The sequence below is a fragment of the Piliocolobus tephrosceles genome, chromosome 16, assembly GCF_002776525.5.
Source record: "Piliocolobus tephrosceles isolate RC106 chromosome 16, ASM277652v3, whole genome shotgun sequence".
Taxonomy (NCBI): domain Eukaryota; kingdom Metazoa; phylum Chordata; class Mammalia; order Primates; family Cercopithecidae; genus Piliocolobus; species Piliocolobus tephrosceles.
The window spans coordinates 48,864,513-48,928,333 of NC_045449.1; the positions used below are offsets into that span (position 1 = coordinate 48,864,513).

General features: G+C 50.8%; 3 protein-coding genes and 1 non-coding gene across 10 annotated transcripts in view; 2 read left to right on the forward strand and 2 right to left on the reverse strand.

Annotated features, from left to right (window-relative positions):
* The window catches only part of PSMD3 (proteasome 26S subunit, non-ATPase 3), a 17,855-nt gene extending 15,605 nt beyond the window's left edge, over positions 1-2,250 (forward strand). Inside the window, exons 10-12 of the mRNA XM_023204241.1 lie at positions 476-631; positions 1,621-1,671; positions 1,797-2,250. Of these exons, the coding sequence (XP_023060009.1) occupies positions 476-631; positions 1,621-1,671; positions 1,797-1,874 (285 nt within the window). The 3' untranslated portion in view covers positions 1,875-2,250. The remainder of the gene's footprint in view (positions 1-475; positions 632-1,620; positions 1,672-1,796) is intronic.
* A 15,684-nt stretch (positions 2,251-17,934) lies between these two features.
* Positions 17,935-20,328, forward strand: CSF3 (colony stimulating factor 3). 3 transcript variants are annotated; one of them, XM_023203928.2, is made up of 5 exons: positions 17,935-18,008; positions 18,185-18,339; positions 18,729-18,836; positions 18,985-19,131; positions 19,296-20,328. In XM_023203928.2, the coding sequence occupies exons 1-5, from the start codon at positions 17,969-17,971 to the stop codon at positions 19,458-19,460; spliced, it is 615 nt and encodes a 204-aa protein (XP_023059696.1). In that variant the 5' UTR covers positions 17,935-17,968; the 3' UTR covers positions 19,461-20,328. The 3 variants fall into 3 exon arrangements, with proteins under 3 accessions (XP_023059696.1, XP_023059699.1, XP_023059698.1); XM_023203931.1 differs by lacking the exon at positions 18,729-18,836 and having other exon boundaries at positions 17,969-18,008; positions 18,185-18,352; positions 18,989-19,131; XM_023203930.2 differs by lacking the exon at positions 18,729-18,836 and having other exon boundaries at positions 17,969-18,008.
* A 1,210-nt stretch (positions 20,329-21,538) lies between these two features.
* Positions 21,539-60,708, reverse strand: MED24 (mediator complex subunit 24). 5 transcript variants are annotated; one of them, XM_023204238.1, is made up of 27 exons: positions 60,638-60,708; positions 59,743-59,931; positions 59,572-59,654; positions 39,545-39,583; positions 39,154-39,227; positions 38,554-38,786; positions 38,353-38,409; positions 36,778-36,889; positions 36,488-36,638; positions 36,081-36,194; positions 35,477-35,524; positions 34,461-34,543; positions 34,082-34,168; positions 32,516-32,627; positions 31,593-31,735; positions 30,691-30,728; positions 30,168-30,250; positions 29,651-29,829; positions 29,442-29,541; positions 28,964-29,139; positions 25,596-25,860; positions 25,035-25,216; positions 24,809-24,899; positions 24,366-24,465; positions 22,692-22,772; positions 22,218-22,366; positions 21,539-22,080 (listed from the first exon to the last, which is right to left on the reverse strand). In XM_023204238.1, exons 2-27 carry the CDS (start codon positions 59,870-59,872, stop codon positions 21,964-21,966), a joined length of 3,027 nt encoding a protein of 1,008 aa, XP_023060006.1. In that variant the 5' UTR covers positions 59,873-59,931; positions 60,638-60,708; the 3' UTR covers positions 21,539-21,963. The 5 variants fall into 5 exon arrangements, with proteins under 5 accessions (XP_023060006.1, XP_023060004.1, XP_023060003.1 ...); XM_023204236.1 differs by having other exon boundaries at positions 22,692-22,769; positions 31,593-31,771; XM_023204235.1 differs by having other exon boundaries at positions 31,593-31,771.
* On the reverse strand, positions 30,327-30,430 carry LOC111537744. The gene has a single exon (XR_002730105.1). It is a non-coding gene; the product is annotated as a small nucleolar RNA SNORD124 (small nucleolar RNA).
* Positions 60,709-63,821: the final 3,113 nt, after the last annotated feature.

The following is a 63,821-nucleotide window of genomic DNA, read 5'->3' on the forward strand; positions in this document are numbered from 1 at the left end:
GTGAGTGTGTGAGTGTAGATGTGTGCACATGTTGAGTTTATGATAGTGCTTGTGAGTGTCAGAATATAAGGAGGGCAGAGGAATGGGAAGGAACAAGATTTTCTCTGGTTTAGAAGATGGGCATGCTGGGCCAGGTGTGGTGGCTCATGCCTGTAATCCCAGCACTTTGTGAGGCCGAGGAGGGTGGATCACCTGAGGTCAGGAGTTCGAGACAAACCTGGCCAATTTGGCGAAACCCCGTCTCCACTAAAAATACAAAACTTAGCCAGGCCTGGTGGCGGGTGCCTGTAATCCTGGCTACTCGGGAGGCTGAGGCAGGAGAATCGCTTGAACCCGGGAAGTAAAGGCTGCAGTGAGCCGAGATCGCACCACTGCACTCTCTTGCCTGAGTAACAGAGCGAGACTCCATCTCAAAAAAAAAAAAAAGAAGAAGAAGATGGGCATGCTGGTGAACTTTCCTCTTCGGGGGCTGCAGGCCATCCGGGATGGTGTCATTGAGGCCAGCATCAACCACGAGAAGGGCTATGTCCAGTCCAAGGAGATGATTGACATCTATTCCACCCGAGAGCCCCAGCTGGCCTTCCACCAGCGCATCTCCTTCTGCCTAGATATCCACAACATGTCTGTCAAGGTGAGAAGCCTGTGGTTACAGAGTCACACCTGGCAGCAGCACTCCCCTCCCTCCACACTCATGGATTCCTCAGAGAAGACTGGCTTTATTTGTGACCCAGGTTCCATCCAGTCTCTGTAAAATCACTGAGCTGCGGCACAGGGGGCCCAGAATGGGAAGGGGACTTGGCCGTAGTTCCATAGCCAGTTGCCTTCTCCTATTGCGTTTAAGGGATGATGTGGTCACCAGGGAGGACCAGGCAGGTATTCAGAGGGTTGGGTTCTACATTTGGTTCCAAATTTGAGTCATTTAACTTCTCAGAGCTCTGTTTCTCCATCTCTGAAGTTGATAGGGAGGTGTTACCTGTCTTGCTCGCTTCACAGGGTTGGTAAGATTAAAAGAAGTCCCTGTATTGAGGCAGTTAGCGAAGTTTAAATTGTAAAAAAGATGGCGCTGGTATCTAGCTCCACAAAAGGGTGAGCCCTCGTCCTCAGTTAAGCACTGAGTTTGGTGCTGTTACTATTTGGTTGCCATGTTTTTTTCTGGTCTCCTCCCAGGAAACTAGGATATTGCTGCCTTGCTTAAAATCCGGCTAAGCCCTACTCCATGTGACATGCAAGGCCGTTTGTAACCTGGTCCCTTAGGTCTTGCCTCCCCTCCCGCTCCTGCCCCACCACCCAGCAGCCAGCCCCACTGAATGCAGGCCAGGCCCCTCCCACATGGAATCCTCCACTGGGAAGGCCTCTCCCCATTCCCACATCCACTGTGTTCCTCCTTTTCCTCCTCCCTGCCCAATCGAGAGAGTTGGTCATTTATTCCTCTTTTTTCAGCATTTCCCACAGGGCACTGTAATAATTCCTTTGATGCCTAGCCCCCCACTAGAGTAACTGGAGAGGGCCGCTGTCTCCTGCCCGGTGTCTAGCTCACAGAGGGATGCAGGGAGTACACGTTGCGTGACTGCCTCACCTGCTTCCTTCCCTCCCTTATCTTCTCTCTTTGCTGTGCGCCAGGCCATGAGGTTTCCTCCCAAATCATACAACAAGGACTTGGAGTCTGCAGAGGTAAGCTCTCTGCTTTCTAGGTGAGACTGAAAGGTCAAACTTCCACACAGAAGGGGAGGCGGGGAAGTGTCCGGAAGGGCTGGGAGTTGCTCTGAAGCTTTGGCCTCACTTGCCTCTCTCCCCAGGAACGGCGTGAGCGAGAACAGCAGGACTTGGAGTTTGCCAAGGAGATGGCGGAAGATGATGATGACAGCTTCCCTTGAGCTGGGGGGCTGGGGAGGGGTAGGGGAAATGGGGACAGGCTTTTTCCCCCTTGAGGGTCCCCTGCCCAGAGCACTGTCCCCATTTTCCCACACACAGCTCATAGGCTGCACTCGTGCAGGGGGTGGGGGTGCTGGGAGCCAGCCACCCTGACCTCCCCCAGGGCTCCTCCCCAGCCGGTGACTTACCGTACAGCGGGCAGGAGGGTGGGCAGGTGACCTCCCCGGGCAGGGTCCTGGCCAGTGGTGTGGGAGCAGGAGGGGAAGGATAGTTCTGTGTACTCCTCTTGGGAGTTGGGGACTAGAACTGGGATGTCTTGGCTTGTATGTTTTTTGAAGCTTCGATTATGATTTTTAAACAATAAAAAGTTATCCAAAGCGCTTTGTGCATCAGTTGCTGTACTTCACTGCAATATTGGCAGGCTCGGATTTTGGGTTTTTTGGCCTTAGAGTACTAGCCCCAGGTGTGTAATCTGAGGGCCTGATGGGTCTGCAGATGGGGAGGTGCCCAAGGGAGGATGAAGGGACCCTGAGCTGGGGTCGGGGGCCTGGGTTTACTCTGTTTCGTACCTGTGTGGCTTTGGCAAGGTCTTGTTAGGGAAGGTGTACCATGCGTCCATCACCAGCTGCAGACCTTCACATCCCAATACAGGCACCCGGTGGTGCTTCATGGATATTATGGTTTTTACAAATTGAAGGTGTGGCCGGGCATGAAGGTTACAAATTACAAAATGAAGGTGTGGCCCAAAACTTTGGGAGGCTGAGGTGGGCAGATCACTTGAGGTCAGGAGTTTTGAGACCAGCCTGGCCAACATGGCAAAACCCCGTCTCTACTAAAAATAAATTAGCTGGGCGTGGTGGTGGGCGCCTGTAATCCCAGCTACTTGGGAGGCTGAAGCAGGAGAATTGCTTGAACCCGGGAGGCGGAGCTTGCAGTGAGCCGAGATCTTGCCACTGCACTGTAGCCTGGGCGACAGAGTGAGACCGTTTCTCGGAAAAAGAAAAGGACAAATTGAAGGTTTGTGGCAACCCTGCATCAAGCAAATCTGTGGGTGCCATTTTCCCAACAGCATATGCTCACTTAACACCTCTGGGTCACGTTTTGGTAAATCCTCTCAATATCTCAAACTTTGTCATGAGTGTATCTGTTTTGGTGATGTGGGATCAGTGATCTTTGATGTTACTATTGTCATTGTTGGGGCACCACAAATTGCACCCATATAAGATGGTGAACTTAGCCGGGCACGGTGGCTCACGTCTGTAATCCCAGCACTTTGGGAGGCCAAGGCTAGTGGATCCCTTGATCTCAGGAGTTGGAGATCAGCCTGGGCAACACAATGAAACCCCACTGCTACAAAAAAATACAAAAATTAGCTGGGCATGGTGGCCTGAAGTGGGAGGAGCCTTGAGCCTGGGAGGTACAGGCAGAGGCTGCAGTGACCTGAGATCCTGCCACTGCACTCCCACCTGGGCGACAGTGCAACCCTGTCTTGAAACGAGAAAACAGAAAAAGGGAGAATCACATATCTCTCACTTTAAATCAAAAGGTCAAAATAATTATGCTTAGTGAGGAAGGCGTGTTGAAAGCTGAGAGAGGCCAAAAGCCAGGTCTCCTACACCAAACAGGTAGCCAAGTTGTGAAGGAGGAGTTCTTTAAGGAAATGAAAAGTGCTGCTCCAGGTTGGGTGCGGTGGCTCACACCTATAATCCCAGCACTTTGGGAGGCTGAGGCCGACAGATCACAAGGTCAGGAGTTCGAGACCAGCCTGGCCAACATGGTGAAACCCCGTCTCTACTACAAATACAAAAATTAGCCAGACATAGCAATGGGCACCTGTAATCCCAGCTACTCGGGAGGCTGAGACAGGAGAATCCTTGAAACCAGAAGGCAGAGGTTGTGGTGAGCTGAGATCATGCCATTGCACTTCAGCCTGGGCAACAAGAGCAAAACTCTGTCTCAAAAAAAATTTTTTTTTGAAAGAGTTCAAGACCAGCCTGGCCAACATGGTAAAACCCCACCTCTGCTAAAAATGCAAAAAATTAGCTGGACATGGTGGTGCACACCTGTAATCCCAGCTACTTAGGAGGCTGAGACAGGAGAATCGCTCGAAGTGGGGAGGCGGAGGTTGCAATGAGTCAAGATCGCACCACTACACTCCAACCTGGGCAACAGAGTGAAATTCTGTCTCAAAAAAATAAAAAATAAAGGCCGGGTGCAGTGGCTCACACTTGTAATCCCAGCACTTTGAGAGGCCGAAGCGGGTGGATCACCTGAGGTCAGGAGTTCAAGACCAGCCTGACCAACATGGAGAAACCCCGTCTCTACTAAAAATACAAAATTAGCCAGGCGTGGTGGCGCATGCCTGTAATCCCAGCTACTTGGGAGGCTGAGGCAGAATCACTTGAACCTGGGAGGCAGAGGTTGCAGTGAGCCGAGATCGCACCATTGCACTCCAGCCTGGGCAAAAAGAGCGAAACTCTGTCTCAAATAAATAAATAAAAATAGTAAATAAAATTAAAAGTGCTGCTCTGGTGGACACATGAATGATATGAAAGCAGAACAGCATTATTGCTGATATGGAGAAAGTTTGAGTCTGGAAAGAAGATCAAACCAGCCACAACTTTCCTTTAAGCCAAAGCCTAGTGTGGAGCAAGGCCCTCACTCTCTTCAATCCTTTGAAGGTAGAGAGGTGAGAAAGTTGCAGAAGAAAACTCAGAAGCTGCCGGGCGCGGTGGCTCAAGCCTGTAATCCCATTTGGGAGGCCGAGACGGGCGGATCCCGAGGTCAGGAGATCGAGACCATCCTGGCTAACACGGTGAAACCCCGTCTCTACTAAAAAATACAAAAAACTAGCTGGGCGAGTTGGCGGCGCCTGTAGTCCCAGCTACTTGGGAGGCTGAGGCAGGAGAATGGCGTGAACCCGGGAGGCGGAGCTTGCAGTGAGCTGAGATCTGGCCACTGCACTCCAGCCCGGGCAACAGAGCGAGACTCCGTCTCAAAAAAAAAAAAAAAAAGAAAACTCAGAAGCTAACAGAGGTTGGTTTGTGAGGTTGAAAGAAAGGAGCTGTATCCGTGACATAAAAGTGCAAGGTGAAGCAGCAAGTGCTAATGGAGAAGCTGCAGTAAGTTATCCATCAGATCTAGCTCAGATCACTGACGAAGGTGGCTGCACTCAACAACAGACTTCCAATGTAGACAAACAGCCTTCTGTTGGAATAAGATGCCACCTGGGACTTTCATAGCTAGAGAAGAGAAGTCAATGCCTGGCTTCAAAGCTTTGAAGGGCAGGCTGACTCTCTTGTTAGGGCTAATGCAGCTGGTGACTTTAAGTTGAAGCCAATGCTCATTTACCATTCTGAAAATCCCAGGGCTCTTAAGAATGATATTAAATCTACTCTGCCTGTGCTCTATGGATGGAACAACAAAGCCTGTATGACAGCCCATCTGTTCCCAGCATGATTTACTGAACATTTTAAGCCACTGTTGAGACCGATTGCTCAGAAAAAAAAAAAAGTCTTTTTTTTTTTTTTTTTTTTTTGACAAAGATTCGCGCTCTGCAGGCCAGGCTGGAGTTCAGTGGGGCGATCTCAGCTCACTGCAACCTCTGCCTTCTGTGTTTAAGCGATTTTCCTGCCTCAGCCTCCTGAGTAGCTGGGATTACAGGCATGAGCCACCACGCCCGGCCAGAAAAAACTATTTTTTAAAAAGTTATTACTGCTGATTGATGATGCACCTGATTACCCAAGGGCTCTGATGGAGGGATACCAGGGAAATAATATTGTTTTCATACCTGCTAACACATCCATTCCGCAGCCCATGGATGAAGAAGTAATTTCAACTTTCAAGTCTTATTTAAGAAATACATTTTGTAAGGCTAGAGCTGCCATAGTGATTCCCCTGATGGATCTGGGTAAACTGAAAACCTAGAAAGCATTCATCATTCTAGATGCCATTAAGAACATTCATGATGGCCGGGCGCGGTGGCTCACGCCTGTAATCCCAGCACTTTGGGAGGCCGAGGCGGGCGAATCACAAGGTCAGGAGATCGAGACCACGGTGAAACCCCGTCTCTACTACAAACACAAAAAATTAGCCGGGCACAGTGGCGGGCGCCTGTAGTCCCAGCTACTCAGGAAGCTGAGGCAGGAGAATGGCGTGAACCCGGGAGGCAGAGCTTGCGGTGAGCCGAGATCGCTCCACTGCACTCCAGCCTTGGGGACAGAGTGAGACTCTGTCTCAAAAAAAAAAAAGAATATTCATGATTAGGGCCGGACGTGGTGGCTCATGCCTGTAATCCCAGCACTTTGGGAGGCTGAGGAGGGTGGATAAACTGAGGTCAGGAGTTTGAAACCAAGCTGGCCAACATGGTGAAAGTTGAGTCCATCTCCACTAAAAAATATATATACGTAAAAATTAGTCAGGCGTGGTGACACACACCTGTAGTCCCAGCTCCTCGGGAGGCTGAGGCACAAGAATCGCTTGAATCCAGGAGGCAGATGTTGCAGTGAGCCAAGATCGTGCCACTGCACTTCAGCCTGGGTGACAGAGTGAGACTCTCTCAAAAAACAAAAAAAGAATATTCATAATTAGGCCGGGAGCGGTGGCTCACGCCTGTAATTCCAGCACTTTGGGAGGCTGAGGCAAGAAGATCGCTTGAGCCCAGAAGGCCAAGACCAGCCTGGATAACGAAGTGAAACCTCGTCTATATAAAAAAAAATTTAGGGCCGGGTGCAGTGGCTCAAGCCTGTAATCCCAGCACTTTGGGAGGCCGAGATGGGTGGATCACGAGGTCAGGAGATCGAGACCATCCTGGCTAACATGGTGAAACCCCGTCTCTACTAAAAAATACAAAAAAAACTAGCCGGGCGAGGTGGCGGGCGCCTGTAGTCCCAGCTACTCGGGAGGCTGAGGCAGGAGAATGGTGTAAACCCGGGAGGCGGAGCTTGCAGTGAGCTGAGATCCAGCCACTGCACTCCAGCCTGGGCGACAGAGCAAGACTCCGTCTCAAAAAAAAAAAAAAAAAAAAAAATTTAAAAATTAGGCCAAGCACAGTGACTCACACCTGTAACTCCAGCACTTTGGGAGGATAAAGTGGGCGGATCACTTGAGGACAGGAGTTCGAGACCAGCCTGACCAACATGGTGAAACCCCGTCTCTACTAAAAATACAAAATTAGCCGGGCATGGTGGCACTTCCCTGTAAACCCAGTTATTTGGGAGGCTGAGGCAGGAGAATCGCTTGAACCCGGGAGATGGAGGTTGTGGTGAGCCGAGATCATGCCATTGCACTCCAGCCTGGGCAGCAAAAGCAAGGCTCCATCTCAAAAAATTAACACTAACAGGAGTTTGGAAGAAGTTGATTACAACCTTCATGGGTGACTTTGAGGGGCTGAAGACACACTTCAGTGGAGGAAAAAACAGATGTAGAAACAGAAAAAGAACTAGAATTAGAGTGGACCCTGAGGCCAGGCCCAGTGGCTCACACCTGCAATCCCAGCAATTTAGGAGGCCAGGGCAGGAGGATAACTCGAGCTCAGAAGTTCCAAACCAACCTGGGTAACATAGCAAGACCTCGTCTCTACCAAAAAAAAAAAAAAAGCAGAGCCTGAAGATAGGACTGAATTGCTGCCATCTCATGATAGCATTTGAACAGGTGAAGAGTTGCTTCTTACGGAGGAGCAAGGAAGGTGGTTTCCTGAGATGGAATCTACCCTTGGTGAAGATGCTGTGAACATTGCTGACATGGCAACAAAGATTTAGGATATTACATACACTTAGTTGATAAAGCAGCAGCAGTTTGAGAGGACTGATTCCATTTCTTTCTTTCTTTCTTTCCTTCCTTCCTTCCTTCCTTCCTTCCTTCCTTCCTTCCTTCCTTTTTTCTTCCTTTTTTTTTGATGGAGTCTTGCTCTGTCGCCCAGGCTGGAGTGCAGTGGCATGATCTTGGCTCACTGCAACCTCTGCTTCCCGGATTCAAGAGATTCTTCCACCTCAGCCTCCCCAGTAGCTGGGACTACAGGTGCCCACCATCACACCCAGCTAATTTTTTATTTTTGTAGAGACGGGGTTTCACCATGTTGACCAGGCTGGTCTCGAACTCCTGACCTCAGATGATCCACTCACCTCAGCCTCCCAAAGTGCTGGGATTATAGGTGTGAGCCACCACGCTGGGCCAGGATTGACTCTAATTTGGAAGAAGTTCTACTGTGGGTAGAACGATGTCAAACAGCATCATTTGCTACAGAGAAACCTTTCTAGAAATGAAGAGATGGCTGGGCACAGTGGCTCACACCTGTAATCCCAGCACTTTGGGAGGCCGAGGTGGGCGGATCACCTGAGTTCGAGACCAGCCTGGCCAACATGGTAAAACCTCGTCCCTACTAAAAATACAAAAATGAGCTGGGCATGGTGGTGGAAGCCTGTAATCCCAGCTACTTGGGAGGTTGAGGCAGGAGAATTGCTTGAACCCAAAGGCAGAGGTTACAGTGAGCAGGGATCATGCCACTGCACTCCAGCTTGGACAACAGAGGGAGACTCCGTCTCAAAACAAAACAAAACAAAAAAAGAAAAGAGTTAATTGATGCAGAAAATTTCATTATTTTCTTATTTGAAGAAATTGTTCTTACCTGAAGGCACTAGGAAAAACAAAAACAAAAATAAGAAGAAGAAAAAAGAGAAATTGCTACAGTCACCCCAACCTTCAGCAGCCACCACCCTGCTCAGTCAGTGGTCATCAACACCAGGCAAAATCCTTCACTAGCAAAAAGGTTAGGACTTGCTGAAGACACAGATGATTGTTAGCATTTTTAGCAATAAAGTTGTTTGTTTGTTTGTTTTTGAGGCAGAGTCTTGCTCTGTCACCAAGGCTAGAGTGCTGTGGTGCAGTCTCGGCTCACTGCAACCTCCGCCTCCAGGTTCAAGCAATTCTCCTGCCTCAGACTCCTGAGTAGCTGGGACTACAGGCGCCCGCCACCACGCCCGGCTACTTTTTGTATTTTTAGTAGAGACGGGGTTTCACTATGTTGTCCAGGGTGGTCTCAAACTCCTGATCTCAGGTGATCCGCCCGTCTCGGCCTCCCAAAATGCTAGGATTATAGGCATGAGCCACCGCACCAGGCCAAGTATTTTTAAATTAAAGTATGTACATATATAAGATATGTTTTTAAACAATGCTATTGCACACTTAATAGACTACGGTATAGTGTAAACCTAACTTTTTTTTTTGGAGACAGGGTCTCACTCTGGTCGTCCAGGCTGGAATGCAGTGGCACTACCACAGCTTACTATAGCCTTAACCTCTTCGGGCTCAGGTAGATGATCCTCTCACCTCAACCTCCCAAGTAGCTGGGACTATAGGCGAGTGCCGCCACACCCAGCTAATTTTTTATTTTTTTGTAGAGATGGAGTCTTGTGATGTTGCCCAGGCTGGACTTGAACTTCTGGGCTCTAGTGATTCATCCGCCTCGGCCTACCAAAGTGCTGGGATTATAGGCGTGAGCCACTATGCCCGGCCTGTATTGTGTAAACATAACTTTTATATGCACTGGGAAACCAGCACCTCTGTGACACCCTTTATCGTGGTGGTCTGGAACTGAACTTGCAGTATCTCCGAGGTCTACCTGTATTCATAATTTCCATTAAACATGGGTTTTGGCCTGGCCTTGCTCTGGCTCCTGATCGTACTCCAGCCCTGGTCACAATATTTGGCATCACCCCCTTCCTTTAATCTTCTGCCGCCTCTTATTTTAATGAAACTCCTCAAGTTGACTTTGCAAAACAACACTTCTCCTGTGTTTCCCAAACCCGCCCCTCAATCTCTGTGGCGGATGTTTTGATCCTAGCATCCAGATTCTTCATCTATTTTTAGGGCTCCAATCCTTTCCCCATTTTATCCTTTGATTTTGCAAACCAATCCCAAAACCTTCTCATAGATCTTTGATTCCCTTCCAGGAAGGGTGAGGTGGGAGGACTACGGTTAAGCACCTCCTCTGTGTTGTTTTAGGATATGAGGACAGGCTCAGGTGGGTTAAATGAGTCCTGTAGTTGAATGCAGGCTGACCTGATACCAAGTTCAATGCGCCTTCTCTCAGCCTGTGCTGCCTTCTTCCCGCCTCAGCCTGGGTGTATTAGTCGGGGTTCTCTAGAGGGACAGAACTAATACAATAGTTGTATATATAAAGGGGAGTTTAAGGAGTATTGCCTCACGCAATAGGCCGTCTGCAAGCTGAGGAGCAAGGAAGCCAGTCCGCATCCCCAAACCTCAAAAGTAGGGAAGGTGACAGTGCAGCCTTCAGTCTGTGGTCGAAGGTCCAAGCATCCCAAAGCTGAAGAACTTAAGTGTCCAGCATTCAAGAGCAGGAAGCATCCTGCACGGGACAAAGATGGAGGCCAGAAGACTTAGCCAGTCTGGTCTTTCCATGCTCTGGCTGCCTGCTTTTTATTCTGCCTGTGCTGGCAGCTGATTAGACTGTGCTCACCCCAGTTGAGGGCTACTTTTCCCAGTCCTCCGACTCAAATGTTAATCTCCTTTGGCAACACCCTCACGGACACACCCAGGATCAATACTTTGTGTCCTTCAATCCAATCAAGTTGACACTCAATATGAACCATCACTCTGGCGTTCTGTTATCCAGTCCATCTTCATTTGTCTTTGGGTCTCCATGTAGCAGTCCTGACTTCAAAAGCCAACTTTTCTTGAGTGTGTGATCAGGAGACATACATATGGCAAGCACCGCTGCCCGAGGCCGTTTCCAGCCTGTTCCACATTTGTAGCTGTGATGAGCGTTCTTCATGAGGAGCCCAGCCTCACAAGAGGTTATCAATCTTCATTCAGCCTTGGTTGTAAATGACCGGAGAGAGTTTCTCACCCTCTTCCAGAGAGCTGGGGTCATTCGCCATGATTCCCTGGTTCTTGCCCACATAAGGTCTATGGGCCATTTTTCTACTCACTGTCTGGAGGCTTCTTCATTCACTGTCTGGATGAACCCTGTTGGCCTGGCTCCTAATTTCCTGAAGAAACTCAGTGTCACTTTTTTTTTTTTTTTAAGACAGTCTCACTCTGTCACTCAGGCTGGAGTGCAGTGGCACAATCTTGGCTCACTACAACCTCCACCTCCCAGGTTCAAGCAATTATCCTGCCTCAGCTTCCCGAGTAGCTGGGACTACAGGCACACGCCACCACACATAGCTAATTTTTGTATTTTTAGTAGAGACGGGGTTTCACCATGTTGGTCAAGGATGGTCTCTATCTCCTGACCATGTGATCTGCCTGCCTCAGCCTCCCAAAGTGCTGGGATTACAGGTGTGAGCCACCGCACCCAGCCAAGGGTCACTTTCATGCTTAGAGAGCTCACTATATTCTTATACCTTCCAGTTTTATTTGTTTGTTTATTTGTTTTGAGACAGAATCTCACTCTGTCACCCAGGCTGAAGGGCAGTGTTGCGATCTTGGCTCACCGCAACCTCTGCTGCAAGGGTTCAAGCGATTCTCCTGCCTCAGCCTCTCCAGTAGCTGAGATTACAGGCATGCACCACCACACTTGGCTGATTTTTGTATTTTAGTATAAATGGGGTTTCACCATGTGGGCCAGGTTGGTCTCGAACTCCTGACCTCAAGTGATCCACCCGCCTTGGCCTCCCAAAGTGCTGGGATTGCAGACATGAGCCACCGTGCCCAGCTACCTTCTAGTTTTGTTTTGTTTTTTAATTTAAAAACTACATAGAAGTACAAAGAATAACATAACAAATATGTACCCATATATTCTCCACCCAAGTTTAATCATGTTAACATTTCATTAGTCTGTGAAGTTTTTTAATCAAAAAAGAAAATTGGACACCATGGCTCATGCTTATAAGCTCAGCCCTTTGAGAGGCCAATGTGGGAGGATCGCTTGAGCCCAGAAGTTTGAGACCAGCCTGGGCAACATAGTGAGACCCCATCTCCACAAAATAAAGACATAAATAAAACATTATGGCTAAAGTGGAAGTCCATCTTGTTCCCCCAGCAAAGGCAGCCACTTTGATGAATGCAGCTGAGAAGCTTCTAGTTTATATTTTTATACTTTTACTACAAAATAGTATTGAGCTGCCAGGTGCGATGGCTCATGCCTGTAATCCCAGCACTTTGGAAGGCTGAGGCAGGAAGATTGCTTGAGCCCAGGAGTTTGAGACCAGCCTGGGCAACATGGCAAGCCCCATCTCTATGAAAAACACAAAAAAATGGGCCAGGTGCAGTGGCTCACACCTGTAATCCCAGCACTTTGGGAGGCCGAGGCGGGCAGATCACATGGTCAGGAGATTGAGACCATCCTTGACCAACATGATGAAACCCCGTCTCTACTAAAAATACAAAAATTAGCTGTGTGTGGTGGTGGTGCCTGCCTGTACAGGGTCTCACTCTGTCATCCAGGCTGGACTGCAGTGGGGTGATCACAGCTGACTGCAACCTCAACCTCCCTGGCCCAAGTGATCCTCCCAACTTAGCCTCCCAAGTAGCTAGAACCACAGGCTTGCACCACCATGCCTGGCTCATTTTTTTATTTTTTTGTAGAGACGGGGTCTCCTTATGTTGCCCAGGCTGATCATAAACTCCTGGGCTCACAAGCAATCCTCCTATCTCAGGCCCCCTACATGCTGGGATTACAGGCATGAATCACAATGCCAGGCCAGTACTGAGTTTTAAAATTCTTGTACCTCCTATATTGCAGGAATGTAATTTGCTCTGTTTTCACTCAATATCGTTTTTGAGACCTAAACATGTTGATGCCCATGCCGAGCACTGTTCTGGGCACTGTGAATACAACTGAATAAAACAAAGTCCCTTTCCTCACAGAGTCTTCACTCTGGACAGGTTGGGAGGCATATATAGCATGAAGGGACCAGTTTCTATCTAGCTATTCCCATGCTGATGGGCATTGCAAATGCATATCCATTGGTTTACTATAACAACGTTCCAAAGAACATCTCTGGCCAGGTGCAGTGGCTCATACCTGTAATCCTAACACTTCAGGAGGCCAAGGCAGGAGGATCACTTGAGGCCAGTAGTTCAAGACTGGTCTGGGCAATATAGGGAGACCCTGTCTCTATGAAAAATCAAAAAATTATGGCCAGGCATGGTGGCAGGCGCCTGTAATCCCATTTACTCAGGAGGCTGAGGCAGGAGAATCACTTGAACCCAGGAGGCAGAGGTTGCAGTGAGCTGAGATCACACCACTGCACTCCAGCCTGGGTGACAGAGTGAGACTCCATCTCAAAAAAAAAAAAAAAAAATTAGCCAGGCATGGTGGTGCACACCTGTAGTCTCAGCTACTCAGGAAGCTGAGGTGGGAGGATCGCTTGAGCCTGGGCAGTCGAGGCTGCAGTGAGCCAAGATCATGCCACTGCACTCCAGCCTAGGCAACAGAAAGAGGCCCTGTCTTTAAAAAAATAATAATAATACAGAAAAAAACAGCTCTGTATGTGTCTCCTGGTACATATATACTATGTATACAGTTTGCAAACTCGGAGGTCCAGATAGTCAATTTTTTAGGCTTGTGGGCCATACGATCTCTGTCACAACTACTCTGCCTTGTCTTTCTAGCACAAAAGCAGCTATCAACAATACATATGTGAATTTTTTATAGACATGCAGATTTGAATTTCATATGATTTTTACTTTTTTTTTTTTTTGAGACGGAGTCTTGTTCCTCTCCCAGGCTGGAGTGCAATGGTATAATCTCGGCTCACTGCAAGCTCTGCCTCCCGGGTTCACACCATTCTCCTGCCTCAGCCTCCCGAGTAGCTGGGACTACAGGCACCCGCCACCATGCCCGGCTAATTTTCTGTATTTTTAGTAGAGACCAGGTTTTACCATGTTAGTCAGGATGGTCTCGATCTCCTGACTTCGTGATCCACCCACCTCGGCCTCCCAAAGTGCTGGGATTACAGGTGTGAGCCACCGCACCTGGCCGATTTTTACATTTTATAAAATCATCTTTCTAAAAATTTTCCCCTAACCATTTAAAAATGTAAAAGCCAGCCAGGCGCCATGACTCACACCTGTAATCCCAGCACTTTGGGAGGCTGAGGCGGGCAGACCACTTGAGATCAACAGTTCGAGACCAGCCTGGCCAACGTGGCAAAACCCCATCTCTACTAAAAATAAAACAATTAGCCGAGCATGGTGGTGCACACCTCTAATCCCAGCTACTTGGGAGGGAGGCTGAGGCAGGAGAATTGCTTGAACCCAGGAGGCGGAGGTTGCAGTGAGCCAAGATTGTGTCACTGCACTCCGGCCTGGACGACAGAGCAAGACTCGGTCTCAAAAAAACACAACAACAACAACAACAACAAAATTGTAAAAGCCATTTCTAACTCAGTGTACATACTCAGGTCTGTGTACTCCTGCTCTGAGGCATACCTGAGAAGTAGAGTTGCTTGGTCACGGGGCATACACATTTCTACCTTAACTAGACACTACCAAGTTGCCATCCAAGGAGATTTTTTTACAATCTACACTCCCCCCAGCAACAAATGAGAGTTACTCCAGATCCTTTACAAAGATGCTCTAAGCCCAGTACCAGATGAAAACAGGAAGTGGGAGGGGAAGCTGCCAGCCACTTCTAACCATGAAGAAATACCTGGGAGAGCCTTCTGGATGCTGGAAGGATGACTAACGGGGGTCTCTGGAGCCTGCCCCCTGTCAGATCACTGTGGCTTCTGAGCCTCCACTCCAGCTCAGCCCCAAGTATCATGGCTGGTGGTAATGAGCCCTTGCTCTGTTTGGTCTTTATTCTCCCCCGTGTGGGGCTGAAGTCTGGATTGAGCCGTTATTCAAGATGTACAGCTTTCGGCCGGGCGCAGTAGCTCAAGCCTGTAATCCCAGCACTTTGGGAGGCCGAGACGGGCGGATCACGAGGTCAGGAGATCGAAACCATCCTGGCTAACACGGTGAAACCCCGTCTCTACTAAAAAATACAGAAAAACTAGCCGGGCGAGATGGCGGGCGCCTGTAGTCCCAGCTACTCAGGAGGCTGAGGCGGGAGAATGGCGTGAACCCGGGAGGCGGAGCTTGCAGTGAGCTGAGATCCCGCCACTGCACTCCAGCCTGGGCGACAGAGCAAGACTCCGTCTCATAAATAAATAAATAAATAAAAAATAAAAAAATAAAAAAGATGTACAGCTTTCTTGACAGGAAAGTAGTATCACAGAAACAGCAGGGGCTTGAGAAGATGATCTAACTGCAAATCCTACCTGGCTCAGCCACCAGCTAGTTCTGTGATCTTGAACAAGATTTTTCACTTCTCTGAGGCCCTCCCTTGGCTACAATCCACCAGTTGGTTGTACACCTGTAATCCTAGCACTTTGGTAAGTCAAGGCGGGTGGATGGCTTGAGCCCAGGAGTTCGAGACCAGCCTGGGCAACCTGGTGAAACCCCTTCTCTGCAAAAAAAAAAAAAAATACAAAAAATACAAAAATTAGCCAAGCGTGGTGGTCCATGCCTGTGGTCCCAGCTACTCAGGAGGCTAAAGTGGGAGGATCACTGGAGCCCAGGAGGTGGAGACTGCCATGAGCTGTGATTGCACCGCGGCACTCCAGGCTGGGGGACAGAGTGAGACCCTGTTTCCCCCCACAAATAAAATGGACAAAAGTGTAATAAAATGTGCCTGACTCAGTGGCCCATGACTGTAATCCCAGCACTTTGGGAGGCCGAAGTGGGCGGATCACCTAAGGTCAGGAGTTCGAGACCAGCCTGACCAACATGGAGAAATCCCATCTCTACTAAAAATGCAAAATTAGCCAGCTGTGGTGGCAGTGGTGGCACATGCCTGTAATCCAAGCTACTCAGGAGGCTGAGGCAGGAGAATCGCTTGAACCCGGAGGCGGAGGTTGCAGTGAGCCAAGATCGCGCCATTGCACTCCAGCCACTCCAGCCTGGGCAACAAGAGCCAAACTCTGTCTTAAAAAAAAAAAAAAAAAGGTGCCTGACGTATAGGAGGTATGCGATGCAATGGTTGCCAGGCAACATGTTTAAGAATGTGGAGCTCCTCCCTTCCATGGTCCTGTTAAAAACCCACCCTCAAGGCCAGGGGCAGTGGCTCATGCCTGTAATCCCAGCACTTTGGGAGGTTGAGGTGGGTGGATCACCTGAGGTCAGGAGTTTGAGACCAGCCTGACCAACATGGTGAAATCCCACCTCTACTAAAAATACAAAATTAGATGAGCATGGTGGTGCATGCCTGTAATCCCAGCTACTTGGGAGGCTGAGGCAGGAAAATCACTTGAACCAGGGAGGCAGAGGTTGTAGTGAGCCCAGATCATGCCATTGCACTCCAGCCTGGGCAACGAGCAAAACTCAGTCTCAAAAAAACAAACAACAAAAACAACAACAACAAAAACCCACCCTCTACTCCCAGGGAGCTGGGCACTGAACTGGGCCCCATCACTGCAAGGTGCTGAGCCACGGAGCTGAGGCGGAACTGCAGGACCGGGGACCAGATGACAGCGTGTGAGCAGATCTCGTCCCTGCCAGTGGTGACCACCAGGGGGCCCCCAAGCACCAGAGATGGCCCCACCTAGTCACCACGTCCACCATCCAGAGATGTCTTGTTTCTTGGCAGGCTGAGGTAAATTAGGACAGAAAGTGACAGTCTTGGGTGTGGTCAGTTAGACTGTCCCAGGCAGGCCCTGTGGCCTGTAGAAAATGTTCAGGCCTAGGCCGGGCACGGTGACTCATGCCTGTAATCCCAGCACTTTGGGAGGCCGAGACGGGCGGATCACGAGGTCAGGAGATCGAGACCATCCTGGCTAACATGGTGAAACCCCGTCTCTACTAAAAGTACAAAAAATTAGCCGGGTGTGGTGGCGGGCGCCTGTGTCCCAGCCTCTCGGGAGGCTGAGGCAGGAGAATGGCGTGAACCCGGGAGGCAGAGCTTGCAGTGAGCCGAGATTGCACCACCGCACTCCAGCCTGGGTGACACAGCAAGACTTCATCTGAAAAAAAAAAAAAAAAATGAAAAAGAAAATGTTCAGGCCTGAGCCAGGGGCCCGGGCTGTAATTCTGTCGCTTACCATGACCTTGGGCAAAGCCACTTCCTTCCCTGGCACAGTTCACAGGGCTGGAATCAACTCCAAGGTCCCTTCCAGCGTGAATGTTGCATGGTTCTAGGATGAGAAGATGAGAGGCTGGAGTTTCCCCTCTCTCAGCCCAGCCCGTGTCTACTTCAAGGTGAATGGCCAGGGAAGTCACGTGTCCCAATCCCCCAGTTCCAAAGCCCTTAGGGATCCTGCTGTCAGGGTCGTGCACGAGGAGGTGAGGGTCAGGTGAAAAAATCTCCTCGAAGGGTCTTGCCTCATTTGGGACAGACATCCGGTTTCCTCTGGGCTCTACCGGGATTCCAGGGGCTTAACTGAATGAGTCATGAGGTCAGGAGGGTTTCTGGGGGAGTTCCCAGCTAATCAGCTTGGGTCAGGACAGCCTGGAACTTTCGATGGTGCCTATCCAAGTGTGGGGTGGGCACTGCAGCCAAGACCCAATGTCCTTATCTCAGGTAGGGGCCCTCAGGAGGTCACCCAGACAGGCAGCCTCTGGAGAGTTTGGGGGTAGGAATGGGGGCAACCAGTTTCTTTCTCTCCTAGAATGTGGGGGCTTCGGGGGCAGGCTTGAGAATCCCAAAGGAGAGGGGCAAAGGACACTGCCCCCGCAAGTCTGCCGAGCAGAGGGAGACCCCACTCAGCCGCAACTTCCCTACAGGCTGCTGCCGCCTCCAGGCATCTACCAGCGGCTCAGCCTTTGTTCAGCTGTTCCGTTCAAACACCCTGGGGCCATTCAGGCCTGGGTGGGGCAGCGGGAGGAAGGGAGTTTGAGGGGGGCAAGGCGACGTCAAAGAAGTATCAGAGATTCCACAATTTCACAAAACTTTCGCAAACAGCTTTTTGTTCCAACCCCCCTGCATTGTCTTGGACACCAAATTTGCATAAATCTTGGGAAGTTATTACTAAGTCTTAGTCGTGGCCCCAGGTAATTTCCTCCCAGGCCTCCGTGGGCTTATGTATAAAGGCCCCCCTGGAGCTGGGCCCCAAAACAGCCCGGAGCCTGCAGCCCAGCCCCACCCAGACCCATGGCTGTACCTGCCGCCCAGAGCCCCATGAAGCTGATGGGTGAGTGTCTTGGCCCAGGGTGGGAGAGCTGCCTGCCCTGGCATGGGAGGGAGGCTGGTGTGACAGAGGGGCTGGGGATCCCCGTTCTGGGAATGGGGATTAAAGGCACCCAGTGTCCCCGAGAGGGCCTCAGGTGGTAGGGAACAGCATGTCTCCTGAGCCCGCTCTGTCCCCAGCCCTGCAGCTGCTGCTGTGGCACAGCGCACTCTGGACAGTACCGGAAGCCACCCCCCTAGGCCCTGCCAGCTCCCTGCCCCAGAGCTTCCTGCTCAAGTGCTTAGAGCAAGTAAGGAAGATCCAGGGCGATGGTGCCGCGCTGCAGGAGAAGCTGGTGAGTGAGGCGGGCGAGAGGGCTGTAGCGGGAAGCCCAGTGGGGAGAGCTAAGGGGGATGGAACTGTGGGCCGACATCCTCAGGAAGGGACGTGGGAGCATATTAGGAGCGGTGGAGCTGGGGAAGGCTGGGAAGGGACTTAGGGAGGAGGACCTTGGTGGGGACAGTGCTCGGGAGGGCTGGCTGGGATGGGAGTGGAGGCATCACATTCAGGAGAAGGGGCAAGAGCCGCTGTGAGATCAGAGGGTGGGGGTGCAGGGCAGAGAGGAACTGAACAGCCTGGCAAGACATGGAGGGAGGGGAAAGACCAGAGAATCGGGGAGGACCAGGGAAGGAGGAGCGGCAACCCGGCCACGGCGAGTCTCACTCTGCATCCTTCCATCCCCAGTGTGCCACCTACAAGCTGTGCCACCCCGAGGAGCTGGTGCTGCTTAGACACTCTCTGGGCATCCCCTGGGCTCCCCTGAGCAGCTGCCCCAGCCAGGCCCTGCAGCTGGTGAGTGTCAGGAGAGGATAAGGCTGATGAGGAGGGGAAAGGAGAGGAGGGACACCCATGGGCTCCCCCAGGTCTCCAGGCTCCAAGCCGGGGGCCTGATGGGAGGGTCTCAGGCAGCACCCCCTAACTCTTCCGCTCTGTCCCCCAGACAGGCTGCTTGAGCCAACTCCATAGCGGCCTCTTCCTCTACCAGGGGCTCCTGCAGGCCCTGGAAGGGATCTCCCCTGAGTTGGGCCCCACCTTGGATACACTGCAGCTGGACGTTGCCGACTTTGCCACCACCATCTGGCAGCAGGTGAGCCTTGTTGGGCAGGGTGGCCAAGGTCATGCTGGCATTCCGGGCACCGTAGTCGGGCCTGTGTATGGGCCCTGTCCATGCTGTCAGCCCCCAGCATTTCCTCATTTGTAGTAACGCCCACTCAGCAGGGCCCAGCCACTGATCGCAGCTTTCCTCTACAGATGGAAGACCTGGGAATGGCCCCTGCCCTGCAACCCACCCAGGGTGCCATGCCAGCCTTCACCTCTGCCTTCCAGCGCCGGGCGGGAGGCGTCCTGGTTGCCTCCCATCTGCAGCGCTTCCTGGAGCTAGCATACCGTGTTCTACGCCACCTTGCCCAGTCCTGAGCCAAGCCCTCCCCATCCCATGTATTTATCTCTATTTAATATTTATGCCTATTTAAGCCTCATATTTAAAGACAGGGAAGAGCAGAACGAAGCCCCAGGCCTCTGTGTCCTTCCCTGCATTTCTGAGTTTCATTCTCCTGCCTGTAGCAGTGAGAAAAAGCTCCTGTCCTCCCATCCCCTGGACTGGGAGGTAGATAGGTAAATACCAAGTATTTATTACTGTGACTGCTCCCCAGCCCTGGCTCTGCAGTGGGCACTGGGATGAGCCACAGTAGGCCCCTGGTCCCGAGGGTCCCCACCTGGGGCCCTTGAGAGTATCAGGTCTCCCACGTGGGAGACAAGAAATCCCTGTTTAATATTTAAACAGCAGTGTTCCCCATCTGGGTCCTTGCACCCCTCACTCTGGCCTCAGCCGACTGCACAGCGACCCCTCCATCCCTTTGGGTGTGAGGTCCCTGGACAAGCAGAGGCAGCCAGAGCTGGGACGCATGACCCTGGGGTCCCACGAACTTGCTGGGGAATCTCGTTTTTCTTCTGAAGACTTTTGGGACATGGTCTGACCCCCCGCATGAGGAACTCAGGCATCACCGACGTGTCTCCTGTTTTTCTGGGTGCCCTCGGGACACCTGCCCTGCCCCCATGAGGGTCAAGACTATGACTCTTTTTAGGGCTGGGCAGGTGCCTGGACATTTGCCTTGCTGGACGGGGACTGGGGATGTGGGAGGGAGCAGACAGGAGGAATGATGTCAGGCGTGTGTGTGAAAGGAAGCTCGACTGTCACCCTCCACCTCTTCACCCCCGACTCACCGGTGTCCCCTCCACTGTCACATTGTAACCAAACTTCAGGATAATAAAGTGTTTGCCTCCAGTCATGTCCTTCCTCCTTCTTGAGTCCAGCTGGTGCCTGGTCAGGGGCTGGGGAGGTGGCTGAAGGGTGGGAGAGGCCTGAGGGAGGTCGGGGAGGAGGTCCAGGGAGAAGAGGGAAGGTTCTCAAGTTCGTCTGACATTCATTCCACTAGCACATATTTATCTGAGCACCCACTCTGTGCAGACGCTGGGCTAAGTGCTGGGGACACAGCAGGGAACAAGGCAGATGTGGAATGAGCAGCCACAGCCGGGCAGGGAAGACAGAGGCACTGGGACCGTGGGAACCCGGAAAGGAGAGGGCACGGGGTCCAGGTGGGCTTAACAGGCTAGACACAGCCAGACCAGATGAAGCCAGGGAGTGCTGAGCATCTCTACCAGGCTTGTCATTTACCATCTTCCATAAACTTGAGCCCATCCATCAAGTTGGAGGTTCTCTCCTCCTCAGGCTTGGTCTCTGCACTTGCCCCAGCTCGTCACTTCCTGCTTACGGCAGCCCCGTAAGCTGAAGAGCGCTAAGCTCACGGCACAGGAGGGTGCGGAGCTGTGGCAAGTAGGGGGCCAGCGACCACACCGCAGGTGTGAGGCCTGCCTGCAGCCAAAGACTCCTGTGTGGCTTTGGGGTACCCCCACCAGCCCCCAGTCCACTACTTGCCCAAGCCTTGTCCTCCTCAGCTCCTCGGTCCCTCCCACCTCCCCAGCCTGTGGCTCCTTGGAAAGCAGGGTCAGAAGTGTCCACTGCCAGCTCGGAGTCATCCATCCAGGGGCTCGGAGACGTGTGAGGCAGGCAAGGAAGGGTTAAAGAAAGGTCCGGCCCTTATCCCCCCGCCTCCCACCCCCCAGGCTAGTCAAATCCCAGGCTGGTCAGAGTGTGGGTAGGGTTGGGCCAGGTTCGGGAGACAGCAGAGCAGGCCACCCTGCCCCAGCACTGTGGGGCCCTGAGCCAAAGCCTCTCCCCTTTCAGGGTACAGCTGGCTTTGCGGGAGGGGGCAGCAGGCCGGCCAACTTGGCTCCAAGGAAGGGAAGCTGCTTTCCCCTGGCCCTTCCTTAGCTGAGCAAGTCCACATAGGACCCTGAGCCCTGCCACCTCTGCACCTCTTCCTCTTCCTCCTCACCACAGGAGTGAGCTTTCCCCGGCCACAGCACAGGCAGTCCAGGGAGAGAGCACTGTGCCCTGCCCCGGGTGACACTGACACCAACAGCACCCACAGTCGCAAAGGGATCCACGAGGAGCTTTATTTACACATGAACAAAGATAGATTTCCCTCACATATTACAAAACATACACACACACACACACACACACACACTGCGTCTAGAAAGTTCCTCAGAGGTAAGACTACTCCTGGGCTGGGGCGGGCGCACACAGGGGTGACCACTGGGCTTATGGTCCAGGCTGTTCACACTCCTCAGGTGCTGGCAGACGGAGAGGAAATTTCGAAAGAGGAAACCAGGAGACATCCTGGAGGTCAGGAGTCAGGAGCGGGGAACTAGAAGCTGCCAGAGGCTCTTGCACCATGTGGAGCGGATGTGAGCCACGATGCCTCATCTTTCCTCACTGTTCCCCTTGGAGGCGCCTGGGGCTGCGCCAGCCCCCAGCCCCCAGCCCCCAGCCCCCACTGCGGCCATGCCAAGCCCCTCAGAGTGCAGCAATGGCTTTAGCAGCCACCTGGCGGCCCAGGGGCAGGCTGAGGTCCGTGATGGCCAGAACCACCTTGGGGCTGGACATGGCTGACACCTTCACCAGTTCCGACACCTGCCACAGACAGAGAGGCTGCTTGCTGGATGGCTGGTGGTGGGCGTGCTGTCCCAGGGGGAAGGAGGCCCCTCCCTGCTCCAAGGGCTGCGCCGAGGCCCCAGCACCAGCGGGAGAGCCAGGAAGGTGGTACTCACGGTGGTGAAGGGCATGAACTGCAGGACACTGCCGCGGCCACCCTGCTCCAGGCAGTCCACACACTCCTCCATGAACCACTGCACGAACTGGGTGTGGGGGCCAGCGGTGCGCGACCCCAGGATGGAGGAGATAAGCAGGAAGAGGTTGGCTGTGGAGAGTGACAGGAGGGAGTTCCGTGAGAGGGGTGAGGTCACACTCTGGGAGAAGGTGGGACTGAAAAGGGAAAAGAAATACATGCTGAGCATGTCCCCAACACGGGGTGTCAGAGAGAGAAAATATAAAAGGCAACCTGGGAGGGGAGGAGGGGAACTAGACAGAAACCTGGGAGCCAAGACAGCCAGCAATGAGGGGTATGGAGGGAGAAGGGAGGGGCGCCATGAGGCCCCTTCCAGCGACAAGGTCGCCCAGCCTCCATGAGGAGAGGGACTCGTCCAGCTTAGCCCCAGGTTCGGCAGCAGCGGTGGGGAACTTACCCAGGACTCGGTTCAGAGGGTCCCGCATGTTGACCGTGTGGAGCTGAGAGGCTGAGAGGGAGCTGCTCATGGACCGGTCTGCTGTGGGACAGAGCAGATGGAGCACTGGGAAACAGCCTGCTGAGTGCAAAAGCGGCGCTCCCTGGGGATGCCCCCACCCGACCTTTACCCATCGGAGGTAACTGGTACATAGAAAGCCCAGAGAAGACCCTGAGATCAAGAGCACAGAGGGAGGCTGGGTGCAGTGGCTCACACCTGTAATCCCAGCACTTTGGGAGGCCAAGGCAGGAGGATTGCTTGAGCCCAGGAGTTCGAGACCAACCTTGGCAACTAGCGAGACCCCATCTCTACAAAAAATACAAAAATTAGCTGGGCATGGTGCTAAAGCCTGTGGTCCCAGCTCCTTGGGAGGCTGAGACAGACTGCTTGAGCCTAGGAGAACAAGGCTGCAGTGAGCCGAGATGGTGCCACTGCACTCCAGCATGAGCAACAGAGCAAAACCCTGTCTCAAAAAAACAGGCTGAGCGCGGTGGTTCATGCCTATAATCCTCGCACTTTGGGAGGCCAAGGCGGGTAGATCACCTGAGTTCAGGAGTTCGAGACCAGCCTGACTAATATGGTGAAACCCCGTCTCTACTAAAAATACAAAAATTAGCTGGGTGTTGTGGCAGGCGCCTGCAGTCCCAGCGATTCAGGAGGCTCAGACAGAAAAACTGCTCAACCCAGGAGGCAGAGGTTGCAGTGAGCTGAGATCACGTCACCACACTCCCTCTGGGCAAGAGAGGGAGACTCCAACTCACAAAAAAAACAAAAAAAAAAGGCACAGAGGGGCCTCGGATACAAAGAGATCCCAATGGAGATGAGAGAGAAAAACTAACGTGTGGCGAGCACACAGCGCCAGGGGCCGATCTTGGTACTTCCTAAGCCGCTTACTCCTCACAACCCCCCATTTACAGATGAGGAGACCCAGATGGGGGCTGGCTCAGTCACTAAAGGTCACAGCACTTGCAGCTGGAGCATTTTTCTTCTGATCAAGTGTAAAATTGGTCCCCTAGTCCCTAAAAGCCTTCAGAGAAAAGTTCAGGCTCCGGGGAAATCTCTGGAAATAGGAAAAATGCCACAGAAGGAGCCCTTTGCAGTAAGTTTGGCAGGGAGGAGAGGACAGTGAGAAGGATGCCCTCCAGGGAAGAGAGGGGTGGGGGGCTGTGCTCTTTAGGCAGGAAGGTGGGGAGTAGTCCCAAGTCCCAGCCCGGGCCTCTCCGGGCCTCTCCGGGCATGTTCGGGGGAAGGAAGGAAGGTCAGAGCTGGTGAGTCAATGGCACAGGCTGTGCCTGAGGCGGTGAACTCATTTGGGTAGCTTGTCATCCCCTCAACCCTGGGGTAAGGGAGGGGGCAGGAGGGTTGCGGGGTGCGGGGGAGGGGGGCGTGGGGGAACAGCTGTGGGCTGGGCTGGACCGGGGCAGAGGAGCTTCAACCCTCAGGGAGTGAGAACAGCAACCTCGTCCCTAGGGGCAAGACACAGAGCACCCCCCTGGGGGCTAAAACAGCAGGTCCCTGCCACACCCTCTCTGACCAGCTGCAAAGATGCCCGCAGCTGGGGCAGCGGCAGAGTGGCAGCATCGGGGAGTGAATTCCCAGGAACCGGAGCGGCGTGCCACCAGCCCACACACTCACTGGGGCTTGAAAGGATGTTGGCATCATCCTCATTGGAGCTCAGCAGTCGCATCAACTTCGAAGGCTGCACATCGTCCAGGGGGAAGAGGCTGATATAGTCCTAGAGGGTGTGAGAGTCACTGTTACACACTCCTAAACCCCCCAGCTTCCAGCTGTCAGGGGAAAGAGCTGGAGCTCCGATTTGAGTGAGGTCAGCATGGCCAGCAGGGCCTCAGTCCCTCTCTGCTCAACCCCTCCCACAATCCTACAGACCCCTTGTGCACATGGGCAGGTTGGGGCCACACAGATCACCCATGCAGATTCCTGACCAATCATGCCCAGGCACAGCTGCCCCAAGGGCAGGGGCCACATCTGCTTCCCTTTGCCTGGAGAATCCTCAGGAAATGCTGAACAAACCAGTGAACAAGTGAAGCTGGCGGGAGCGGTGGGAGGTAGGGGCCTACCTCGATGTCTTCGCGGTGTCTCTTCTTTTGGCGGGTGGATGCCTGTCCCTTGTGGGAGGAGTAGGAACTGAGGGCACACCATACGGCCAGCCTGGCAAAGGGTTCCAGAAAAAGGGGGACAGTGAGAGGCGACCCCGGAGCTTTCTGTGTCACCCCAGGGTGGCACTAGGTGAGGGGTGCCTGACCCTGGGTGGCAGGAGCAGGGCAAGCTTGAAGAGAATCTTACTTGGCAAGAGCAGTGCCTGGGGGGTCCATGAGGCTGTGCCACTTGGAGGAGTCAGTGAGCAGGCCAGGCAGGATGTGGCCCAGCAGGACCAGGGTCACTTGCTGCATGTCCAGGCAGAAGATGGAGTAGAGCAGTTCCACTGCCCGCAGCGCGTGCTCCTTCCGCGTCTCCTTCAGCAGCTCCTAGTGCACAGGAAGCGGGGCAGTTCAGGAGCTGGGGGCCCGGGATCTGGGGCTCTGACACCCTACCACTCCAGCACTGGTGTGCGGGAAGCGGGGCAGTTCAGGAGCCGGGGGCCTGGGATCTGGGGCTCTGACACCCTGCCACCCCAGCATGGCTGTACAGGAAGGCCCGCAGAAGGGTTCCAGATGTTGTTCCGCCCCTCAGGCTGAATCCCAGTCTCTGGCCAGAGCTCCCCAAGGAGGCAACTCTGAGGCGAGGCATCCCACGGAGGCCACCTGGTTCACGGCAGCCTCTTAGGGAAGCCTGGCAGACCAGGCCAGGTGTGGGGAGCCAGGGGACAGGACCGATGTCAGCCCACAGCCATTCCAGCCCAAGTACCTTAATCAGGTTGTTGCAGAACCAGTAGACGCCGCCCATGTGCAGCAGAGTGTCGAAGATGTGGATGGAGCGGCTGTCCACCCAGCCCTTCTCCAGCACTTTGGCAAAGATGTCCGTCAGCACTTCCTTGATGGGCCGCTTGGGGGGCAGCAGGTTCCAGTAGGGCATCGTGTCCACCCCGGTGGAGGGAAACTTGATCTGCGTGGCTGTCTGCTGCAGCACGTCGGCACACATGCGCTCCAGGATCGAGTTCATGATCACCACCCTAGGAGAGGGCCGAGAGGACCTGAGGCTCAGGTGCCACTGTGGGGTGGGGAGGGAGAGGAGGGAACAGCCATGCCAGACTTTCCCCTGGATTTGGGTTACAGAAATCTCCCTGGGGCGTTAACTCAGTTCTGCGCTGGGGGAGGGTACACCCCGGAGCGACCTAGCTCCGTCTCTGCTCCTGGCAGGTCCCTCACCTGGAGGACACAAAGCCTATAAACAGGGACTGGGCAGGGACTTTCCTCCTCCTGGCCATTCCAGCCAGATACTCACATTTTCTTTTATTCTCCAACTTCCCCCATCCCCCAGGCCTGGGCCCTGCCAACCTGCCACATAAATAAACACAATCACTTCCTCCTGGGGTGAGTGCTTGGGGGTCCCCGCCCAGCCCTGGCCTCCTCCCAAAGTAAACTGTTCCTTCCAGGAGAGGCCCAAGGGCTGCCCCACAGGACTCTTCCCGGCCCCTGGTAGCTGGGCAGATAGAAGTGTATATCCAGGAATTTTCTCGTGGAAAGAGGCTTCGGAAGTGAATACTGACCCAGGCCGAGTGCTGACCGTTCCTGGAATGCAGGGTGGCTCTGGGAAAGTTGCTATGACTTTTAGAGCCACTTTTCCCACCTGCACAATGGAGTCACAGACTTCCCACTACCCCTTACCCAGATAGGACTCAAGGTGCTTAGAATGGGTTACACCAGAACGAGTGGTAGGGCAGGGGGGAGGTAGCAGAGAAATGTGGGAAGACAGGAAAAAAGAAGGAAGCAAGGAGAAAACGAGATGTGCTTTTCCAGACCCTCCAAACCTCATTCAGCTCAATGCTTCCCCTTCTCCCTATTAAGACATCCTCAGACCCGGTGCAGTGGCTCACACCTATAATCCCAGCACTTTGGGAGGCTGAGGCGGGCAGATCACCTGAGGTCGGGAGTTCGAGACCAGCCTGGTCAAGATAGTGAAACCCCATCTCTACTAAAAATACAAAAATTAGCCGGGTGTGGTGGCGCATGCCTGTAATCCTGGCTACTCAGGAGGCTGAGGCAGGAGAATCTCTTGAATCCAGGAGGCGGAGATTGCAGTGAGCCGAGATCAGGCCACAACACTCCAGCCTGGGCAACAGAGTGAAACGCCGTCTCAAAAATAAATAAATAAATAAACAAATAAATAAATAAGCAAGCAAACAAATAAATAAATAAATAAAATAAAGACATCCTCAACGCTGCCATAAAGACATGGCAACACCCAAAACGTATTGGCTGGTAAACACCCATGTTCGCAGGAGCACTATTCACTATAGCCCAAAGGTGGAAGCAAGTGAAGTGTCCACTGACAGAGGAGGGATCAAGATGTGGTATAGCCACACAACAGAGGTTTTGTTTTTAGTTTTGTTTTGTTTTTTGAGATAGTCTCACTCTTTCACCCAGGCTGGAGTGCAGTGGCACCATCTCGGCTCACTGCAACCTCCACTTCCTGGGCTCAAGTGATTCTCCTGTCTCAGCCTCCCAAGTAGCTGGGATTACAGGCGCCTGCCACCACTCCCTGCTCATTTTTGTATTTTTAGTAGAGACAAGGTTTCACCATGTTGGCCAGGCTGGCCTTAAACTCCTGACCTCAAGTGATCCACCCGCCTCGGCCTCCCAAAGTGCTAGGATTGCAGGTGTGAGCCACCACGCCTGGCCCACAACAGAGTATTATTCAGCCTTAGAAAGGAAGGACATCCTGTCACATGCTACTACATGGATGAGCTTTGAGGACATCACGCTGAGTGAAGTCAGTCAATCACGAAAAGGCAAGGACTGTATGATTCCAGTTAAATGAGGCATCTAAAAAGTAGTCAAATTCAGCAGGGCGTGGTGGGTCACGCCTGTAATCCCAGCACTTTGGGAGTCCACAGTGAGACGATCACTTGAGGCCCAGAGTTCAAGACCTGGCAATATAATGAGACCCTGTCTCTACAAAAAATAGAAAAATTAGGCCGGGCGTGGTGGCTCAAGCCTGTAATCCCAGTACTTTGGGAGGCTGAGACGGACAGATCACGAGGTCAGGAGATCGAGACCATCCTGGCTAACACAGTGAAACCCCGTCTCTACTAAAAAATGCAAAAAACTAGCCGGGCGAGGTGGCGGGCGCCTGTAGTCCCAGCTACTCGGGAGGCTGAGGCAGGAGAATGGCGCAAACCCGGGAGGCGGAGCTTGCAGTGAGCTGAGATCCGGCCACTGCACTCCAGCCTGGGTGACAGAGCGAGACTCCGTCTCAAAATAAAAAAAAAAAAAAAAAAATAGAAAAATTAGCTGGCTGTGGGCCTGCAGTCCCAGCTACTTGGGAGGCTGAAGCGAGAGGATCACTTGAGCCCAGGAGTTTGAGGTTGCAGTGAGACTCGCTCTGGGCTGGGCAAGAATAAGACCTTGTCTCAAAAAAAAAAAAAAGTATCAAGTAGTCAAATTCCTAGACACAGAAAGCAAAATGGTAGTTACCAAGAGCTGGAGGGAGGGGAAAATGGGAAGTTGTTGTTCAGTGGGTACAGAATTTCAGAGATGTAAGAAGAAAGTTCTGAGGACCTGTTACACAACAGTGTGAATGTACTTAACACTACTGAACAGCACACTTCAACAACATGGCTAAGATGGCAAATCTATGTGCGTTTTACAATAAAAAAAGCAAACAACTTATTGGTTGGGTGAATGAACTCAATGTAGCTGGTCACCACGGAAGTCCTTCAAGCCCTTGAAGAGCCAGGGCAGGAAACTGTCCTAAGAGATAACTGAGGGTGGGGGATGGCCTGTAAAATCTACAGTTTCCTAGCTCCTAGACAGTCATGCATCTTTCTTCTTTTGGGAGCTAGTTGTCTAGAACTTGAGTCTCTGCGGGCAGACCCTGTTTGGGTCTGCATTTCTGACACACAGCAGGTGCTGGCATATAAAACGCTTCTGCCACAGAGGCACAGTACATGTTTGCCGAGTCAGGTAAGTGAATGCATGAATAGGAAAGTGAGTGAGCGAATGATCAAGCAGCGTGTTTGCGAAGGTCAGAAAAGAGAAGGGTGCTTGTTATTGGATGTGCTGACTTCTCACAACACACTTGTAGGGTCTGAGAAGGGAAGGTGAGTTACTGACCTCTCATTGTAGAACTGCAGGGTGTTCTCACTAAACAGCGGCCCTGCCAGCTGGCGGATCATCTGCAGCGACTTCTCACGCTCATCCAGCCCCAGCATCCGGACGTGGGCCACAAGCCAAGCCACAGCACACACCGCCAGACTGCATACCTTCCCTTTGATGTTATCAGTGATTTTCTAGGGGAGAGGGAAAGGTGATGGGCTACCATCTATCTCCCTTTCCTGAACCACCATCACCTCAGCCTCTGTGGGCAGCTAAGTGCAGCGGGTGGAGTCCTGGGCCACACTCCACACAAGTTTGATTTTCCCAGAGCTACCTGGGCCAGAGGGAGTGGCTAAGACTACAATTACACAAAAGATCGATTTCAAAACATGAGCTCCTGGATTAAAGGTCTTCTTGCCCTTACGAAATATAACAAGTCATCACTGGCTGGCTCTGTGTCTCAGGGGAGCGAAGGCTGTTGGGAAGGCGGGGCTACCTGGATGGACTCGAAGGCCAGGACCCCATTCTCCCAGGCATTGAGGATTTCCAAGATGGCGGCTGAGATGCTGAGACAGGCCTCGTGCCACTTCATCTGCCTGTAGGAGTGCAGAGAAGTCAGCACAGAGGAGCAGGGGATGGGCTTGGGGAGAGGGTCTTGACCCTGCCCCCACCGCCACCCTTGGAGTGGGTGCCTGGGCCACTGACACCAGCTTCATCTCCGAGGAGTTGTTGAGCAGGGCCACCAGGGACTCCACTTTGGTGGAGTCGGGGCGGAAGCAGGGGTGGTCAGGGTTCAGGATCTTGCCCTCCTCAGGCATGCAGGTCTGCATCCAGGTCTCGAAGAAGGGCACCTCAGCTCCTGTGCGCGACTCGGACAGAATCACCTGGGAAAGGGGAAGGGGGGCACCAGCCGAGTGGGGAGGGCGCGGCGCCTGCCAGCGCTGGATCTGGGGCTGCACCGTTTCCGGCCAGGCTGCTGCTCCAGCCCCGCCCCAAGACTGGGGACGAACTGGTCTAAGGGAGCCAGTCGGGGGGCAATGCTGCCACCTAGTGGTCAGTGTGAACATGGGGCTGAAGGGGCCGTCCGGGTGGGCCCCTGGTTTCTGAGGCCCACAGAACTAACTGGCTGAGAGGCTGTGGGGGCGCAGGCGGTGAGGTGGGGAGAGTTCCGGGTTACCTTCTTCCCCTGAGCCCCCGTCCCGGTTGCTCCCCTCTCTCTCACCTCTGAACCATAGGTCTGGGCCACATGGCACAGCATGAGGAAGGAGATGTCAAACAGCAGGGCCCGGACGGAGGCCGGTTTGGCTGTGGAAGGACAGGAAGGCTGAGCTCCCAGACGAGGGCAGGGGGGAGTCCGTGTCTGGGTCGACAGGGATCGGGATTTGCCTCTAGGAAGGTCAGAGACCAAGTGGCTCCTTCAAAGCTCTGAGGCTCAGAATCCTTTTCTTGAGTCTCAACTGGAACATCATCCCTTCCTTGAAACCAAAGACCCCAGCACCCTCTCCTGGCATACCCAACCAAGTCATAAAGGGGTGAGGGCAGAAGGAGACACAGGGATGGTCTGGGAAGAATACTTTTCCAGCATTACTCACTTTGAAGCTCTGTGGAAGCTTCCATTGGTCGTGGCTCTGAGGAGGGAGCACAGCCTCCCCCTGTTGAGCCCTGGAGCCCTCCTCCCTCCCACACTCTCCGCCACACCCCTCCTCAGGGCCCACTGGGCCTGCAGATGCGCAGGGCTGACTTACTGCTTTCTTCGCTGCCATAGGTTGTGAATTCATTCAAACTGAAAGGAATGGAGACAGGTTGCATTAACCAGGGCATGAGCTGAGCAGTAGCTGGGCGCTGCGGACTACACATGCTCAGAGAGCGGTCGCGAGAGTCTGAGTTACTGGTTAAACTTAAAATGAGACACATTGGTACAGGAAAAAGAAGGATTTCTTTTTTTTTTTTTGAGATAGAGTCTCGCTCTGTTACCCAGGCTGGAGTACAGTGGCACAATCTCAGCTCACTGCAACCTCTGACTCTGTTCAAGCAATTCTTCTGCCTCAGTCTCCCAAGTAGCTGGGATTACAGATGCCCACCACCACACCTGGCTAATTTTTTATATTTTTAGTAGAGACAGGGTTTCACCAAGTTGGCCAGGCTGGTCTTCAACTCCTGACCTCAGGTGATCCGCCCACCTTGGCCTCCCTTAGTGCTGGGATTACAGGCGTGAGCCACCGCACCCGGCCAGAAGGATTTTTATTGCTAGAAGATTTCCAAGGCCTAGAGAATGGCTCACTGAATGGAACCATGTTCTATATATGTCAAATTCCAGGACAACCAAAGGCAACAGAATTTGAGAACCCCTTATTAATAACTGGGCATACTCAGAATTCCTGCATGCCCAGCATGCCCAGTGTTCAACACCTCAACCCTTACCCTCATCCCTTTACCAAACATGTCCACTCCATCCTCAGCTGAAGAGAAAGGAACACTTAGGTTGCAAGAACAGGCCCTTCCTCCAAGATCTCCAGCCAGGATGCTCTGCCTAGGCCCGTGAGTCTCTGGATGAGACCCAGACCCGTACCTGACTCCTACCCTGCTACCTCCTCCCAACACACGGCCTCCCTGCACGCCCTGGGGTCAGGGGCTTGGCCTTCCTCACTTGATGAATTTCCGGGCGAAGGATTTCAGCTTTCCAGTGGCAGCAGCGGCAGCCAGCAGCAAGTCCAGACTCTTCCCGGACAGCATGTGGCCCAGGACTCCCAGCAGTCCCTCCGGGGACTTAGAGTGGTCTGCATCCATCGTCTGGGGACAGGACAGGAAATCAAGTCCTGAAGAACACTGAAGACCCCCCACCCAAGATACAGCCTAGCCACATTTTCTCTTTTTCACAACCTGGAATGTAATCTACATCTTTCTGACTTCGATCTGGAAAATAATTCCTAAAACCCACCCTTGCTCTCCGATCCATCCCTCTCATCTACACTGGCATGCAGGTGGTAAGGTTGGAGTGGGCAAGGTCACAGCTGGGAGCTTCTCTGTTGTTTCCTTTTTTTTGAGACGGAGTCTTGCTCTGTTGCCCAGGCTGGAGTGCAGTGGCGCAATCTCGGCTCACTGCAACCTCTGCCTCCCAGGTTCAGCGATTTTCCTGCCTCAGCCTCCCAAGTAACAGGGATTACAGGCATGCACCACCACATCCAGTGAATTTTGTGTTTTTAGTAGAGATGTGGTTTCACCACGTTGGTCAAGCTGGTCTCAAACTTCTGACCTCAAGTGATCTTCCCACCTCAGCCTCCCAAAATGCTGGGATTACAGGCATGAGCCACCGCACCCACGTCTCTGTTGTTTCCACGTGAGACAGCCTAAGTGAAAGTGCCTACTGCAGTGCCTGGTGTACAAATGAAGGTCCCACGGGTTAGCATTCGGTGGCAGCTGCCCTTGCCTCCCCTTTCACTACCTCCACAGCAACTATGTATAAAAGCTAAAGGAGACAGAGGTCTGTGGCCTGTTTGTTTATCTGCAAGCAGAAGGAGCACGGGGAAGAAGAAAGAGAAGACCGTGGTGGCCAGGGAAGGGCACACTCACCTTGAGGATGTTTGTGACAGTGGGCTCTGCCCGGAGGATCAGCTGGATGTTGGGCTGGATGTTGGCATTCTCTCCCGATTTCTGCTGGGGTGCGTGCTCTCGGTCTGCTTTGCTGTGGACATCACCAGTTGGCCAAGGAAGGGAAGAGGAATGAAGAGAAATTCTTGACACATTCCCTCGTTCAAGCCCAGAAGGAAATGAGCAGAGGAGGTGGGAAGCAGGTAAGAATCTCCAGGTTGGGGTGAAGTTCTTTTTTTTTTTGAGACGGAGTCTCGCTCTGTCGCCCCGGCTGAAGTGCAGTGGTGTGATCTCAGCTGAAGTTTATGGAAGCATAGTCAATGTCGCAATCACTGATTTATCCTTAGTCTTCTTTTTTTTTTTTTTTTTTGAGACAGGTCTCACTCTGTCGCCCAGGCTGGAGTACAGTGGTGCAATCTCGGCTCACTGCAGCCTCTGCCTCCCAAGTAGCTGGGCACTCACCACCACGCCCAGCTACTTTTTTATATTTTTAGTAGAGACAGGGTTCACCATGTTGGCCAGTCTGGTCTCAAACTCCTGACCTCAGGTGATCCACCCACCTTGGCCTCCCAAAGTCCTGGGATGACAGATGAGCCACTGTGCCTGGCAATTTATCATTAGTCTTTTGTTTTTTGAGACAGAGTTTCGCTCTGTCACCCAGGCTGGAATGCAGTGGTGCAATCTCAGCTCACTACAACCTCCACCTTCTGGGTTCAAGCTATTCTACTGCCTCAGCCTCCTGAGTAGCTGGAATTACAGGTGCATACCACCATGCTCAGCTAATTTTTGTATTTTTAGTAGAGATGGGGTTTCACTATGCTGACCAGGCTGGTCTCGAACTCCTGACTTCATGATCCGCCCGCCTCGGCCTCCCAAAGTGCTGGGATTACAGGTGTGAAGCATTGCACCCAGCCTATCGTTAGTCTTAAATGTTCTGAAAGCACATTTAAGATTAAAGGAAGATTCAGGATTTTTTTTTTTTTTTTTGAGACAAGATCTCACTCTATCACCCAAACTGGGGTGCAGTGGCATGATTTCACCTCATCGCAACGTCTGCCTCCTGGGTTCAAGCAATTCTCATGCTTCAGCCTCCAGAGTAGCTGAGATTACAGGCACGCACCACCATGCCTGGCTGATTTTTGTATTTTTAGTAGACATGGGGTTTTGCCATGTTGGGCAGGCTGGTCTTGAACTCCTGGCCTCCAAGTAATCCATCTGCCTCCGGCCTAGGATTTTTACTTTTATCACAAAGATGGGCATGAGTTAAAGAGCAATGACTAAGAATGTAAAACTCTGGTCTGAAGAGGTTTCTCCATGTTGGTCAGGCTGGTCTTGAACTCCCGACCTCAGGTGATCCACCCGCCTCAGCCTCCCAAAGTGCTGGGATGACAGGTGTGAGTCACCGCACCTGGCCGGTACCCCTAGGCAAAGCCCCAGTCACTTGCAGCTCAAACTTTAGACAGGAGGTTGAAAGGCACCCTGCAGCCCCACCGTAATGAGAGAGAGGTCAAGGGGCTCTTGGGGTAGCCCAGGCCCGCTCACACTTACCGCTTAGCCATAAGGTTGTTGACACTGGCCTCAGACAGAAGCCCCTGCTTGCCACATTCTTGGAGCAGGAAGTTTGTACAGTCACAGCTGTGAGGGAGAAAGATGTGGAGGGAACTGGGCACCTGGCTGGGAGGGTGAGGGGTGGGAGTGGCAGGTCCCTGAGCAGCATCCTCCCTCTTTCAGGATGAGGAAAATCTGGAGTGCCTGAGGGACAGTAGAGGGGCTCTGGGGACTTGGCAACTATGGGCTTCTGCTTCCTGCCCCTGCCAAGGGGAACGAACAAGGAGACAGAGTCCCCTGAGGCTTCTCTGGCACAGAGATCAGGGGAAGAGCCCAGAACCCCTTCCAGTAGGGTGGGGGTGACCAGGGGAGCTCCTACTTGCAGCGCTGGTCAGCTTTGTCCAACAAGGGTGTGAGTTTCAGCAGGAACTCAAAAGCACAGTTGACATCCTCAGTGAAGTCCTAGAAAGAGGCAGAAGTGTCCACCTGGTTTCCAGGGCCACCAGGCCCTGATCATCTCAGGCAACATTGTCTGCTGGAGGCATCAGCCTGAGCTGCCTGGCTGCCTTCTGCCTGGAGCCTGGGTGTATGCTGTGGGTGCACACACATGTTGAAGCACACACACTGGCTGAAGCACATGCACACACTGAAGCACACACATGCTGAAGCACACACATGGCAAAGCACACACATGCTGAAGCACAGATGGCAAAGCACGCATACACTGAAGCACACATACACTGAAGCACACACGCTGAAGCGCACACATGGCGAAGCACACACACACTGAAGCACACACATATGCTGAAGCACACACACATGCTGAAGTATACACACACGCTGAAGCACACACACTGAAGCGCACACACTGAAGCACACACACGCTGAAGCACACGCACACGCTGAAGCACACACGTGCTGAAGCACATACGCTGAAGCGCACACACGATGTAGCACACACTGAAGCACACACGGCAAAGCATGCACACGCTGAAGCGCACACACGGCAAAGCACGCACATGCTGAAGCACATACACGCTGAAGCACGCACACGCTGAAGCACGCACATGCTAAAGCACGCACATGGCAAAGCACGCACACGCTGAAGCACACACTGAAGCAGACACACACTGAAGCACACACTGAAGCACACACATGCTGAAGCAAACACATGGTGAAGCACACACTGAAGCACACACATGCTGAAGCACACACACAGCGAAGCATGCACATGCTGAAGCACGCACATGGCGAAGCACGCACACACTGAGGTGTATACATGCATTCGGCTCTCTTCCAGGCATGAGAACACTGCCCAGCTGGGGCCTGAAGGACCCTCCCCTTTGCCCTTGTTTCTGCTCCCATGCCTCCATCTTAATCCTCAACTCAACTCACCTTGTCCCCATGAGAGTACTTCTTCAACTTCACCAAAACCTGTGGAATCTAGGGGGTGAGGCAGGGGGAAAAACAGGAAGATCCATTTCTTTTCTCTTTCATCTACCCCAGAAGGCATCCCCCTGACCCCCTGCTCCAGGAAGAGACAGGAACACTCCTACCCTGCGAGTGAGAGCACACTTACTGCTGAATGAGAAAGCCAATAGGTGCCCAAGCCCCTGATGCCCCCAGGCCTAGGCACAGGACACAGGGACCCTGCACCTCTGCTAGCTCAACAGAAAAAAATGCCATAAGCAAAAGTGGATCCCCAGCTTCAAGGAGGACTGGGGCCCCATTCCCTGGCTTCCTTCACTGCCCTACACCAATCTGTCTGATGACCAAGCTAAACTGCACCTCTGTGGTAAGAAAAAACGGAGTCTGCCAAATGGGCTAAATATAGCTCTGGCACTGTCAGAGAAAATGATCAATGGGAACTTGCGCTGGGATACCTGGCAGGCTGGGCCCAGCGCCCACAGGGAGGAACACAGGGCAAAGGTCCAGGGTGCCGCTGCTCTTCCTGAGAACCATTCCTAGACTGGCTCTGCCCCTCCCACGTCCCCAGTACCTTGAGGAAAGTGAAAGCTGTCCACTTGAGCTCCTCCGTACCCTCGGGAGACTCAATGAGCCCCACGAAGCAAGCTTTCCAGATCTCCAGGACAAAAAGTGGGGTGGGGATATGCTGTGGGAAGAGCCAAGGATGAGGCCTAAGAGGGTGCCCATACCCCGTCATCCTTCTGTGGACTCTGAGGATTTGGCTGGCTCAGAGACTGCATGGCAGAGTCACTGCCCAGCTGTGTGCTGAGAACCAGGGGCGTAAGGTCCAATGACAGAAGTGTGCACGACTAGCACCCACTTTCCATCATGGAGCAGGAGAAACCCCACTTCTCCCAGGGAGGACTACAATAATCCTCCCTCCTGCCCCCAACAGGCTGGCCCGCCTTGGGGAGGGGAGAGCCACTTGGCCCCTCCCACCTGCATGCGCTTCACCATCGTCAGCTGCTCCACCAGGGACTGTGTCTCGCCTGTCAGGTTCATGGTGCCCTCGAGCAGGATCACGGCGTGGACGGTGGGGAAGCCGGTCTTGTTCATCTGCTCCGCATGCACAGACAGCATCATGGGGATGCTGAGGGGTCACAAACACAGGGGATAGTGTTTGGGGGGCCAAAGGTGAAGGTGGAGAGGATGGCACCAGGTGCCACATCTTCCCACCCCAGGGCGTGTCCTCCCTTTCCCTCCACCACCACCCCCCAGGGAGCTGGTACCTCCTAATGAGGGTGCCGCACTGCTCGGCCTGGCTCCGGAGCTGGGGGTTGCTGAGATTGGCCAGGATCTCTCCAAGTTTCAAGAGAGAATGCTCGATGGCAGTCCAGGAAGCTGGCAGAGGGAAAGAAGTGCAGAAACGTGATGGGAAACAGGGGAGAGGGAGCGCCTTGCCCCAAACTCCTCGATTTTGGCACCCCCTCTGGCACATGAAACCACACAGGAAGGCTTTCCCTGAGAACGACAGGGAAGGAGGGGCCTGAGGGCAGCATGCACTGTTTCCAGAAGGGGAGTGGGCACCTAGAGCTGGAAACCCCAGAGACCATTTCCAAAGACCTGACTTCCAAGGGACACAGCCAGCTGACTTCAGAAGGTATGGCATCACACAGGCTCAGGAGAGAGAGGCAGAGGGAGGCCAGAGCCCAGTGGCTGGAACAGGGAGGGTAGCCACAAATCACTCGAGGAGTGGGCAGATCCCAAAGTCCAGTCTTGTAGAGGCTGTCACTCTCCTCTGGGGGAGCTGGGTCCCTAAATGGCCTTCTCATTCTCAATCACTCCCTCATCTAGGCATTGTGCTTGCTGCCCTCCCCTGCTGAAGGCCTCTCACACACCCTCTCTCAAACTCCCACCATGCTCTAAGCTTCTGTTCAAGCCCCAGTTCCTTTAGCAATTCACCCAACTGGTCTAACTCACTGTTCTGTCCTTCCTTAATGCCCACACTCATGGTCTAAGTCATATCAGTTAGCACTGAATTATAAGTTACTTATCCTAGTTACAATTCCAGAGGGTCAAATGATGAACAATGGCACCAACTAGCCCATTAACCTCCATGGAGCATAAAAGGGGAAAAAAAAGACAAGACCTGAGATCCATTAAAATTCAGTATTCATCTGATTTTCAGCCAATAAACATTTATCAAGGGCCCAAGGTAAGGAAGAGGCTGTCAACACAGTCCATTTTTATATAAAGATTATGTTTTTGGACTTTTCACAGGCAGTAAAACACACTTGGGGAAGAAATAAATATACTAGTCCTAAAACAAGCTCTCCAACCAGGTCCTGAAGCCTCGTGAGTAGCCCATTCTAGCATTCTTATTCCTGGAGAACAGGAGATCTGTAGGTGGTCCCAAGCCACTTGGATTTCAAGGAGCAAGACTATGGCCTTAGGACCCCGTTGCTGGAAATACCGGCATCTTCCCTCCCGCCAGGTGATCTGTCTGTTCTCAGGCTCTGGAAAGTACCAACACTTAACATCTGAACTTGAGTCAAGAGGCATATGGTACAACAGGCCCAACAGCAGACAGGCACTGTGTTAAAAGGGGCATTTTAGGTAACATTCAAATACAAGAATCATTTGCTTCCAGACGATGAGTAACATGGAGACAAACACAGTAATGGACACCGTGCTTGTCTTGTCCTCTAGTTTTTTCCGCGTCTGTGATGTATTAGTCTTGCTCCCCACTAGCAGCTATGCTTGATGAGGGCAGGGACCCTGCCACATGCTCCTTTGGTAGCCCCCCGCCCCCCGCCCGCAGCACCTAGCACAGTGCTGGGCGTACCACAATGCTCAGTAAATACCTGTTGGTTGATTGGCTCGGGTGCCACCCTGCCCAAGTCCCTGGGATGTGTGCAATGCTTATGGGGAGAAAAAAAAGGAAGTGGGATGGTTTCAGATCCTCCTGGAAAGAGGTGGGATGGCATCCTGCCTCTCCCTTCTCAATTAAAGGACCGGCTACGGGAGCAGCGGCAGGTGGGGCTCAGGGGAATCAAGGGACATACAGGCCTCCTCTAGTTTGGCGATGTGCAGCAGGGCCCGGTTCTTGGTGCTGCTGAGGGTTTTCTCCAGGCGCTGAAGGCACATGGCAAGCTGCTTCTCCCCAGCGGCTGGAGTGCCGGCCTCCAGCCCCTCCCGGAGCCTCTCTGCAGAGGCTGCCGTGCAGCGCAGCAGCCAGTGGAGGGCGCTAAGAAGGGCTCGGCACAGTCCGATGCACTCCTCGGCTTTGCCGTGACAGCTACAGGGAAGGATGCAAAATTAGCCTCTGTTCTTCTAATGGCTGAAATCCGACCCACACCAATGTTCCCCAGAGTCCCTGGCACTCCCCTACTAGGGACTAGGGCTGCAAAGGTAGCAAAGTCCTAGGGAAGATGCTTAGCCCCTTTGGCTTCTACTGGACAAGATTTCAAATGAGCTACTCCAGACAGAGAGGAGGCACTCTGTCCTAAGGGAGTAAGAAAAGGAGGGGACGGGTGAGTGTGGATGGGCAGGTGGGGAGAAAAAACATGGGAACCCAGAGTTGGTCTCGGTCTGTGTGCTAGGTGCTGCACCTCGGCACTAAGACAAGGCTAGAACGTTGTGAGCCCCCTTACCCCTGTCCTTACCTCAGACGGTCACAAAACATGTCCATGATGTCTAGCAATGCCTGGACACACAGGTCCCGAGAAAAGTCATCAAACTGTGGAAAGGACAGTGGAGATGCCACGGAATGCCCCCGTCCACCCCCAGGTCTCACATGAGGCAGATGGTGTGTTCAGGACTCCTGCTCCTCTCTCCTCCAACCTTGGGTTCCAGACTCAGCATCCTCAACACTGGACATTGGCTCCCAAGCACCAGCTGCTACTTGCCAGGATCCCCCTCCCATGGAAGGCCAGCAATGCCAGCCAGAGGCATCATGTGCTGCCTATCCAGCCTCATGGGTCACAGGATCAGGGCCGTCAAGGTGGGGCCTTGTCTGTCATCCTCAATCTAGCTCCTGAGTGCCTACGGTCATACCTTACTGATGGCTGTGAGGACAGAAGAGTAGGACACCATCTGGAGAGAAGGAAGAAAGATAGTCTTTAGGTAACTAGTCTCCTTCAGTTGAGAAGAACAAAAACTGAGGCTTCAAGTTGCTGTAGCTCTCCTGAACCTCAATCCCTTCCAGAGGCCCCCTTCAACCCAGGAAAGGAGAGGCAGTGTCACTGTGCACCACCCTGTTCCTGCCTCTGTCAGACTCACTGCAAATGGTATCAGCATAAGCCCATCAAGAAGATGATTTTGGGGATACTCAGAGGCTCCATGTTTCAGGTCAGGCGCGGTGGCTCGCGCCTGTAATCCCAGAACTTTGTGAGGCCGAGGTGGGCGAATCACGAGGTCAGGAGTTTGAGACCATCCTGGCCAACATGGTAAAACCCTGTCTCTACTAAAAATATAAAATTAGCTGGGTGTGGTAGCGCGTGCCTGTAATCCCAGCTACTCAGGAGGCTGAGGCAGGAGAATTGCTTGAATCAGGGAGTTGGAGGTTGCAGTGAGCCGAGATCGTGCCACTGCACTCCAGCCTGGACGACAGAGTGAGACGAAAAGAAAGAAGGAAAGAAAGAAACAAGGAAGGAAGGAAGGGAAGGAAGAAAGGAAGGGAAAAAAAGGAAAAGAAAGAAAGAGAGAGAGGGAGGGAAGGAGGGAGTAAGGAAGGAAGGAAGGAGGGAGGGAGGGGAGGAGGGAAGAGGGAAGGGGGAGGGGGAAGGGAGGGGGAGGGGAGGGGGAAAGACAGAGTTTCACTGTACAAACTCTTTTTTTTTTTTTTTTTTTGGGACTACTGGAGTCTCACTCTGTCGCCCAGGCTGCTGGAGTGCCGTGGCGGGATCTCGGCTCACTGCAAGCTCCGCCTCCCGGGTTCCCTCCGTTCTCCTGCCTCAGCCTCCCAAGTAGCTGGGACTACAGGCGCCTGCCACTACACCCGGCTAGTTTTTTGTGTATTTTTAGTAGAGACGGGGTTTCACCGTGTTAGCCAGGATGGTCTCGATCTCCTGACCTCATGATTCGCCCGTCTCGGCCTCCCAAAGTGCTGGGATTACAGGTGTGAGCCACCGACAAACTCTTAATTGTTCTCCAGAACTTACTCTCTAGGACCCATCCAGGACACCTTCCTTGATCAACCCCAACCTCTGTTACCAAGCTCAAACCCTTCCTCTGTGCTCCCAGTAATAACCTTAGCCTCATCATTACACGGCAGGTGTCTGCAGTCCCCACTAAATCAGAAGCTCCTTGCGGACAAGGATGCTTTTACTCAGTGACCACCACAAACTTGATATTTGTAGAATGAATAAATAAAAACACACCTTTAGCTCAGCATGTCTCAGAGTAGCTTCCAAAGCTGCCCTATCCAATAGAGAAGTCATTAGCCCCATGTGGCTATTTAAATTTAAATTAATTGGCCGGGCGCAGTGGCTCAAGCCTGTAATCCCAGCACTTTGGGAGGCCGAGACGGGTGGATCACGAGGTCAGGAGATCGAGACCACCCTGGCTAACCTGGTGAAACCCCGTCACTACTAAAAAATACAAAAAACTAGCCGGGCGTGGTGGCGGGCGCCTATAGTCCCAGCTGCTCGGGAGGCTGAGGCAGGAGAATGGCGTAAACCCGGGAGGCGGAGCTTGCAGTGAGCTGAGATCCGGCCACTGCACTCCAGCCTGGGTGACAGAGCGAGACTCCGTCTCAAAAAGAAAAAATTTAAATTAATTAAAGTTAAATAAAATCTGGCTGGAAATCCCAGCACTTTGGGAGGCCAAGGCGGGAAGATCATGAGGTCAGAAGATCAAGACCATCCTGGCTAACACGATGAAACCCCATCTCTACTAAAAATACAAAAAAATTGGCCAGGTGTGATGGCGGGCGCTTGTAGTCCCAGCTACTAGGGAGGCTGGGACAGGAGAATGGCATGAACTCGGAAGGCGGAGCTTGTAGTGGGCTGAGATCGCGCCACTGCACTCCAGCCTAGGCGACAGAGCAAGAGACTCTGTCTCAAAAAAAAAAAAGTTAAATAAAATTTAAAATGCAGTTCTTCAGTCACACTAGCCACATTTCAAGTGCTCCACGGCCACATGCGGCCAGGGGCTTCTGTACTGAACAGGGTAGATAAAGAACATTTCAATCACTATAGAAAGTCCTGTTGGACCATGCTGCTCTAGAGGTTCTCAGGTTGTTAAGAAATGTCACATATAGGCCAGGTGTGGTCGCTCACGCCTATAATCCCAGCACTTTGGGAGTCCAAGGCGGGTGGATCACGAGGTCAGGAGATTGAGACCATCGTGGCTAACACGGTGAAACCTCGTCTCCACCAAAAAAAAAAAATACAAAAAAAAATAGCTGGGCATGGTGGCGGGCGCCTGTAGTCCCAGCTCCTCTGGAGACTGAGGCAGGAGAATGGTGTGAACCTGGGAGGCGGAGCTGGCAGTGAGCCGAGATCGCGCCACTGCACTCCAGCCTGGGCGACAGAGCTAGACTCCGTCTCAAAAAAAAAAAAAAGAAAGAAATGTCGCACACACACCCTGAGCTTGTGTGTGACATAAATTTGACAAACACTGGATTAAACACATACAGAGAACTTTACCACAGAACTTTTCAAAACCATGATATACTCATATACAATGAGAATCTCTAAGAAGACTGATGATAAAACAAAGCAATATTCTTTAAACGTACTTGACCAAGGAATCTCATGTACCTAGTATTTCCAAAATACATTTTAGAAAATTCTGCCTGAACAGTTAAGTTCCCAGAGGACAGAGATGGTATTGAATTTATATCTGTTTCTCTAGCATGTAGCCCAAGAACTGGTATACAATAGATCCTCAGGGAGTTTTTATTGCTTGGAATAGATAAATTCTACTAACTAGTTGCCTTCTGGAAAAATCTTACCTTAAAATAAATTTCTGTTAGTAAAACCTATTCGTCACCATCATAAGACTGGAGATCTAGTTCAAAATAATTTCTCCTAACAAATTAAACCCTACATAAAATCTTGTCATATTAAAAAAATAGGCCAGGCGCGGTGGCTCAAGCCTGTAATCCCAGCACTTTGGGAGGCCGAGACGGGCGGACCACGAGGTCGGGAGATCAAGACCATCCTGGCTAACACGGTGAAACCCCGAATCTACTAAAAAATACAAAAAATTAGCCGGGCGAGGTGGCGGGTGCCTGTAGTCCCAGCTACTCGGGAGGCTGAGGCAGGAGAATGGCGTAAACCCAGGAGGCGGAGCTTGCAGTGAGCTGAGATCCGGCCACTGCACTCCAGCCTGGGCCACAGAGGGAGACTCTGCCTAAAAAAAAAAAAAAAAAAAAAAAAAAATTACAGAATGTTGATAAAATATAAATAATACCATAAAAAATAGTTACAGTGGTATACTCAAAATCAGTGGCAAAGCATACCAAAATACAAAAGCAGGATACAATGACAAAAACTATCAGGACAATCACCTCCTAGGCTGTCTCTGCTGGAGGAGTGGAAGCCTCCAAAGATTTTTTTTTTTTTGAGACGGAGTCTGGCTCTGTCGCCCAGGCTGGAGTGCAGTGGCCGGATCTCAGCTCACTGCAAGCTCCGCCTCCCGGGTTTACACCATTCTCCTGCCTCAGCCTCTGGAGTAGCTGGGACTATAGGCGCCCGCCATCTCGCCCGGCTAGTTTTTTGTATTTTTAGTAGAGACGGGGTTTCACCTTGTTAGCCAGGATGGTCTCGATCTCCTGACCTCGTGATCCGCCCGTCTCAGCCTCCCAAAGTGCTGGGATTACAGGCTTGAGCCACCGCGCCCGGCCCTCCAAAGATTTAAGAAGAAAGCTGTCGGCCGGGTGCAGTGGCTTACGCCTGTAATCCCAGCACTTTAGGAGGCCACGGCGGGCAGATCACGAGGTCAAGAGATCAAGACCATCCTGGCCAACATGGTGAAACCCTGTCTCTACTAAAAATACAAAAACTAGCCAGGCGTGGTGGCGCATGCCTGTAATCCCAGCTACTCAGGAGGCTGAGGCAGGAAAATCCCTTGAACCCAGGAGGCAGAGGTTGCAGAGAGCCAAGATCGCACCACTGCATTCCAGCCTGACGACAGAGCGAGACTCCGTCTCAAAAAAAAAAAAAAAAGAGAGAGAGAGGAAGAAAGCTGTCTGCTCAATCACTTGGATATGGCAAACTTTCCGTCCTGTGCGATTTTCTTCTCACCAGAATACACTGCTCTGTTCAGGCATCTTTCACTAGTACTCCTCGGTGAACAGAAGCAAAACAGAGAGGGCTTAAATACAATCAGTGTTCAGAACCACCATGCTGTGAGGCCAGAGCTAGTGTCTGATATCCATCAGAAAGCTGGGAGCCTGCCTGGGCAGGATGACCGTAACGTTCCGGCGAGTGTTTTGTTTATTTATAACTGATGTCCCCATAGCGAGTGCTTGGCAAAGAACTGAACCTTGCTGGATACCAACCTGCAGGGGGAGCTAGATGTCCCCACTAAACACTGACCCTCAAATGCCATGAGAGAAATCCCCAATTCTGCATGTTCTGAGGGATGCCATTCATCAAAATGAATTTACGGTCTTCAAATGCTGAATTCTGTTCAGTAGATTTCTGCTAACTGTATTAATAAAGCACGGCTACTCCAGAGAGCTGAAAATGCTTTCTACATGACGAACTGTTTTACAAAGCAGGAACTGGGCTATTCCAGTCTTAACCATTCTATCACAGTAGCTCTGAACCACCACGGCCCCCAGGGTAGGAGACCCTCTGTGTGGCCACGGCGCTTGTGGCTAGCCCCGCCTGACCCCACAGCTGCTCTTCTGAATATTCAGCATCCCAACTATTCCTAAGTGCCCTCTACTCGCATAACATTGGGCCAAAGAGCCTCTTGACTCTGAAGGAAGAATAAATTACTAATTTTGCACAGTACTTGAGAGGTCACAAAGGTCTTTCATATCTATTTACTTCTCTCTGTTACATCAGCCTCTTTCTCTTTCTTCCCTTTCCCATCAGTGTTTACACATTTCAGGACTTTTCTATTGGTTTGTTTTTTGAGACAGGGTCTCACTCTGTCACCCAGGCTAGAGTGCAAAGGTGCTCCCGGGTTCAAGCTATCCTCCCACCTCAGCCTCCTGAGTAGCTGGGACTACAGGCACACACCACCATGTTTTATTGATTGATTGATTGATTGATTGAGACAGGGTCTTGCTCTGTCGCCCAGGCTGGAGTGCAGTGCCGTGATCTCGGCTCACTGCAACCTCCGCCTCCTGTGTTCAAGCCATTCTCCTGCCTCAGCTTCCCAAGTACCTGGGACTACAGGTGCCCGCCACCACGCCCGGCTAATTTTTTATATTTTTAGTAGAGACGGGGTTTCACCGTGTTAGCCAGGATGGTCACGATCCCCTGACCTCGTGATCCGCCTGCCTCAGCCTCCCAAAGTGCTGGGATTACAGGCATGAGCCACCGCACGGGCTAATTTTTTTTTTTTTTTTGAGACAGAGTCTCACTCTGTTGCCCAGGCTGGAGTGCAGTGGCACAATCTCGGCTCACTGCAACCTCTGCCTCCCAGGTTCAAGCGATTCTTCTGCCTCAGCCTCCTAAGTAGCTGGGACTACAGGCACATGCCACCATGCCCGGCTAATTTTGGTATTCTTAGTAGAGATGGGGTTTCTCTATGTTGGCCAGGCTGGTCTCGAACTCCTGACCTCATGATCCACCCGCCTCAGCCTCCCAAAGTGCTGGGATTACAGGCATGAGCCACCGTGCCCAGCTGCCTAACTTTTGTACTTTTTGTAGAGATGGGGTTTTGCCATGTTGTCCAGGCTGGTCTCAAATTCCTGGTCAAGTGAGCTGCCCACCCACCTGGGCCTCCCAAAGTCATGGGATTAGAGGTATGAGCCTGGCCTAATTTCTTCTATTTTTAAAAGAGCTTCCTGTAGACTCCACACTTCCATTTAACCACCACTCCATTTCTACTGCTCTTCACATATATAAAAGTTCTTTTTTTTTCAATTTTACTTTTTTTTTTTTTTTTGAGACGGATTCTCACTCAGTTGCCCAGGCTGGAGCAGTGGCATGATCTCAGCTCACTGCAACCTCTGCCTCTTGGGTTCAAGCGATTCTCCTGCCTCAGCCTCCTGAGTAGCTGGCATTACACGCATGCACTACCATCTCTGGCTTATTTTTGTATTGGTAGAGATGGGGTTTCACCATGTTGGCCAGGCTGGTCTTGAACTCCTAACCTCATGATCCACCCCCTCGGCCTCCCAAAGTGCTGGGATTACAGGCATGAGCCACTTAACCCCGCCTTTTTAATTTTACTTTTTTAGTAGAGCCGGAGTCTATGTTGTTTAGGTTGAGCTCGAATTCCTCACCTCAAGTGATCCTCCTACCTCGACCTCAAACAGTGCTGGGATTACAGGTGTGAGCCACCAGGCCCGGACAACATAAGAGTTTTCTACACACTCCGGCTCTACCTGCACACTCTCCATTGACTATTCAACCCACTCCAATCACTTCTGTCCTGACCACTCTATGAATCTTCTTGTTAAGGTCATCGACAAACTCTTCATGCTAAACCCAATGGATCCTTCTCTCCTCTGATCTTACCTGACTTCCCAGCAGCATCCGACCCCTTGAAACCCTCCCTCATCCCTCAATCCTCTCTTGGCTTTTCTTGGTAACACTCTCACTTTTCTTCCCTACTCTCTGGCCCCTTCTCTTCAGACTCCTATGAGGGTTTATCCTCCTAAGTGTGTTCCTTAAATGAGATTGGTTCCTCAGGAAGTTGGGTGTAGTCACTTCTTTGCTCACTCTCCCTGCTCTCTCTGCACAATCTCATCCATACCCATAGCTTTGATTACCATCAGTAGCTAGTGACTTCTAAACCAAAAGCTCCAGTCTAGAACTCTCCTTTTGAGTACCAGACACCTATGTTCAACTGCCTTCCAAGTATCCTCTTTTTGATACCCCACATAGGCACCTTAAATTGAAAAGGCTGAGATCAAACATGTTATCCTCACCCACATCCCAGCCCTACTCCACTCTTCCGCTGTCTCATGACCCATCAGGTATCTAGTGTCCAAACCAGAAACCTAAGCGTTATCCTTGACCCATTCTCCTCGCACTCCCCTCATCCCATCAATCAAATCATTTCAATGCCACTTCCTAAACTGTTCTTAAATTCATCGTTTTTCTTCTGCTGCCACTTCCCAATTTTGTGCTAGTATCATCTCTCACCTGAAGTACACAGCAAGAGCCTAAATCAGGGGTTGGAAAACTATAGCCTGCAAGTCCAATCTGGCTCATCACCGTTTTTCTATTAGAACACAGCTATACTCATTTATTGACAGATGGGCTATAGCTAGTTTTGAGCTGTAATGACGAAACAGTGATGAGAGACCATGCAGTCTGCAAAGCTGAAAATACTTACTATCTGGTCCTTTAAAGACAAAATATGCCAGACTCAATGATCTCCCTGTCTTCTGTCTTACCTCCCTCCAACTTGTTTTTCAAACTATAACCAGAGTGATCTTTCTAAAATTAATCCACAAATTTCTGTAATTAATCTATAAAGTCAAGGAACTCTTGATTACAATATAATAGGATTTTTATGGGAACTTAATGAATTGATTCTAAAATTTGTCTGGAAATGAAATGTCTGAAAACAATCAAAAAATTTTTGAAAAATAAAGAAACTAAGGGAAGATTTGTCCACCAAGGTATCAAAACATACTATAAAGCTATAATAAAGTTCTGGTGCAAAAAAAAAGAGAAAGAGGCCAGGCGCGGTGGCTCACGCCTGCAATCCCAGCACTTTTGGAGGCTGAGGCAGGTGGATCACAAGGTCAGGAGTTCAAGACCAGCCTGGCCAAGATGGTAAAACCCTGTCTCTACTAAAAATACAAAAATTAGCTGGGCGTGGTGGTGCGCGCCTGTAATCCCTACTTGGGAGGCTGAGGCAGAGAACTGCTTGAACCCAGGAGGCAGAGGTTGGAGTGAGCCAAGATCGTGCCACCGCACTCCAGCCTGGGAGACAGAGTGAGACTCCCTCTCAAAAAAAAAAAAAAAGAGAGAGAAAGATATCAGTGAAATACATAGGGTGTCAAAAAATGGACCCTTGTGTACAAGAGAATTTAGAATTTAAGATATGACAAAGAATGGCCTACTCAATAAAGATAGTTGAGCCATTATCTATCTGTTTGAACAAATAATAAATGTGGATCCCATCCTCATACCATAATAAATTTTAAATGGCTTGAACAAAGTAAATACAAAAAAGTCAAGTGTTGTCAGAAATTAGAGAATATATTTTCATTTTATTTTATTTTTTATTTTGAGATAGGATCTCACTCTGTCACCCATGCTAAAATGCAGTGGCGCGATCTCAGCTCACTGCAACCTCTGCTTCCCAAGCTCAAGCAATTCTCCAGCCTCAGCCTCCTGTGTAACTGGGACTACGGGCTCAAGCCATGAACTACCGGCTTTTTTTTTTTTTTTTAGATTGAGTCTCGCTCTCTGTTGCTGAGGCTGGAGTGCAGTGGCGTGATCTCAGCTCATTGCAACCTCCACCTCTTGGGTTCAAACAATTCTCCTGCCTCAGCCTCCCAAGTAGCTGAGACTACAGGCACCCACCTCCATGCCCAGCTAATTCTTTTTTGTATTTATAGTAGAGACGGGGTTTCACCATGTTAGCCAGGATGGTCTCAATCTCCTCATCTTGTGATCCACCTGCCTCAGCCTCCCAGAGTGCTGGGACTACAGGCATGAGCCACCGCACCTAGCCTAATTTTTTAATTGTTTGTAGAGACAGGGTTTTGCCATGTTGCCAAAGCTGGTCTTGAACTCCTGAGCTCAAAGCAACCTGCCCGCCTCCGCCTCCCAAAGTGCTGGGATTACAGGTATGAGCCAAAACACCCAGCCAAGAGAATATATTTAAATCTCTGAAGCAGGAAAGTCTTTAAGCAGACAAAAGCCCAGTAAGGGAAAAAAAGGATAAAACTGACAAAAACATAAAAAATTTCTGCATACTAAGAAAAAAATTACAGGCGGTTCTCCTGTCCAGCCCACCACCCCTGGACTGTCCCTGCATACAAGTTCCCCCTAGCAAAGCCCTATGTGGCATCTATTGTCTTCAGGTCCCTTCAGCCTCTTGAACCTGGTGCCATCCCTAGCAAATAGGGGTCCAGCACAACAATTGGTGAGCCAGTCAAGAGGCTGTGGAGAAAATCCCATCAGTCTGAGACAATGGGATCCAGGAAGGGGAAATCTGAAGGGAAAATCTCATTATTAACAACAACAGGCTGGGTGTGGTGGCTCACGCCTATAAACCCAGCAATTTGGGAGGCCAAGGTGGACGGATCACCTGAGGTCAGGAGTTCAAGACCAGCCTGGCCAACATGGTGAAACCCTGTCTCTACTAAAAATATAAAAATTAGCTGGGCGTGGTGGCAGGCGCCTATAATCCCAGCTACCTGGGAGACTGAGGCAGCAGAATCCTTTGAACCTAGGAGGCGGAGTTGCAGTGAGCTGAGATCGTGCCATTGCACTGCAGCCCGGACAACAAGAGTGAAACTCCATACATCTCAAAAATTAAAAAAAAAAAATTAGATTTAAAAAGTGATATAAAACTCAAAAGCATATATAACAAATAAGGTTTACAAGAGGATTATATTAAATGACACTTAAAAATCAGTAAGAATTCTGGTCGGGCACGGTGGCTCACGCCTGTAATCCCAGCACTTTGGGAGGCCAAGGCAGGTGGATCACGAGGTCAGGAGATTGAGACCATCCTGGCTAACACAGTGAAACCCCGTCTCGAGCCGGGCGAGGTGGCGGGCGCCTGTAGTCCCAGCTACTCGGGAGGCTGAGGCAGGAGAATGGCGTAAACCCGGGAGGCGGAGCTTGCAGTGAGCTGAGATCCGGCCACTGCACTCCAGCCTGGGTGACACAGCAAGACTCTGTCTCAAAAAAAAAAAAAAAGAAAGAAACCCCGTCTCTACTAAAAATAAAAAAATTAGCCAGGTGTGGTGGTGGGCACCTGTAGACCCAGCTACTCGGGAGGCTGAGGCAGGAGAATGGCATGAAGCTGGGAGGCAGAGCTTGCAGTGAGCCGAGATCACGCCACTACACTCCAGCCTGGGCAACAGAGCAAGACTCTGTCTCAAAAAAAAATCAGTAAGAACCTTTTTTGGGGTGATGAAAATGTTCTAAATTGATTGTGATGATGTTTGCCCAACTCAGTGAATATACTAAAAACTAGGGTGCCAAGAGTAGTAACTCGTGCCTGTTTATCTCAACACTTTGGGAGGCTGAGCCAGGAGGATAACTTGAGTCCAGGAGTTTGAGACCAGCCTGGGCAACTAAACCCTTCTCTACAAAAAATTAAAAACATTAGCCAGATGTGGTGGTCCCTAACTGTAGTCCCAGATACTCAGGGGGCTAAAGTGGGAGGACAGCTTGAGCCAGGGAGATCAAGCCTGCAGTAAGCCATGATTGTGCTACTGTACTCCAGCCTGGGCAAAGGAGTGAGACCCTATCTCTGGAGAAACCCTGTCTCTACTAAAAACACAAAGATTAGCTGGGCGTAGTGGCACCCGCCTGTAGTCCCAGCTACTTGGGAGGCTGAGGCAGAAGAATGGCTGGAAACCAGGAGGCAGAGGTTGCAGTGAGCCAAGATCACACAGCTGTACTCCAGTCTAGATGAAGGATTGAGATTCTGTCTCACACACACACACAAAAAAAGCCGTAACAAAAAAAAAATCGAAAAATAGGCAAATGATATATTTATTTATTTGTGTATTTATGAACACATAAATTATATATTAATAAATACATAGGCCGGGAGCAGTGGCTCACGCCTGTAATCCCAGCACTTTGGGAGGCCAAGGCAGCTGGATCACTTGAGGTCAGGAGTTTGAGAACAGCCTCACTAACATGGATAAACCCTGTCTCTACTAAAAATACAAAAATTATCTGGGCATGGTGGTGCATGCCTGTAATCCCAGCTACTCGGGAGGCTGAGGCAGGAGAATTGCCTGAACCCGGGAGGCAGAGGTTGCACGTCACTGCACTCCAGCCTGGGCGACAGAGGGAGATTCCAAAAAAAAGGGAGGGGAGGGGAGAGAAGGGAGGAAAGAAAATAAAATGCACATTATAATATGATATAATTATTTGCCTCTGGAAAAAGTTTTAAAAGATTCTATCCAGCGTTGGCAAAGGTGTGGGGAAATACTGTGAGACATTGTGGATGGGGTATCACCTAATCCAGTCATTTTTAGGAGGATATTTGCAGGATCCACTATAATTTAGTATGTATATATTCTTCAAATCACATATTCCATTGTGAGGTATCTACCCTAGAGAACTACTTCCAGACATGCAGACAGGTAGGTATAAGGATATTCAGTGAAACATTGATTATAACAGTAAAAAATTACAAACAACCTAAATTAAAGTACATATGGGCTGGGCCAGGCACAGTGGCTCCACCTGTAATCCCAGCACTTTGGGAGGCCAACGCGGGCAGATCACTTGAGGTCAGGAGTTTGAGACCAGCCTGGCCAACATGGTGAAACCCTGTCTCTACTAAAAATTTAAAAATCAGCCAGGTGTGGTGGTGCATGCCTGTAATCCCAGCTACTTGGGAGGCTGAGGCAGGAGAATCACCTGAACCCTGCAGCGGGGACGGGAGGAGGTTGCAGTGAGCCAAGATCAGGCCACTGCTCTCCCGCCTGGGCGACAGAGCAAGACTTCATCTCAAAAAAAAAAAAAAAAAAAAAAGTACATATGGTGTATTATGTAGCAATGGTTTAGGGGTGAGTTCCATGGCTCACGCCTATAATCCCAACACTCTGGGAGGCCAAGGTGGGCAGATTGAGCTCAGGAGTTCAGGATGAGCCTGAACAACAAGGCGAAACCTTGTCTCTACAAAAAATGAAAAAATTGGCTGGGGGTTTTGGCGTGCACCTGTAGTCCGAGCTACCTGGGGGGCTGAGGCAGGAGGATGGCTTGAACCAAGGAGGTCAAAGCTGCAGTGAGCTACTATTGTGCCACTACACTCCAGCCTGGGCAACAAAGCAAGGATCCTGACTCTAAATTTTGTTTTTTTCTTTTTTTTTTTTGAGACAGAGTCTTGCTCTGTCACCCAGGCTGGAGTGTAGTGGTTCGATCTTGGCTCACTGGAACCTCTACCTCCCGGATTCAAGCCATTCTCTTGCCTCAGCCTCCTGAATAACTAGGACTGCAGGTGCGTGCCACCATGCCCAGGTAATTTTTACCATGTTAGCCAGGACAGTCTCGATCTCCTGACCTCGTGATCCACCCGCCTCAGCCTCTCAAATTGCTGAGATTACAGGCGTGAGCCATCGTGCCCAGCCTCTAAAAAATTTTTTTAATAAAAAAAAAATCTATGTATCAACTGAGAAATACTATTCAGCAATTAAAAATAAGAAGAAGAATGGGACCAGGCATGAGTGGATCACACCTGTAATCCCAGCACTTTGGGGGCCAAGGCAGGAGGATCGCTTGAGCCCAGGAGTTTGAGACCAGCCTGGGCAACAAAGTGAGACCCCATCTCTACAAAAATGTAAAAATTAAGGCCGGGCGCGGTGGCTCAAGCCTGTAATCCCAGCACTTTGGGAGGCCGAGATGGGCGGATCGCGAGGTCAGGAGATCGAAACCAGCCTGGCTAACACGGTGAAACCCCGTCTCTACTAAAAAAATACAAAAAACTAGCCGGGCGACGTAGCGGGCGCCTGTAGTCCCAGCTACTCGGGAGGCTGAGGCAGGAGAATGGCGTGAACCCGGGAGGCGGAGCTTGCGGTGAGCTGAGATCCGGCCACTGCACTCCATCCTGGGCCACAGCGTGAGACTCCGTCTCAAAAAAAAAAAAAAAAAATGTAAAAATTACCAGCCCGGGCAACATAGAAAGATCCCGTCTTTACAAAAAAAATAAAAATTAGCCAGGCATGGTGGTGAATGACTATAGTCCCAACTCCTTGGGAACCTGAGGTAGGAGGATTACTTGAGCCCAGCAGGACGAGGCTACAGTAACTTGTGATCCTGCCACTGCACACTCCAGCCTGGGTAACAGAGCAAAACCCTGTTTCAAATTAAAATTAAATAAATAAAAAGAATGTACTACTAACATATATAACATAAATAATAAATCTCAAAAACATTTATGTTAAACAAAAGACAGTATAAGAAATATATCCCATCTGACTACATTGCTATGAAATCCAAATAAAGGCAATTGTGGAAGAAGCGAGTGGACTAGAAAGCAGTAAAAGGGAACTTTCTGAGAGAACAGAAATGTTCTGTATCTTATTTTGGATGCTGGTGACATGGGTATATACAATTGCTAAAACTCACTGAATAGGCCAGGTGCGGTGGCTCACACTTGCAATCCCAGCACTTTGGGAGGCCGAGGCAGGCGGATCACAAGGTCAGGAGTTCAAGACCAGCCTGACCAACATGGTGAAACCCCGTCTCTGCTAAAAATACAAAGAACTTGCCAGGCATGGTGGGGGACACCTGTAGTCCCAGCTACTCAGGAGGCTGAGGCAGGAGAATAGCTTGAACCTGGAAGTTGGAGGTTGGAGTGAGCTGAGATCGCCCCACTGTACTCCAGCCCAGGCAACAGAGCAAGACTCCATCTCATAAAAAAAAAAAAAAACCCTCACTGAATTGATCTTAAGATCTTGTATGTTCTTTTTGAGATGAAGTTTTACTCTTGTTGCCCAGACTGGAGCACAGTGGGGCGATCTCAGTTCACTGCAACCTCTGCCTCCCAGGTTCAAGCAATTCTCCTGCCTCAGCCTCCCGAGTAGCTGGGATTACAGGTGCCCGCCACCACACCTGGCTAATTTTTGTATATTCAGTAGAGACAGGGTTTCATCATGTTGACCAGGCTGGTCTTGAACTTCTGACCTCAGGTGATCCACCCACCTTGGCCTCCCAAAGTGCTGGGATTACAGGATTGAGCCACTGCACCTGGCCCAAGATCTTTGCATGTTATTCTATGTTAATTAAAATATGTATATCTTTAAGGAAGTCTTGTCATATGACTCCTCCACTTAACACCCTTTAAATGATTACTTGTCACCCTAAAATAAAGCCCAAATTCCTTAGCATCACTCAAAAGTCTTTTATGACCTTATTGTTCTCTCTCTCTAAACCACTCTCCTCCTTAAAGTGCCAGCCTAGCAGTTCTAAAGGTATGGTCCAGGAACTCCTCAGGGTCCCCAAGACCTTTCAGGGGGTCTAGGAAGTCAAAACTACTTAAAAAATACTACTAAGATACTGTTTACCTTTTTGCTCTTTTTCTCTGACAATTTGTACAGTGGATTGTCCTGGAGGCTCCACAACATGTGATGATATTATATTATTAAATGCATCAACAATTGAAATGCATCAACAACTATATAACTTAATCATGGATATTTTCCAAATTACCAATTCATCATGTGACAAAAATCATGCATAGATAAAAGATCTATTCAAGGTACAACAAAAAGAGATCAATTAATTTTATTTCATTTTATTTTTTATTGAGACAGAGTCTTGCTCTGTCGCCCAGGCTGGAGTACAGTGGCATGATGTCGGCTCACTGTAGGCTCCACTTCCTGGGTTCAAGCGATTCTCCTGCCTCAGCCTCCTGAGTAGCTGGGATTACAGGTGCGCACCACCACGTCTGGCTAATTTTTTGTATTTTCAGTAGAGACAGAATTTCACCATGTTGACCAGGCTGGTCTCGAACTCCTGACCTCAGATGATCCACCCACCTCAGCCTCCTAAAGTGCTGGGATTACAGGTAGTAGCCACCACACCTGGCGAATAATTTTTTTCTTTTTTTTTTTTGAGACAGAGTCTTGCTGTGTCACCCAGGCTGGAGTGCAGTGGCCGGATCTCAGCTCACTGCAAGCTCCGCCTCCCGGGTTTACGCCATTCTCCTGCCTCAGCCTCCCAAGTAGCTGGGACTACAGGCACCTGCCACCTCGCCCGGCTAGTTTTTCGTATTTTTTAGTAGAGACAGGGTTTCACTGTGTTAGCCAGGATGGTCTCGATCTCCTGACCTCGTGATCCGCCCGTCTCGGCCTCCCAAAGTGCTGGGATTACAGGCTTGAGCCACCGCGCCCGGCCAATAATTTTTTTTTTAATATTTGAAGAAATTTATTCTGAGTCAAATATGAGTAACCATGGCCCTTCAGGAGGTCCTGAAAACATGTGCCCAAGGTGGTCAGGTGCAGCTTGGTTTTCTCCATTTTAGGGAGGCATGAAATCAAACACAATCAAATATATTTAAGAAAAGTCTCAAAATTTTTAAGAATGTAAAGGGGTACTGGGACCGGGCACAGTGGCTCATACTCATAACCCCAGCACTTTAGGAGGACAAGACGGGAGGACTACTTGAGGCCAAGAGTTCAAGACCAGACTGGGTAACATAGTGAGACCCCATTTCTACAAAAAATACAAAAAAAGAAAAGGAGAAAAAATAAAAGAAAAAGGAGTCCTGAGAACAAACTCCTTTTCTCTAGCCATACCAAATTATTTTCAGTTCCTGAACAACATTATGTGAGTTTTGCCGCCCACCCTGTGCATATGCTTTTCTCTGCTTTGCACACACACTCTCCTCAATGTGCCTGGCTAACTCCTACTCAACATTCAGGTCTTGGTTTAAATATCACTTCCTCCACAAAGCCTTCCTTGATTGTTCAGACTGGACTGGGTGCCTTTCCCATGTATTCCCAAAGCAAGGACAGTCCCAACTTAACAATGGTTCACCTTACAATTTTTCGACTTTATTTTTTTATTTATTTTATTTTATTTTATTTTTTGAGACGGAGTCTCGCTCTGTCATCAGACTGGAGTGCAGTGGCACAATCTTGGCTTACTGCAACCTCTGACTCCCTGGTTCAAGAGATTCTCCTGCCTGAGCCTCCCAAGTAGCTGGGATTACAGGCACTCGCCACAATGCCCAGCTAATTTTTGTATTTTTAGTAGAGACGGGGTTTCACCATGTTGTCCAGAAGGGTCTCGATCTCCTGGCCTGGTGATCCGCCCACCTCGGCCTCACAAACTGCTGGGATTACAGGCGTGAGCCACCGTGCCCCGCCTTAATTTTTTGACTTTATGATGGTGTAACAAAGATACACGTTCAAGCTGGGCACGGTGGCTCAAGCCTGTAATCCCAGCACTTTGGGAGGCTGAGGCAGATGGATCACTTGAGGTCAGGAGTTCGTAGTCTGGCCAACATGGTGAAACACTGTCTCTACTGAAAATACAAAAATTAGCTAGGTGTGGTGGTGCACGCCTGTAATCCCAGCTACTCAGGAGACTAAGGCAGGAGAACTGCTTGAGCCCAGGAGACGGAGGTTGCAGTGAGCTGAGATCGTGCCACTGCACTCCAGCCTGGGGGACAACAGTGAAACTCCATCTCAAAAAAAAAAAAAAAGAGAGAGATACGCATTTAGGTCAGGCACAGTGGCTGATGCCTATAATCCCAACACTTTTGGAGGCCAAGGTAAGCAGATCACCTGAGGTCAGGAGTTCGAGACCAGCCTGGCCAACATGGTAAAACCCCATCTCTACTAAAACCATAAAAATTAGCTGGGTGTGGTGATGCATGCTTGTGGTCTCAGCTACCTGGGAGACTGAAGCAGCAGAATCACTTGAGCCCAGGAGGTGGAGGTCGCAGTAAGCAGAGATCACGCCACCACACTCCACCCTGGGTGACAGAGTAAGACCGTGTCTCAAAAAAAAATATGAGATATGCATTCAGTAGAAATTGTACTTCAAGTGCTCATACATGTAAGCCATTATCCCCAGTGAAATAACTCAGAGATAGAAAGTCAAGGCCAGGCGCGGTGGCTCAAGCCTGTAATCCCAGCACTTTGGGAGGCCGAGACGGGTGGATCACGAGGTCAGGAGATCGAGACCATCCTGGCTAACACGGTGAAACCCCGTCTCTACTAAAAAATACAAAAAACTAGCCGGGCGAGGTGGCGGGCGCCTGTAGTCCCAGCTACTTGGGAGGCTGAGGCAGGAGAATGGCGTGAACCCGGGAGGCGGAGCTTGCAGTGAGCTGAGATCTGGCCACTGCACACTCCAGCCTGGGCGACAGAGCCAGACTCCGTCTCAAAAACAAAAAAAAGAAAGTCAAGGAGGTTGCAGTGAGCTGAGATCACGCCATTGCACTCCAGCCTGGGAGACTCCATCGCAATAAAAAAAAGAAAGTCAAATACCACATATTCTCACTGATAAATGGGAGCTACACAACGGGAGCACATACAGAGTGAATTAATAGACACTGGAGAATATAAAAGGTGGGAAGGTGGGAGTGGGGTAAGGGTTGAAAAATTACTTATTGGGTACAACGTTCACTATTGGGGTGATGGGAATACTAAAAGCTCAGATTTCACCACAATGCAATATATGCACATAAGAAATCTGCACTTCTTGGGCCACGCACGGTGGCTCAAGCCTATAATCCCAGCACTTTGGGAGGCCGAGATGGGCGGATCATGAGGTCAGGAGATCGAGACCGTCCTGGCTCACACGGTGAAACCCCGTCTCTACTAAAAAATACAAAAAACTAGCCGGGCGAGGTGGCGGGCGCCTGTGGTCCCAGCTACTCGGGAGGCTGAGGCAGGAGAATGGCATGAACCCGGGAGGCGGAGCTTGCAGTGAGTTGAGATCCAGCCACTGCACTCCAGCCTGGGCGACACAGCGAGACTCCGTCTCAAAAAAAAAAAAAAAAGAAAAGAAATCTGCACTTCTGGCTGGGTGTGGTGGCTCACGCCTATAATCCCAGCACTTTGGGAGGCCAAGGAGGGTGAATCACCTGAGGTCAGGAGTTCAAGACCAGCCTGACCAACATGGAGAAACCCAGTCTCTACTAAAAATATAAAATTAGCCAGACGTAGTGGTATGCACTTGTATTCCCAGCTACTTGGGAGGCTGAGGCAGGAGAATCACTTGAACCTGGGAGACGGAGGTTGCAGTAAGCCAAGATCGCACCACACTGCACTCTAGCCTGGCGATGGAGCAAGACTCTGCCTCAATCAATTAATCAATAAATAAATAAAAAATAAGGACAGGCGCAGTGGCTCATGCCTGTAATCCCAACACTTTGGGAAGCCAAGGCGGGTGGATCACCTGAAGTCAGGAGTTCGAGACCAGTCTGGCCAAAATAGTAAAACCCCCTCTCTACTAAAAATACAAAAATTATCTAGGTGTGGTGGCGGGCACCTGTAATCCCAGCTACTCAGGATGCTGAGGTAGGAGAATCACTTGAACCTGGGAGGTGGAGGTTGCAGTAAGCCGAGATCAAGCCATTGCACTACAGCCTGGGCAACAAGAGTGAAACTCCATCTCAATAAACAAACAAACAACAAACAGGCTTTGTGTTTGATGATTTTTCCCAACTGTAAGCTAGAGTGTTCTGAGCACATTTAAGGTAGGCAGATGGCCGGGCATGGTGGCTTACACCTGTAATCCCAGCAATTTGGGAGGCTGAGGTGGGCAGATCACAAGGTCAGGAGTTCGAGACCAGCCTAGCCAATATAATGAAACCCTGTCTCTACTAAAAATACAAAAATTAGCCAGGTATGGTGGCAGGCACCTGTAGTCCCAGCTACTCGGGAGGCTGAGGCAGGAGAATTGCCTGAACTCAGGAGACAGAGGTTGCAGTGAGCTGAGGTCACACCACTGCACTCCAGCCTGGGTGATAGAGCAAGACTCTGTCTCAGAAAAGTGGTAGGTAGATGACCTTTGGCAAGTTATGTGTATTAAGTACATTTTCAACTTATGAGTGGTACATCAGCACATCACCCCATTGTAAGTTGAGGAGGATCTGTACTCTATTCTAACCTTTATCATAAACCCATCTAGTGACTGCTTATTTACATGTCTATATTACCCACTAAATTCTCTGTGTACTGGCATCAAGTCTTGTTCACAGCTATGTCCCCAGGGGCTAGCACTGTCTGGCACATAAAAGCATTCATGAGGCCAGGCGCGGTAGCTCACACCTGTAATCCCAGCACTTTGGGAGGCTGAGGTGGGCGGATCATGAGGTCAGGAGATAGAGACCATCCTGGCTAACATGGTGAAACCCTGTCTCTACTAAAAAAAAAAAAAAAAAACACAAAAAATCAGCCGGGCGTGGTGGCAAGCTCCTGTAGTCCCAGCTACTCGGGAGTCTGAGGCAGGAGAACCCAGGAGGTGAAGCTTGCAGTGAGCCAAGATTGCACCACTGCACTCCAGTCCGGGCAACAGAGCGAGACTCCATCTCAAAAAAAAAAAAAAAAAAATGCATGAGTATTTGTTGCTAGAACAAGTGAACGTAATCCTATTTTTCTTTTGGTGGTGGTTATTTTTAAGAGATGGAGTCTTGTTCTGTTGTCCAGGCTAGAGTGCAGTGGCACAATCAGTGCTCACTGTAGCCTCGAACTTCTGGGCTCAAGCAATCCTCCCACCTCCGCTTTCTGAGTAGGCGGGGCCACAGGCCTGTGCTACCTGCTACTACTACCAGTAGAATAAGTGAATGTAATATTCATCACAACAAATGAAGTATTATTATTTATGAGAACACTGAAACTCAGTGAAATGATCTGTTCAAACAAATTCATCTAGAAAGCGTAAGCTGACAATTGTAAAACTGCACCCCAAATTTTGTTTGTTTGTTTGTTTCCTGAGACAGGGTCTCACTCTGTTGCTCTGGCTGGAGTGCAGTGGCAGGATCATGGCTCACTGTAGCTTGACCTCCCAGGGCTCTGGTGATCCTCCCACCTCAGCCTTCCAAGTAGCTGGGACTACAGGGGCACCACCACGCAGGGCTAATTCTTTGTATTTTGGGGTAGAGACTGGGTTTTGCCATGTTACCCAGGCTGGTCTCAAACTCCTGGACTCAAGCAATCTGCCTGCTTCAGCCTCCCACAATGCTGAGATTACAGTAATGAACCACTGGAGTCCAAACACACTTCAAGTTTTTTACCCCCAAAACTCTCACTTCTTGGTGGGGGTTTTGGGGGAGCTTACCTGGGAACTAATGGCATACTTTAGGTAGGACAAGATGAGAGGATTGGGGGATGGTCCAATCATGGCCTGCTCTAGTAATGCATCTGCAAGAGGAATAACAAAACACGACTGAGTGATTACAACTTCTTTAGGTTTATCCCTCCCATCTTTCTTTCCCAGTTCACTTGAGACCTGCCAGGTTGAGAATGTCCCAGGTGGCTCCTTTAGGGAAGAATTTCTTCATGTTGATTGCCCATTGGTAGTCACTCCAACGCTCCTTCCAGGCTTGCAAAATGGCTTGCTTCAGGTTGACCACCTTCATGATTTCACTCTGAGCAGGTGGCAGCTGTGGCGGCCAACTTTGAGGTGAAAGAAGTGGAGCTAAAGAAAAGGACACGATGTTCGAAGGAGAACCGGGGAAGGCAGAATTAAATAGAAAGGAGAAGATGCGGTAAGATTTAAGCGAGGCAGAGGAATTTGAAAGAAAAAGAGCTAAAAGGATAAGGTAAGATCCTGTCAGGCTTTCTCCTCCTGAACCGCCCTTCCTTAAACTGGGGCACTAAGAAGACAGTATCGGCCCAGCGCAATGGCTCGCACCTGTAATCCCAGCACTTTGGGAGGCCGAGACGGGCGGATCACCTGAGGTCGGGAGTTTGCGACCAGTCTGACCAACATGGAGAAACCTCGTCTCTACTAAAAATACAAAATTAGCCGGGCTTGGTGGCGCATGCCTGTAATCCCAGCTACTCGGGAGGCTGAAGCAGGAGAATCGCTTGAACCCGGGAGGCGGAGGTTGTTGGGGTGGGCCGAGATCGCGCCATTACACTCCAGCCTGGGCAACAAGGGCAAAACTCCGTCTCTCAAATAAATAAATAAATAAATATCAAAGGGACTAATAGAGTAACGAGGGCATCAAGGAGTTAAACCAGTCCTGGTTGCCTAATTACGCCCTTAGCTCTAAATGCGTCCTTCGGCCACCACTACTCCAAGTCCAGATTTGCTCCCTCATTTCCTCCACCTTCTCCAGCCCTATAACTATACCTCCCAATTTCCTTTTCATCCACCACCTCCCCAAATTTAAGCCTACCGCACAATCCGCTTCTAGGTCGTAGGCATCGCCATTTTGGCACTTGTCAAGAAGTTCACTTTCTATTTGCTGGGAGTAACAAACGCCAACCAATAGGGATGCAGCAAGAACGCCCCGCTGTCTTCTGGGAATGGTAGTTCCTTGGACAGAAACCGTATTTGTCTGCGCTGGCGAGGAAACTAAGGGACTAGTCTAGTCGGCCCGCATTGTTCCTCTCCTTTAAGGGAGGACATCCAGGAGCTGAGACACTACAGAGACTCAGGGACTCGAGGAAGCTCGAAAGGTCGCTCACAACCCGGCGTCGCCCACGACGTCACTGTCGACCCGGCTTCTCCATCATATTTCGACACCCTTTCTTTCGTTGGTTAGCCCCTAGTTAATAGGTGCGGCAAGGGTGTGGCGTTCAGCAATACTGCCTTTCTCTTTTCCTGGGCTCTTTCTTTTCTCCTAAGCTCCTGGGGCTACCAGAGCTATTCTCATTTCCACACCTATATTCTAAAAGCGACACTAAGGTGCCTTAGTTGCACACATATCACCGCCCCCGAATCTGACAGTCCTATCAGCATCTCCAAGCCCTCCAAACAGCTTGGATACAAGGGAGAGTAAAGAAGAAACTAAGGTGAAGGTGATCAAAATCAACGGAATTCTGAGAAACTGTCACAGCTAAGAGGGCTAAGGAGACCTGATGACTAAATGTAATGTGGTTTTCTGAATGCAATCATGGAAGAGAAAAAGAATACTGGGTAAAAACTATGGAAATCTAAATAAAGCATGGACTTTAATTAATAATAATGTATCAGTATTAGTTCATTAGTTGTTACAAATGCATCATACTAATGCTAAGATATTAATAAAAAGAGAAATTGGGTGCAGAATATGTGGGGACCCTCTATTACCTTCCATTTTTTTCCTGTAAATTAAAAACTATTTTTTTAAGTTTCTTGTTGTTGTTGTTGTTGTTTAAATCTTGCTTATCCCAAAGATCCATAAATAATAATATCCAGTTATTATGCCCAGGGCCTTGGCCATAGCCTTTCCTTCTCCTAGTGAGAAACCCAAAAGCAAATGTTACCCACCTCTGGCTCCAATGTCTGAGCCTTCTTATGCATAGCCCTCATCCTTCCCCATACTATGGACTGGTCATCCCTAACATTTACAACCAGGAATAAGAGTAAATTACTCGTGTGGCTGAGGCAGGAGGATCACTTGAGCTCAGGAGTTCAAATCCAGCCTGGGCAACATAATGAGACTCTCAGCTCTAACAAAGAAATAAATAAATAAACATGGAGGCCTTTAGCCAGGGCCCAATATCCTAGTTCACAAGTTCAAGCTCAATCCATATTCCCCAAAAATGATCTTTTTTTTTCTTTTTTTTTTGAGATGGAGGCTTACTCTGTTGCCCACGCTGGAGTGCAGTGGTGCAATCTCAGCTCACTGCAACCTCTGCCTCCCAGGTTCAAGCGATTCTTCTCCCTCAGCCTCCCAAGTAGCTGGAATTACAGGTGTGCACCACCACGTCAGGCTAATTTTTGTATTTTTAGTAGAGATGGGGTTTTACCATGTTGACCAGGCTGGTCTCAAAATCCTGACCTCAGGTGATCCACCCGCCTCGGCCTCCCAGAGTGCTGGGATTATAGGCGTGAGCCACCGTGCCCAGCCTTCAACAACCATTCTTTGCTCACCCTTTGAGTGGCAAAATCAGTCCTTGGGGGGATAAATCTGGGAGACCAGCCCATTTAAGGCTCTGGAAGTAAAACTGGCCATTTGGGCAGAGAATTACAGTGCCCTGGGTGTCTGGAGCATGGTCTAGACAGGGAGTCAAGGACTTCTGTTCCAAAAGGGAGAGTGTGGCTGAAGGAGGGTCAGATCATGTCCCTCTGCAGTTGGTACTGCCTATGGCCTTTCTTCCTCCCCATACATTAAATCCACACCCCTCCCTTCAGCTCCCTTTGTGCCTGCCCAAGTGACACCACTGGGGAATAGTGTATATACAAAACAGCTGCCAAATATATGTTGCCAAAGCTTCTAAAGCAGGAAGGAGGGAGAATACAGATTCCTCACCTCACCTTCCAAATGGCCCCCGGCCACTCCATTCACACTTGAGACTGCCACAAACCCTGCTTCTCCTCAGTCTCTCATGTATCTGACTTCCCCTCTTCTCCCAGGCCCCTCACTCTACCTTTACCTGCTCCCCTGCTGTCATTCTGTGCTTGTTGCCGCATCCTAAGGCCCTCCACCTGGAGCCATTCCTGGATCATCCTGGAGCCCCTGTTGCATACATTAGAGCCCAAACTGCTTCTCTTGGAGAGAAGCTGTCAACTGTGTGTCCAGTCCACACAGGACTGGGAACTATTTGGGCCCTGAGGATGATGATATTTTGAGCTCAAACTATTCCCTCTGGCAGGGAGCCTGGCAGATTTCTAGGGAGGTGCCTCCTCCCCACTTCGCAGTGACAGGGAGGCGGCTTTTGTAGTCAGGCCATCTGCCTTCTCTGTCTCCCCACCTCCCACCAGCAGCCCTTTCTCTAGGCTTGGCAAGGTTTCCCCAAAGGCTGGACTCCTATGTACAAGGGCTCCCTTAGTTCTGGGCAAGGACCATTTTTAATTTATCCCTTTTGACCTCCCTGCCTCTCTAGTCTGTAAACATCAGAGGCAGCCTTTCCTATACCACCTCTTCCTTCCACACCACAGTATCTTCCTAGGGACCCCCTTGGGCTCTCTGGCTTACTGCAAGCACGGGACCCCATGATAATCCTCCAAAGGGTGAAGATAGATGCTAACATTTCCTTTGGGTGTACAAAAAAATAGCCCCCCAGCCAGGCGCAGTGGCTCACGCCTGTAATCCCAGCACTTAGGGAGGCCAAGGCAGGCAGATCACCTGGGGTTGGGAGTTCAAGACCAGCCTGACCAACATGGAGAAACCGTATCTACTAAAAATACAAAATTAGCCAGGTATGGTGGCGCATGCCTGTAATCCCAGCTGCTCGGGAGGTGGAGGTAGGAGAATTGCTTGAACCCAGGAGGCAGAAGTTGCGGTAAGCCGAGATTGTACCATTGCACTCCAACCTGGGCAACAAGAGCGAAATTCTGTCTTAAAAAAAAAAAAAAATAGCCCCCCCAGCCCATCTCAAAGCCCGGTCCTACTTACCCCACTTTCTTTTTTTTTTTTTTTTTGAGACGGAGTC

Excerpts from the sequence above, each read along its gene's own strand:
- CSF3 (XM_023203928.2), top strand. The coding sequence starts at position 17,969 with ATGGCTGTACCTGCCGCCCAGAGCCCCATGAAGCTGATGG. Across the intron at positions 18,009-18,184 it reads GAGCCCCATGAAGCTGATGG|CCCTGCAGCTGCTGCTGTGG; the intron begins GTGAGTGTCTTG and ends CTCTGTCCCCAG. Across the intron at positions 19,132-19,295 it reads CCACCACCATCTGGCAGCAG|ATGGAAGACCTGGGAATGGC; the intron begins GTGAGCCTTGTT and ends TTTCCTCTACAG.
- MED24 (XM_023204235.1), bottom strand. The coding sequence starts at position 59,872 with ATGAAGGTGGTCAACCTGAAGCAAGCCATTTTGCAAGCCTGGAAGGAG. Across the intron at positions 29,830-30,167 it reads CCCAGACCTATGGTTCAGAG|GTGATTCTGTCCGAGTCGCG; the intron begins GTGAGAGAGAGG and ends CCCCTTTCCCAG. Across the intron at positions 29,140-29,441 it reads TGGCCTTCGAGTCCATCCAG|AAAATCACTGATAACATCAA; the intron begins GTAGCCCCGCCT and ends CCTCTCCCCTAG.